Source organism: Bacillus rossius, chromosome 8 (assembly GCF_032445375.1).
Source record: "Bacillus rossius redtenbacheri isolate Brsri chromosome 8, Brsri_v3, whole genome shotgun sequence".
In the NCBI taxonomy this organism is placed as follows: Eukaryota; Metazoa; Arthropoda; class Insecta; order Phasmatodea; family Bacillidae; genus Bacillus; species Bacillus rossius.
Window position 1 is genome coordinate 39456836 of NC_086336.1, and position 72089 is coordinate 39528924.

At 42.8% G+C, this 72089-nt stretch overlaps 2 protein-coding genes across 7 annotated transcripts; one reads left to right on the forward strand and one right to left on the reverse strand.

Moving 5' to 3' along the window:
• Positions 1-11121: 11121 nt before the first annotated feature.
• On the reverse strand, positions 11122-26974 carry LOC134534774 (uncharacterized). Its single transcript, XM_063373340.1, has 2 exons — positions 26441-26974; positions 11122-12514 (listed from the first exon to the last, which is right to left on the reverse strand). The coding sequence occupies exons 1-2, from the start codon at positions 26485-26487 to the stop codon at positions 12226-12228; spliced, it is 336 nt and encodes a 111-aa protein (XP_063229410.1). The 5' UTR covers positions 26488-26974; the 3' UTR covers positions 11122-12225.
• LOC134534773 (modifier of mdg4-like) lies at positions 24230-51518 on the forward strand. 6 transcript variants are annotated; one of them, XM_063373338.1, is made up of 6 exons: positions 24230-24345; positions 24971-25354; positions 30988-31089; positions 42064-42412; positions 44685-44753; positions 49964-51518. In XM_063373338.1, exons 2-6 carry the CDS (start codon positions 24977-24979, stop codon positions 50221-50223), a joined length of 1158 nt encoding a protein of 385 aa, XP_063229408.1. In that variant the 5' UTR covers positions 24230-24345; positions 24971-24976; the 3' UTR covers positions 50224-51518. The 6 variants fall into 6 exon arrangements, with proteins under 6 accessions (XP_063229408.1, XP_063229404.1, XP_063229406.1 ...); XM_063373334.1 differs by lacking the exon at positions 24230-24345 and adding an exon at positions 24487-24687; XM_063373336.1 differs by lacking the exon at positions 24230-24345 and adding an exon at positions 24772-24795.
• Positions 51519-72089: the final 20571 nt, after the last annotated feature.

The following is a 72089-nucleotide window of genomic DNA, read 5'->3' on the forward strand; positions in this document are numbered from 1 at the left end:
ATGTCGAAAAGAATAGTGACTATTCCGCCTAAACAATGGCAAAAAACGGATTTGTGTCGAATCGGAATAGTCACTATTCCATACAAGATTTAAATCTCACAAGTTAGCACAGACTTGTGCCGACCCGGAATAGTCACTATTCCGGTTCGACACATTTCCGTGTAGTGAAGATTCCGGGTATGGTGGAAGTCGGTTTAGTTGTATGCGGAAAAGTGTCGAATTTTTTTCGATGGAATTTATGTAGTTTGGTCAAACATGGTCCGATTCGGATTTTATTCGAATATGAATTTTTCAAGTAATACCTACATAACGACGATAGAGTGCAGTGTTCACGTGGTTTAGCAACACCATCTGTCATGTTACTCATAACTAATTGTTGAAGCTCATTGCGAATTATCACTGAGCAGGGTGGGCCAGTATACTCTTTTCCATTTATAATTTTATAATTTATTGTGTATCTCGGTTTCTATTTACACACATGAATTATTTTTTGCCTGTACTTTTTAAGTGCATAAGTTATCAATTTATACACTGACTATGTTGGTTTTTTAAATTTTTGTGCAATAAAAAATAATTTATTACTTTTAAATATAAAAAATAAATGTCTCTGAAACATCGAAACTGCCAAGCTCCTGTTCCACAATACCAGACCAAAAACTTGAATTATAATCGGTTGACACAGCTCGACAGGAGTTCTAGATCACCTACGGCATGTATTATGTTATATAATAATATGTTGCACATATTTGTAATGTCCCGCACATGGTGATGTGATAATTATAAAACTGACTTAGTGGTAGACGCGCGAGCCCTGTTTCATTAAAGATATTGTATTATATTTACTAACAAGATGAGTAGAATACATACGGTAACGCTATTATTGTAACATTAAGCCGATTGCAGGTTCAGCTTTTTTTAATTCTGCAAAAAAAATTATAAAACATGTTAACACATCATTACTGAAATTTCAATGAATTCAAAAGTTAGCTAACTTATGAGAAATTTATGTTCATAGATTTATGTTTAAAATTTAAATTAATTTGCCGATTCTCTTGCATCTTATATAGCATAAATATTTTATAATTCAACTTCTTTTTAAACAATTTTAAGAAAGATATTTAAATGTATGCAATTTTGATGTTGCCACACATTTATTTAATTAATTTTTTATGTACTGATGCCGACCTCCAATGCTCCTCTATGTCGCATAGGCCGCTATGCCTCATCAACGTCTCGCAAGAGCGTGTGCACCGAACGCGCCCGTGCGCGCAGCAAAGTGTAGTGCGTGCGACGAGGCGAATGCCATGCAACGAGTGCTGCGCCGGCGGAAGGATCCGGCCGGGTGTGGCAATTCCCTCCGCCGCACTACAACAAATTATTTTAATTATATTTTTCCACAGGTTTTTATTAAAATTATGTTCATTAATTAATAATTTAGTCTTGTCAAAATTATGTCTCACTGAGCGATTTGTCCCGAACCTGGCCGGTTCAGTTTTCCGCGAAATTTACACGTTTCCGCATGAGGGCTGGCGGTGGAGGGGGGTCGCGCGCGGCGACACAGTCAGTGTCCTTCCGGGAGCTCGAGAGGCCGGCAACCTGCGCGCAACGCGGAACCATCAACCCTTGCTTTCACCGACATGTAGTTTTCAATAGTGTAATATTTTCTTAAACTTTTGCATACAGTTCCGTGGTCGGCCTCAATCTACCATGAGGTATTTAACTTAATTAAATCAGTGCTCCAAGATGATTGTTCTACGTCATACGTAAGTACTGTGGGAAGTTTACGAGAATTTACGTCGGCGCTTCACGCCCCAACTTAGCCTACAGGCTACTTAGTTTTGGCCCGCACGGGGCAGCCAGCAGGCGACACGTGCCGTCGAACTTAATAACGATTCAGTCCCTGGGACACATCTAGATATCACGTAGAGTCGCCGGAGACACGGGCCTACGTGCCACTAGCCCAGTTTATTAAGTGTTATGTACTAGTGAAATAGTTGCTCGTCAAAGTGTTATCTGTCACGTTAGGGTTTATGTATCACCGTTGTACGGCATTGTGCCGCCAAACATAATAACGATTCAGTCCCTGGGACACATCTAGATATTACGTAGAGTCGCCGGAGACACGGGCCTATGTGCCACTAGCCCAGTTTATTAAGTGTTAGGTAATAGTGAAGTGTATTGTTCGTCGAGATATCATGCGCCATGTCAGAGTGTATTTTTGTAACTATCGCATCACGTGTACAAGTCCGCCCCTCACGCGCATTAAAATCGTGAGCCGCCACTGAGGAAGTGAGCTGCGCGTGTGACTAGTCGCGTCGGGCAAACCGTTACGGCCAGAACGGGCAGCACCATGTATTGGGCTGTGCTGTATTAAATTCACCAACTATCTTCAAGAAACTTTGGGTTATTCTTCAGGCGTCCCGAGTGGCTATAACAGCTCGGGGGGCCCTACTGCGTTAACCCCTACCTCTAGCCACAAGCCCAAACCTTCCCTGAGATCACGAACCCAAGCAAAAATCACGTCTAAATAGTCAGAGGTACCGGGAACGGCGTCAGTACGATTTTAAAATAATTGTGGAATTTTTAAGTCGCCAATATATACTTTTTGGTTAAAACACGCAGATTTTAAATCTAATTTGCAAGAGTAGGCAGCAAGTTTTGTTCATCTTTTTCGTTCGTTTCTTGGTGTTTTAATGAGATGAAAATAAGGCGGAAAGTCGGTTTTTTAGGAGAAATTTTTATTGTTATTTGTTTGATGCTTACTTAATTACTATCAATTTAAAACATTATTTTTGCAATACGGTAAAATTATAGTTAGGTATATGTGTGTTTATAGTTATTTATTTTCTGTCTAATATATAAAGCGAGTTTTTTTTATTTTAAAAAAAAGAGCATCGTTGCAAGAGAAGATTTTCTCAATTTTGGGGGACTCGAAAATAGTACAAACAAATAGCCTACTATGTTAATATGATGAAAACATTTGTTTCAGTTGCATTGTCTAACATTCAGGTTTCTCCTGATGTATAGGCCTATTTGATGGTTTTGTGTGGGGTAGGCTCAATGTGTGTTAACTGCCTTTATCTAAAGTTATTTGCAAAAAAATATTTCTTAAAAAACTCTAATAATTTCGTAAATTCTTAAGCTACAACAAATATAAATACACCATCTCAGGAAAAAAAAATTGGTTGTCTGTAAAGTCGGTTTATGGACGATAGTTTAACGTCACAACGTCATAACAAAACATTGATGAAATGATTGCATACTTTTATTAATAAAATTGAATTATTTTTATTGAATTATCACTATTTTGTATGGATACAAAGGAGGAGTGAAATGAAATCTACAATTTAATTGATAAATTTACTTTTCTTTGCACTCATTAATTCAAATATGTTTATTACTTTAGCGAAGAAATTATTTTAACTATAACTTTTTTACATGTTTCCTATTTAACTTCTTCCAATCTGTGTTATTCTGTTAAGGATAGGACGGTGATAGGAAAAGTAGGAAACGAATGGGAGTGTTTCAAGTTTAATGTGCCTCGAAAAGTCAAATCGATGGTTGTTCCAATCGAGTGAAAGCATACAATGAGCGTAACGGGACACAGCGTAACGGGACAACGTGCGTTATGGGACACTTTTGACGTGACAACGTCTTATAAATCGATGAACGCCGGCAGCACGCACAGATTGGAATAAGTTAAATAGCAAACATGTATAAAAGTTAAAGTTAAAATAATCTCTTCGTTAAAGTAATAAACATATTTGAATTAATGAGTGCAAATAAAAGTAAATTTATCAATTAAATTGTAGATTTCATTTCACTACTTCTTTGTATCCATACAAAATAGCGATAATTCAATAGAAATTATTCAATTTTATTCATAAAAGTATGCAATCATTTCATCAATGTTTTGTTATGACGTCACGTTAAACTATCGTCCGTAAACCGACTTTACAGACAACCAATTTTTTGGAAAAATATTTTGTTTTAAATTTTGGATATTGATTATTCTTATGTGTTTCTGATTAAGTTCGCTTGTCTTTCATGCTTTCATAAATATAATTATATATAGTTTTAACTGTAAAGCCATTTTATGATGCCTGGATTATATAATATTATTTCAAAACTAGTTTATCTTTTATATTTAAGTTAAATATCTTCATTTCTGATTTGAGTACGAATTATAGGTTACGAGCTGCAATGTTGCACATTTAAGGGGCCCGCCTCATTAGGAGTGTATGTGTGTTAGGGCGCGGTTACACGGGACCCTGAACTACTTCAGGTGATAATGTTTAAGTAAACACATTTACAAACGCGAAAGTGTACGGTTACACGGTAGTTGCTGAAAGGTGTGTTCAGCTCTAAAACCGATTGTCTACTGTCAACGAATGACTGTTGTTGATCTTCTCTATAATGTATCCAGAAAACGCGGTATTTTCTCACTTGTTTATACAGTATTATCAGCAGAAATAGAATGTGTTTTCATATTGCTCAATATTTTTTACAAATCGGGAATTCAAACAACATGCACAGAAAATGTTTTAAACTTATTTTTTATTATTTTTTGAGCGAGAGTACCTATCTCAATTTTAAGAAAATAAAGGTCAGGATCTATTTAAAAAAAAAAAAAAGATTTTTTTTTGTTGCATTCGGTAAAATATTACTCTAACTTGTGCCAGGAACAATTTCCATCTTGAATTTCTGCAAAGGACTGTTTATGTTCTAAACAGCCAATCAGAGGCTAATGTAGAAGATATGTCGATCTGAACTACTTTGCCAACCTGTTTAAGTTAAATGGGAAATGGCCTCGAACGAAACATGTTCAGACTGTGTGTAACCGCACTCAACAGCTGAACATGTTCACCTGAAGTAGTTTAGACTCCCGTGTAACCGCGCCCATAGTGAGGCGGGATGATAAGTGCGACGCTCGCTGGTGCTTCTAACGCGGTTATAACCTCTAAGTGCAAGGCTCTGAACTGGTGCGCAGTTATCTCGTCGTCACAGGATAGCTGTGAAATTTGAGCGGTGACCGAAACAATATATGGCCGAGAAATGAAGATAAAGATGTAATGCAAGTCCCTTAAATGCTTTCAAGAATCTGCACTGGTTGTTTTACACCTAAAAATTACTCTGAAAAAATGTGTTTTAGCAATTTTAACTCTTCTAAAAATACAGTTTAAAAACTTAATCCAAAATCAAAAGTACTTTTCGGCCCTCAGCGAACTCTTAAATGCTTTTCATAAGCAGACCCCAATCGGATATCTTGGGTAGTTTTGAAATCGCGTTGTTTTTCCTGAAGCTCTGCACACCGTATGTGTGCCCGGCAGGCGGAGCCGTTAATGTTCAATTGTACCTTATCCCAAACGTCTGATATCTCAAATAGGTGCATATATATTTTACCAAGAATAAAATTTTTTATTTAAAATTGTCTGTCTACAGCAATTCCAAATGGAAATGCACTTCAAACTGCAGACGATGCCTATGAATTTAAAAAATTCACCTTAAACCTCTGCTAAAGCCAGGCTATGGCTTCCAGGATGAAGCGCAACACCCCGTGGCCCTTCCATAAATAAAAATAAATCAGTTCACATTCATAAAAAAAACTACTTAAGAGTTTATTTCTAAATACTATATTGTTCTTGTAAATATTGATTGGGTGGGGTCACACTTCCAGTGCGCTGCCTCTGTTAATGTGGCAGAGTTCTAGCTGACTTTTTCTTGTGAAGCAGTGTGCAATAACATGGTTTGAAAACAGCGATGGCCGTGGTCTGCCAAAGGTTATTTCATGTAAGCAATAAGAAAATGGTTGTAGTACTTAATTAAATTATATTTATGGCTCCACATGCGAACGGAAGTAAATTTTGGGCAAATGTCTCAGAAAAATAAGATGACAATAACTTGTTAATTTAATAAATGAGTTTTCTATTTTCTGTGAGACATTTTATTGCACTACATTTAAAATAGAACTTTTAAGATCGATTGAAAGCTGTTTGAAAATTCTGGTCTTTAGTTACATAATTATATAGTTATTTTGATTTTTAATAACTATAAAATATTATATTGCCCTTGAGGCTTTTATGAGTAAGCATATTCAGACAGCAGAAATTTTTAAATAACATAATTTTAGTCATTATGATTTTGAATATAAATATATAGGTAGCTGAAATACTGTATATTTTGACGTCGTACCAACCATGGCCGTTAAGCCCGTGCTCCGCACCGCCAGTACCGTATCCCGTTTTCGGAGCGTGCCCTTGCCCAGCCGGAATGAGTCAGGCGAGTGCCTCGGGCGTGACCCCAATAGACGTAATGTAACTTAAAGGTACGGAACCCCGGAGGCTCGAACCCATAATTCAATTAAGGGAAAAGCCATTAGTACGAAATTACTAACTACCCGACATGTAATAAGTGTGCCGTAGCCACTCCGGGCGAGTACACCACGCACGGAGCAGACAACAAACCTCATTAACAGTCACCGCGGCCACTGGCCTTAATTAAAATGCCGGTGACTATGATCAAGTTAGACTAGGATAAATCCCTCTAAAACAATTCGAAGTGGGACAATATGTTAGTAAATTTACAGTCGCCAACTTGATGTCACAATTTGAATAATTAAATACATTAAAACCATCGTTAAGCCTTAAGCAACCAATTACCAGGTGCTACATTTTAATTGGGCACCTGAAACGTGTTTTAACTGGTAATAGAGTAAATTCAATTAATATAAGTTTTTTGACGCCGACTCACAAAGAAGAGAAAGTTTTCTCTTCCTTGCGAGGCGGCCATGTTCGGCAGTCTCAAACCACTCCGCGCCGGGAACAGACGTGTGTGTGTGTGGGCAGCATTCAAGTTTGTTTCATTGATTATTTTTAATCTGTACTACTTCTTCAAATTTAAATCCTTTTATTAATTCACCGCTGCCCACATCGACTCGGAGCGTATTTTGCGGAACCGGGCCATTCACGACCGTCTTCAACGTGATACCGCGCTGCGTATCATATCATTCACGTAAGTATTTCGCCGAACTTAGGAGCCCGCTCATCGAGCCCCCCCCCCCCCCCCCTGCAACCCATTAATTTTCGGCACTGGCTGTCTCCAGCGAGCATCGACCTACGTCCCGCGAGACTGCCGCGGTAACCATTTCAGTGTCATGTAGTTTGGTGTTTTTTTCTTGTTAATTGTGTAACCGCTAGACGTCGCCAAGTGTTGGTGAGAACCGTGGAGCGGACTCGTAGAGCGTACCGTGTACCCACGTGGACCCCCGGTGAAACCCCTAAATTAAATGTATTCTCACCAACTCGTATACCATAATTTTCCGTAACCTCCCGTCCTCCACACGGCCGAGCGGCTTTCACAACCAAGGGAGAACCATTCAGGTTACATTCAAGCCGTGTACCTGGCGGGGCACGCGGAGGCAGAGTACCCACGACCCAACATCAACGGCCTAGCAGCAAGCTAGCCTGGCGCCCCTCCAGACAGCAAGAGCATCGCGACGCCCGTAGTGCCCGTCAGGTACCCCCGGACCTTTCACAGAGGTCGAGCGACGGCAAATGGCGCCCAACGTGGGGCCTAACTACAGCCGAAAATCACGAAAAACACACTAAGATCAGACAAAGGGGACAGAGATGGCAATTTTGGACGCGCGCTGTGGAATTTGGCGCACAGAGGAGCAGCAACAAAGGGACCACCCGGAAGAGCGCGTCACCGCCCGCACCGACCCTCGCCAACTTTCACTTTCAACCCACCCCTCCCCTTTGGCCCTCAGCGAACATCCTCACCTGCGCACCCCCCCCCACCACCCTTCACATCCTCGCGCTCTCCACTTTGTGCGGCTGTCCGGGCGCTCTCGGCCGCCGCTACACACGGCTATCCGCATCCCCCCTTCGCAGTGGCCAGTCTCTGCCCTCCCTTTTGTGCGGCTGTCCGGGCACCTCTCAGCCAGCGGCCCGAATCAGCGCGCGCGCCAACCCCCCTTACCCCACGTAATCCGCTGGGAGGCTGTTTGTCAACAGAGCCACATGCGCGCACGGACTAGATATCCACATCAAAGCCCCGCGCAACGCGATGGCGGACAGGATCAAGACCGAAGAGCTCCTGGATCTGTGGCACAACAGAACAGAGACGCAGGCACAGGCGAGAACACCACCAGTGAACAACATCCCTTTGCTGATCCACCACACACCGGCGACCCCCGCACCTCCGATCACCCACACCAGCAACTGGAGCTTGCATGCCGACCACGTGACGCACGCCCCGGGGACGACCGAGGCCAAATGCGCGTGGCTCGCCCTGGAGGACCTAGCACGAGCCCTGCTACCCACCAGAGTGACTCTGCCGGAGTTCGCCAGAGCCCCGCATGAGGATCCGAGGGATTTCCTGAGGCTGTGCGAGGTGCGCCTAATCGGGTGCCGGATGCACCAGTCCGAATGGACAGAGCGGGTGAGCGAGCAGCTGCGAGGAACCGCAATGAGCTGGTGGAGCATGTAGGGCAGATTCGCAATGTCGTGGAGCGAATTCGCGAACGCGTTCAGCCACCGATTCGACACCGGATCGCCCCTTGTCGAGTGTTCCGCCCACTTCTATGGGACACGGCAGAGGGACGACGAAGCAGTAGAGGCGTTCATAGCTACGAAAATTCGACTTTTCCGCCGCATCTCACCCAGCACCGACATGTCCGTGGCCCTGCACATCATCACGAGTTTGATGAGAGACGAGCTGCAACCCTTCCTGCGCCGCTACCACGCCGGTGGTGTAGCAGAGTACGTGCAGGAAGCACGCGAGACAGAGCGCATCTTTCAGCGGGCCTGCAAGCGCGGCCCCGCCGCGAAAGCCCGAGGAAATGACAGCCCACCGGAAGCCCAGCAGAACACGGCACCACGGGACACGCCCCCATACCAACCCAGAGAACCACGAGCCTTTGAGGCACCGCCAGCTTAACGGGCGGAGCGACCGCCGCAGGACGCCACGGCACGAGAACACGCCCCTCTATGTCGCTTGGGGTGCCTGCGCGAAGAGCCTCACTGGCACAGTGAGTGCCCGCGGGGATTCAGGGTGGCGCGATGCGCCACGCCGCCATTCCAGGAGGCGCACATGAGACCTAACCCTGCCGCAACGCGCCGACCCGCCGGCCCCAGGATTAGGGCGGCCTCCCCCCGCACCCGCCCACAGCCACGCACTCGGAGAGGGAAACGCCCTCCCGACCTTGGGACAGCAGTGCCGCCCGCTGGACAACTTGTTCCGCATCTTCGTGGAGGTCAACGGACGGCCAGCCACCGCGATCGTCGACACCGGAGCGAGCGACATCTTCGTGCAGACCTCGTTCGTGCCCGCAGGTTTGTTACGACCGGGCAGCGGCGAGCTACACCTGGCCACCAAGACGCACACCGGGCGGATGCTGGGAAATGCCGAGATCGCGGTGAGTACCAGAGAATTGGTCAGTTGTGTATCCACGGTGGTGGTGCAGGATTTGCGCGAGGATGTGGTGCTGGGACTCTCCTGGCTAGCCCAGCAAGACGCGGTCTTAGCGCTGGAACCTCCCCACCTCATCCTGGGGCGGGCGGAGAGATGTGTATTGTACGCCACAGGACAGACGCCCCTCCACCAGGACACGGTACTTGCCCTAGTGGACGTGCGCCACGACGTCCCCCCTGCTCACCGGGCTGAGGTAAACAAGGTCCTGCCTCTCCACACATGCCAGCACAGCTGCCGACGGGCTTGAGACTCCTCACGACGCACACCCGCCCGGAGGACAGGAAATGGACACCAAACATGACCCCCGCTCGGTCACCTGCTCCACAGCAGCCTCGACACGGAGGGAAGCCCCTGAGAGCAAGCCCTCCCCTAGGAAAGAGGAGCCCGCGAGAACATACACCACGCCACGCCGGCAGAGAAGGGGCCGAACCCGCCGTGCCCGGTACCGGGTAATGAAGGTCACGGGGGAGTGCCCCGAGGGGAGTAGCCCGCGAGAGCGCCCCCGACGGGAGCGCCGACCCCCGGCCCACGTAGCCGAGTACGTCCTGGGCAGTCTCGTCACGCCGCCCTACACATCACGTGCCGCGGCGCCGCCTCCCAGCCCAGCTGCCCACACAGCAACCAAGGCGGCGTCCGCCTGCGCCGACACTCCACGCGCCACGGCGCCGCCTCCCGGCCCAGCTGCCCACGCAGCAACCTGGGCGGCATCCGTTTGTTCCAGCACCTCATGCACCGTTGCGCCACCTCCCTGCCCAGCTGCCCACGCAGCGACCGAGGAGGCATTCGCCTGCGCCAGCACCTCATGCACCGCGGCGCCGCCTCCCCGCCAAGCTTCCCACGCAGCGAATGAGGCGGCATCCGCCTGCGCCAGCACCTCATACACCGCGGCGCCGCCTCCCAGCCCAGCTGCCCACACAGCGACCGAGGCGGCGCCCGCCTACGCCGACACTCCATGCACCGCGGGGCCGCCTCCCGGCCCAGCTGTTGGTGGGTCGCGATGCTATGTCGTGCCCAATCGGTTGTGCTGTGGTTTGGTGTGGGGGCATCCCATTAAACGTGTTTGGCTTGTTCCTGGTGACTGGCACTGTCAGTGTGGGTTATGGTGGGATTTTATACCCTGTCTCTACTTTTTCCTTCCCAATATTCTCCCAGTCTATGTTCCACTGTTTGTGGTTCGCTTGGTTGGTTGGTGATGTAGTATTGGTTTGCGCTGCGCATTGGCACATGCTTTGCCAAGGCAGTAAGCCTGTCAGCAAGTCGGCGGTTCTCGGTTGCTTGCAGTGTGCGCATGTCCCGTTGGATGTTTGGTGAAACATAGTTGTGTTGCGACTCTTGGTGCTTTGGACAGCTGTTATCGTTGACGTGCCGCACGTGCCTTAGCGGGTCTGTGGGCTAGGTGCCCATACAGCCGCACAAAGCGGAGATCTCGATTGGGTGGGCAGGTTGGTTGCACGCGCCGCTCCAATGGCCGGAGAAGGGGGTGGTGCGGACACCCATGTGAAGGTTGGGGCCAAAAGCGCCCGGACTGCCACACAAAGCGGAGGACCGAACAGGCGAAGTGGAGAAGTGGAAGTGCAAATAGCCGTGCGCAGCGGCGGTCAAGAGCGCCCGGACAGCCGCACAAAGCCTAGGTGAAGAATGGTCGCGGCGCGGAGGGGATGCGGATGGGTGTGCGAAGCGACGGCCGAGAGCGCCTGGACAGCCGCACAAAGCATAGGTGAAAAATAGTTGTTGAGGGGAAGGGATGTCCTGGCTGTGGCGTCGCGCTCCCGTGTCGCAAAGTTCAGGAAGCAGGGTGATGTAGGAGGGTGGGCAGAATCTCCTATGTCCTCTCACCTCGACATGCCATCCTGTCTGAACCTGAACTGTTCTCGCCAGCAAAATGGCAGTTTCGTGCCCGCTTTTCGTCTAAGTTGGGAATGGCTTGAAGAATTCTGTTTTGAGACTTCTCGTTGTTTGTTATCTGTCCGGTTTTGCTTAACGGGTGTTTCTCTTGCTAATTTATTTTGCACTATTTGCCACACGCAGGGTCGCCATTTGCCAACAGCCGGGGTTTAAGGTGCGATTCCCGCGGCGAGACTTAGGAGCTGTATGTGAAAATTGGGGTGTTTTCCGGGATGCCGCCAGGCTAGCTCTGTTGTCTAACCGTGAGTAAGTCGATAGGCCCCAGCGTGTCCCCTAGACTTGGTGGCTTGACTTGGAAAGTAGCGTTGGCCGGGTTAATACCTGCACTGTAGAAAAAAAACCCGACCCGGTGTCGCGTGGGGAGTTGCATTGAAAAAGGTATTTGTTGAGGACTATAGTTACCAGTTGTGAGGAATCAGAGAGACAAAACTTGAAGGATCCCCACGGTACGCGCATGTCCACTCTGGGTCGCGAGCTGATCAGAACTGCCTCAAGGATTTTTGTGCGGGGGGGGGGGGGGTGGGGGAAACTCCCTCAATGCACCAAGGTTACCCCGCTCGTCACATCTGGGTGGAGACTTGGCGTGGGGTGCGTTGACCTGTAATCGGAACGCGGAGCATTAGCATGCAAGGAAGACAGTGCACGTGAACTGGTTGCTGTCCGTCGGCATTAAAAGTGTTGGGGCAGACAGAAATTCTGAAATGTACATGTTGTTAAGGAAGGTTACAGCTTTCATTTGGTATGTAGCTCATTAGGGGCCAATACCGGTTATGAGCCCTAAAGAGGTTTTAATGTAAGGTAACACTTTTGAAAATGTACCTATTTTTGTTGGTCATGCACGCCCCGTCAGGACGGACGGGTGCCGCTCACTCGATCCGTCAGCAGCCCGCACTGGGTCGTCGGCGAGCCCCACCGGACACCATGTGGCTCGGAGACACCGGCGGCCCCTGCGGTGCCCGCTGAAACACCGGCGCGCCCAGTGAGGACGGAAGGGCGCCTCTCACCCGACCCGTCAGCGGCCCGCACCGGGTCGTCGGCGAGCCGCACCGGGTCGTCGGTGAGCCGCACCGGACACCAGGTGGCCCCGGCGACACCGGCAGCACCTGCGGACCGCCTGACGGCAGCGGCAGCGCCCCTGAAGCAGTGCAGTGAGTCGTTCCAGTTAGGGCAGTTGGGACCTGGGGCGGGTCATTTACTCAGGATTCCCGTCAGGATGAATGGGCAGCCAGTGCTTGCCCTTGTCGACACGGCCGCCAGCCATATGTATATGTCAGCTCAGTGCTCGAACTTACGGGACATTGACTCATGTGCGGAGGAGGTACATTTAGCGACGAAGGGGGCAACAGCTCGTATTGTCGGTCGAACCCAACATCTTCCTCTCCTTCAGGGATCATGTCAGCCACTTAGCAGCACTAGTCATAGAGGGGCAATGGCAGACGCTAATCCTAGGACTGCCTTGGCTAGTGCTGGTGGATGCTACTGTGGTGGTCAGGGAGGGGAGACTGCAAGTTGGCCTTCACGAGCGGCACACGGTTTACAGCCTGGGTTATCGGCCACCCGCCGAACAGGGGACACCATCACTCTAGCGGACCAGAGAAAAGGTGTGCCCACTGCCCATGTAGAGCTCATAAATAGTGTCCTATCCCAACAACCACAGGTGTTTGCGGCCACGGACATGCTCCATCTTACCACAACCACGGAACACACCAGCCCCACCCGACCTCACCAACCCCAGTTTGTAAAGCCGTACGGGTTCGGACCCACAGAGAGGCACGTCATTTGGACCCAGATCATAGAAATGCTATGCGATTGGGTCATCGAGCTCAGTGAATCGCCATACAACTGCCAGATTGTCATGGCGAACAAAAAAGATTGCTCCATGTGTTTCTGTGTTAGTTTCAAACCAGTCAATTCAGTAACCATTACTGCTCCACCACCACTTATCAACATAATGGATGCTTTGGCGGGGTTGGGCGATGCCCACATCTTCACGTCCCTGGACCTCAAGTCAAGGTACTGGCAGGTGCCCGTACGTCCAGAGGACCGTCCGAAGACCGTGTTCACGGAACCTGATGGCCGACGTTTTCAATTCTGTGCCATGCTGTTCGGGCTGATGGACGCCCCCGCGACCTTCCAGGCCATGATGGTACGTGTGTTAGACGGGTACGCGGGCAATTTCGCCGCCGCGTACTTGTATGACGTCATCATTTGGTCACGGTCGTGGGAGGACCACACCCGGCACCTCGGCCTGGTCTTTGAGCGGCTGGCCAGACACGGCCTGACGTGCGCCCCCCAGAAATGCCATGTGGGCACGGCTGAGCTGAAGTACTTTGGGCACATAGTGGATGCCGAGGGTTGCCGGCCCCTGCCAAAGCACCTGAACCTTATTTAGTCCAAACCCGCCCCACGAACCCGCAAACAGCTGCAGAAGTTGATGGGCCTTCTCAACTGGCTGCGCTAATTCATTCCTCATTTCGCCAGCACCACAGCCCCGATGACGGACTTGCTGTCACCCAAATTCCGGTTTCAGTGGACCAATTGGGCGGACGCTGTACTGGACGCGGTAAAACGGCAGTTCCGCGAGTGCCACCAGCTCACCCGTCTGCAGCCTGACCTTCCCCTGTTCCTTCAGACAGATGCCAGTCAGGAGGGGATGGGGGCCATCCTGTACCGGGTGGGGGACAAAGGCGTGTGCCGGGTGGTGAAGTACGCTAGCGCCAAGTTCGGCCAGCCCGAACGGCGGTACCATGTGAACAAGCAGGAGTGCATGGCCGTCGTTTGGGCTATGCGCCGCTACCGCCACCACCTGGAGGGCCGCCGGTTCACGCTGCGGACAGACAGCCAGTGTCTTTGATGGCTGGACTCCGCCCAGGGCCGCAAATCGAAGTTCACGCGGTGGGCATTGATGCTCCAGAACTTCGACTTCGCGGTCGACCATGTCCCTGGTAGGGACAACCAGTACGCCGACGAGCTGTCGCGCCATCCTGACCCACACGACACCTTTCAGGATGACCAGGACTGGGAGGGGCTGTTGCCGCCAGAGGGAGTCGCGCTGCCAGTCATTCCGGGGGAGCTCCCACAACCTTGATCACATCCCAGGGCCCCCCTACCATCCCGCTGTCTTGCCTGTGGGGACCCTGAGCAACTTAGTGGAGTTCGTGAAAAAGGCCCAGCGGACATACGACCCACACAGGCCGATGTGCGGTCATGTGGGGAGCAGGTTAACCCCTACCACAGATGCATAAACGGGGTGTTGGAGACCCGGGTACCATGGGACAAGGATGCCTGGCACCTTTATGTGCTGCTCGGTGCCCGTGAGCTGGTCATGGGCTTCCACCACACGCACGAGCTGGCAGGCCACCCGGGTGCACACCAGACCCAACTAGACATCCATAAGACCTTCCATTGGCGGGGACTGATGTGGGATGTGTGGGACCTGGTGTGGCGCTGCCAGCAGTGCCAGCAGAGGAAGATGAGGCGGTCCGATGGAGTGGAACAGCAGCGTCCCCGCCGGCCCCGCGACCCGTTTCACACCCTGGCCCTGGACATAATGGGGCCCTACCCGCGGACTACCCGGGGAAAGAGTTTCTTTGTCGTCATCACTGACATTTTCACCCAGTGGGTCGAGGCCATCCCGGTGTCCAACGTCCGCGCCGGAACCATAGCCGCCCTGCTGGACCACGAAATATTCCCGCGGTATGGTTTCGCGCGAGTGCTGTTGATGGACAACGGCTGTCAGTTCAGTTAGAGGCACTGGCGAGCTGATTGTCGCCGATGGGGCCTCGACCACCACACCAGCCCCATCTACCATCCCCAGGCCAACCCCACTGAAAGGAGAAACCAGGAGGTCAAGGCGCAGCTGCGGCTGAGGTTGGGGGACGACCACTCCAAGTGGGTCGTCCACCTGCCGAAGCTGCTGTATTGTCTCCAGCGCCGCACCAACGCCATCACCGGTCATTTTCCTGGCAAGCTCCTGTACGGGAAAAACTTGGCGTTGCCCGGAGAGAGCAGGGTGGCCGATATCGCCATGGGCACAGTGGTGCGCCCCGATCGTGAGGAGGGAAGGGAGCACGCCAGACAACAACAAGCCCAATTCCTGGCGACCCACAAGCCCCTGAGTAGTCACCCCCCACCTCCGATCCAGCCAGGTAAGCTGGTGTACATCAGGCAGCACCACTTGTCGTCCAGGGCGTGTAACTTTTGTGCGGGGCTAGCGCCCCGATGGTCGGAGCTGCGTGATGTCCTGTGGAGGACGGGCCTCTCATCCTATGAGCTCCGGACGCCAAATGGCAACCCGCTTAAGTACACCGGGACAACCTGCGCTTAGTTGCGCACGGGGTCAGAGTTGGCCCAACGACCCCCTCTTCACCATCTCCCACACTCCAGGAGGCCACAGAGACACCGCGGGAAGGAGCAGAACCCTAACTCGCCACCCGGGGGTACAAGCACACAGGCGACCCATATGGGGGTAGCCACGATCAGGCCCTTGAATGTACCGAACCCGACCTCCGGGACACTCCGATCGGTCCTCAGTGCCGCTGGCCACAGTTCCGCACGTCCCCGCGGAGGTGGGGAGTCTGTTGGTCTGGTTTCCTGACGAAGAGGGGGAAGAGGTCTCTGAGGAGAACGTCGAGCTACTGTGGCCACTGGACCTTAGCCTGGCGGACGCCACATTCCGGGTGTCCGTATATGAGCCAGAGGACGGGGAGGAGGTACCGGACAGTAGAGATAGGCGCCCCACACACCAAAATCGGGCCACGGTCAGGACGTTTTGCGCGGACGAGAGCGAGCCGGTAGTGTTCATTCCTGTCCCCGCAGTGGAGGTGGGTTGCCCGACCACCCAACCGGATACGAGAGAGCCTACCACACTCTGCCCAGTAGAGACCCACACCAGCACAGTCCCCACAACACGACCACAGAGGGCCCGCCGAACCCCGGTCTACCTGGCGGAGTACGAGTGGTCCAGGTCCCCGTCGAACTACTCCACCCGGGCGCGGCTCGTAGGGGGCATTCCAGTGGCGCCATCACTCATGGCCAGACCCATATCATTCCCCCCATCCACTTCGTCCATTCCACCACCATGCGACACCCCGACCACACTGACCCCCCCACCCACTTGTCACCATATTGTGCTAGGAGAGGCGCACGTCGCTGCCCAGTCCCAGGGGGGTAACAGACATGGGTCAGGGCACTCCCCCTTGACATTCATCGAGTGGGAGAAAGATTCAGGGCAGAATCATTACATCAGAACACACCACCACCCCACTGCGTAGTGTTGGGCTCGCAGTGCGGCAAAAATCTGTGAAGTGCTCAGCGTGTGAAGCGAGGCGTTGATGCACATAGCGATCTCAGCGAACGGGGAGCATTTGATGCCGACCGCCAATGCTCCTCTATGTCGCATAGACCACTATGCCTCATCAACGTCTCGCAAAGGTGTATGCACCGAACGCGCTCATGCACGCAGCAAAGTGTAGTTCTTGCGATGAGGCGAACGCCAGGCAACGAGTGCTACGTCGGCGGAAGGATCCGGCCGGGTGTGGCATATACCTCCGCCGCACTACAACAAATTAATTTATGTATATTTTTCCACAGGTTTTTATTTGACATTATTTTCATCATTTAATATTTCAGTCATTTCAAAATTATATTTCACTGTGTGTTTTGTCCCGAACCTGGCCGGTTCAGTTTTCCCGTGAAATACACACGTTTCCGCGGGAGGTCTGGTGGGGGAGGGGGGTCGCGCGCGGCGAGAGCACTAGTGTCCTCCAGGAGCTCGCATAGGCCGGCAGCCTTAACGCAACGCAGAACCATCAACTCTTGCTTTCACCGATATGTAGCTTCAATAGTATAATCTTTTTCTAATCTTTTATGTACAGTTCCGTGGTCGGCCTCAATTTACCATGAGATATTTCACTTAATTAAATCAGTGCTCCAAGATGAGTGTTCAACGTATTACATAAGTACTGTGGGACCTTTATGAGACGTTATGTCGGCGCTCCACACCCCAACTTAGCTCACCGGCTAATTAGTTTTGGCCTGCACGGGGCAGCCAAAAGGCGACACGTGCCACCGAACATACTAACGAATCAGCCCCTGGGACATGTCTAGGAATCACGTAGAGTCGCCGGAGACACAGGCCTACGTGTTACTAGCCCAGTATAATAAGTGTTATGTAACAGTGAAGTGTTTGTTCGTCAAAGTATAATTTGTCATGTTAGAGTTTACTTGTAACCGCCGCACGGTATCGTGCCACCAAACGTACTAACAAATCAGTCCCTGTAATACATCTAGGAATCACGTAGAGTCGCCGGAGTCACGGGCCTACATGCCGATAGCCCAGTATAATAAGTATCGTGTAATAGTGAATTGTTTTGTTCGTCAAGGTTTAATTTGTCATGTTAGAGTTTATTTCGTAACCGCCGCATCGGGTGTAAAAGTACGTCCTTCACGCGCATTAATATAGTGAGCCGCCACTGAGGAAGTGGGCTGCGTGTGTGACAAGTCGATCTGGGACAACCGTTACGGCCAGAACAGGCAGCACTATGTATAAAGCTGTGCCGTAATAAATTCATCAAATACCCTCCAGAAACTTTGTGTTCTTCTTCAGGCGTCCCGAGTGGCCATAACAGCTCGGGGGGCCCTACTGCGTTAACCCCTACCTCTAGCCACAAGGCCGAACCCTCCCTGAGATCTCGAACCCAAACAATAATTATGTAAAAATCAATGGTGGTAGAGGGGACGGCGTCAATGCTTTTAAAAATTATAAACTAAAAAAGGTATTTATAAAGTTTATTATACTGATTTGACCTTAATGTTTAGGAGTTAGCAGTTTAGTTTGGTAATTTTAAATGCTGGATGTCTTAATTAAATTTTTGTTAAAGGCCTGTAATCGGCAGGCGAAGCATTAGCGTGCAAGGAAGAAAAGGCGCGCTAACTTGTTGCTGTTGGTAGGCTTTAAAAGTGTCGGTCTAAACTGATATTCTGTAATTTTTTGTTTGTTTAGGAAGGTTAAATTTATTTGACAGGTAGCTTTTCGAGCCGATCCTTGGTCGCTAATAAGTGTGATATAATATTATATATTTGCTTATATTTATCCGTTTTTCTGTATGAATAAATTTATCATTTCCTTTTTTAACATATTTTTTGATAATTGATAATGATTAATTTATTCATTGTTATAATTTAATTCCTCTTCCTCTTTTTATATTATTCTTTTATTTTGAAAAATTTCCTGGTTGATATTTTTGGAATAGTAAAATTATCATGGCCACCGTGTGTTTGTTCTTTGTGTAGCTGTTGCTGTTGCTGGCGCTGTCCAAATCCATTTTTTTTACAACAGTGCAGTGTCTCACCAGGTCGTCTCAACAGAAGAAAAACGAGTTTGGTCGTTCGGGTGTTTCCGTGATATGACGTATCCGCTAGACCTTCAAAGTAAACAAAACTGTGAAATTACGTGCTTGTTTTTATTTTGTTTCCGTGCTGTGGTTTAGTAATGTAAAAATGCCTGCTGTTGAGAAGAAATTGGTTGCTTCATTTGTAAGAATAAGGACTTTTTAAAGATTGAATCATCTCAATCGACAGCTAAGTAAAAAACGTGTTGGAAGAAGCAGCAACAAAGTGTGCAAGAAAAGGAAAAAAATTGTAACATAAATAGTAGGCTTATAGATTTTTTGAAGGAAGTGTCATTTAATTTAGATTTAGCAAAAAAAAAAATTGTGGGGTGTGTTTGGAGTGATAGTAATCTTTTGTATTTCATATGAAATAATTTACTTGTAAATTGCAGTCATGGATAATTTCAGAATGCGTGTTTGCTACAGAATTGTTTAACAAAAACTTATGACTTCGCAAGATAGAACTTCTAGAACTGTTTGACAGGACTAAATGTTATTGGATGTATTATGTTTGTAGGAAAACAATAAGGCTCCTGATATTGCTCATCGTTCATTGAATAAAAGTATGTTTGATGTGAACCACACTTAATGAACTTCATTTTCTGGTTTAATGAATTTGTCATTGCTTTGTTTATCTTTAAATAGCAAACATTCCATAGCTTGTCAGATCACTCATTCTTTCATTGTATTGTTTTCTTTCTCTGGTTTTTCACTAAATTGAAACTAAATAAATAACTCTGGTCATATTGCAAAGAGTTGTCCCTTGTTACATTCACAAGTAATTGTCTATGTTCTTATTATATTTACATATTTGTGCATTTAATAATTTTTAATATGTTTTGTGGTCATAATTGGGCCACAGTGATTTAATGCAGTTTAACAAAAAAAAACCTGAACCTAACCACAGTTGTTTTCAACATGAATAGAAAATATGTAGCATATCAAACTAAGTAATTCAGATGCATGGAAAAGTTACAAATGTGTTTGTATACTTATGTAACAATCAAGTGCACCCATGTGATATTTTGAAGGGGGGGGGGGGGGGGGGGGAAAGTGAGATCTGGAGGTATATGGTGTTTTAAATATTTTGGAAGACAAATGGTGATTTGTAAGTAGGTACATATATTTAAAATCTTCTACGTGAAAATATTTCAGTGTTGGACGACTTATACGTAACTACATTTTTGTCTTTCTCTATCAAGGGGGGGGGGGGGGGGTGCTTTGCCCCAGGTATGGGTGCCCATGGTAACAAGTAATAATCTAGTGATGTAAAATATGTCTTGTTAGCTCCAAATGAAGTATTTAGGGAGTCATGCTTAGTTTTACCTCAATTTATAACCTGTATTTGTCTACCACACACCAAAATTTATACTAAGCATCATCATCCACTGTTTCCAGCCTGTGGCTGGGTCAGCCAAGTGGGTCTTGTGACTTTGTCCATTTAACAATCACATTAAAGTGTGATGATATTGAAAGCCATGCAGTTTATATTTTATTCGTACAAATATATAGTAATGTATGTGTGTGTGTATGTATATATATACACACACACATACATATGCCATATAAATTTCAGAGATAAAGAAAATATGGTATTAATTTTCATGGCTAGCTGCCACACTAATTCTTTTTATCCAGGATTTTGTGCGAAATGACTTTTATAAAAAAAAAACTAATGGCAACAGTATAATAAATAAATTTAACATTTAATAGAGGTGGTATTAACCAACATGTAAATAATGTTATATCATTTACATAAATATCTTGGTAACAAAATTTATTTATGTACATATTTCATTAAGGAGACTTAACGCTAAACCATTTGAAACTTCGCAAATATGTAAAATTACAGAAAAAATATTAAATTACTTTTTATGTAAATTAATATAATAAATGATCAGCTACAAGTTGGGAAAACAATTCCTACACATTTGCATTGAAAAAAGCAATTAAAGCAAAATAATAATGAGATAATGCCTGTAGTAAAAAATAAAGTTTTGTGTATTTTTTGTCAGCTTTTTATTTATCTTTCAAATATGTGTTCATTATAAAACATACTTGAAGTGCCTATTTATGTTGATGAAATATTTAGAGAAAAAAATCATGTCAATTGATGTAGTTTGTATGACAGAACATAGTGACTAATTGTATTTGTTTTATAGCTTCTTACTCACCACAATTTATAATAGGCATAAGTAAATGTAGATTATTATGAATTACCTATATATTTTGTTAAATACTGAATTTTGATGTAATGAAATATGTTCTGGGATCAGATTTGGAGTGTTGAAATATTTCTGATGAATTATTTGAGAAATATTACCTTGTTACTGTTTCTAGCAGTAAAGAATTATGATGAGAGTATACAGACTGCATCTAATAAAATGAAAACAATTTAAGATATGGAGAAATGTGTTATGTGCATGAAAAATAATGAAAATCTGTTAAATTAATGGTGACTTCGAAATGCAAATCATCAATATAATCACGAGTACATTTAGTAATAAATTTAATAGTCACAAAAATAAATATTGCAAGTTTTAAAAGATGTTACACTCCTAGGATACAAACACTTACCTACAATGAAATATTTTTCACAGTAAATTATTATGTTTATTTGGCTCAGTGGTTTGTACGTAGTTATGGATTACAAGTTTCCAGGTTTAAATCCTGTCACTTAAGAATTATTTTAAGTAGGTACATAAATTTTTACTACATTTTAACACACTAGAGTTATAGTGGATTATATTATTGATGGTTATTTGTTCACATAATTGTTGTAATTACTATTAGCTTGGTCATTTTTCACTAGGTCGTCTTACAACATTTATATATTTTTTACTTGTAACAAAAAATTAATCTTACAAACACAATCAAGGAGATTAATTACGAACATGTAAATAAAAATTTATATTGATACAAATTAAGTGTATATGTTTGTTTGCATGCTGTTTTTTTTATATACAAATGTACAATTTTATTCTACACAAATAAAGTTTTGCACATTTAACCTTTGAAACTAGAGGAATGTCACTGCATACACATTTAAAAAACCTGCCGCTTTTTCTACCTCTTACAGCAGAAGTTTGGCATTTTGTGGTGAAATTTTTTGTAACTAACAGTTCAAAATATGATTACTACTGTGAACATCTGATCACAAAATAAAAAAAAAACTATTCTCATGCTCCATCTTCTACCAGTAGTTTAATTTTCTGACAAATTAAAAAAAATATATTTTTTTATTCTAGTTACTCTCGTTCAAAAAAAAATTATGTTTGTCTAAACTGCAAATGATGTTTATGTGATACTGTTTCTCATTAACGGCTTAGTACAATTTTACGTTCCAATGTTAAGAGATGAAATAAAATTACCCAGCGATGTATCATGTAATAAAGACTTTGAACAATGGTCTGTGATATTTGTGTTTTAAGCCACATATTTGCGGACCACTTGTTGGAAAGTATCACAAGGTAGGAATAAAGTGTTTCAGTGTTTTAGGCATGTTTTCTTCCAGAAGAAGTGTTCAGGTAAATCAGAAACTGAGTATGCCTTACTGCCTGCACTATGGTGCGTAAGTAGTGGCCGTAGTGGGAAAGGAGCATATTTAGGAATACCAGCTTGGAAACATGTACCTGCCAAGAATGCCAAAATACCAAAATATTTTTATCATGGTAAATGATCTGGGAGTTTGTTTTGCAATTTTAATTTGAGATTTTATATCAAAATTTAATAGTATACCTATGTGGTAATTTTGGAGACTATTAGTTTTTGGTAAATAAGTTGAGTAAGGATTAAAATGAAAGAATTTAAGCAGGGAAATACATATCTTTTAAAGAATTAATTACTTTAAAAAAATAATTGTGTTATTATTGTACACTAATAAATCTTTCACTTAGAGCTACCATTTTCAGAATTACAGATCCTAGTAAACCTAGCAGAACTTTCACATAGTGATCATTTACCATGTTACTCAGGAGTTACCATTCTTAAGAATTACAGCTGATGTAAATGGACATGGTTAATAGTAGGCCAGACAGCTTTAGAGTGCAGTTTAATTTTTTTTACTTAAATTAATAATTATAAATGACAAGTCTGTAATAAAATTTTCTATGCAAAATTACTAGCTCACTTAATATTAAATTAATGGTAGGAAGAGGGAGTGGTGACATGGAGTACGTACCACAGGGGAGTGCCATGGGGCCCTTGCTTTTCATAATGAAAGATGTCTGGGAAAGCATGATGAGTAGATTAAAAAAAAAAAGTGGACGGTGAAGAAGGGAGTAGGGGTCTGGGGTTAACTGCTATGACACTAAAGGAGAGAAATAAAAGTCAATGAAAAGGCATCTTCCATGCTGGTGATAACCAGATATGGAATATGCCACAGGAATTTGGGACTCGTACCTAGCGATGGACATTTAAGAGTTATAAAGGTACAATGCAATGTAGTGAGATCAGTGACAAATATCGGAGGAGAAATGATGACGGAAGAAGGAAGATACATAGACCATCAGTGATGATGATGGAGCTTGTGTGGGACACATTGTAAAGGAGGAGAAAGAAAGAATGGTGAAATAGGTTAAGGTAATTAAAGGGAGGGGATTTTGGAAAGCTCAGAGATAGGTAAAGGGCAGAGGGATCACATGTGGAAGATCCACAGGTTAGAATGCAATGGATTAGACAAAATCATATTACTGCACACAAATATGAAATTTGGTAGTTAAAGGGCCATTAAATATTCTTAGAATATTTTTTGGAGGATAGTCATTACCATAAAACTTGTTATATTGTATGATATTTAATACACTTACAAAGTTTGTTTACTACTGCAAATGAACATAACATGTTGACACTTAAACATCTAGCAAGGAAGCTAAATGTAATATTGAATATAATTACTTATCAATGGTAACAAGCATAAACAAACTAGCATTAAATAACACAATGTTGTGAATATTGCAAGAACAGCACGCATCACAATGTTTACCAACAACACCAGTTTAGATTTTAAAATACACATTTGAGCCTAATTTACGATTAAATAACTGACAACATAACAAAGATTAAATATATTACTAGCGGAAACACGTGATACATTTAACCTGTACATAAATTACACCAGTCTATGTGAATCGGAAAATTTAAGAAAGTGCCATTTAGACACGTGATTAATTTGAATTCCCGCGGCAATATGGTCTTGCATGTACGTCAGACGCGATTGAGCAATAACAGTAAAATAGCGGGATGAGACGACCTGGTATCTTGGCAGTGTCTCCAGATTGGGTTTTTTTCCCCATATTGGGGAGAATTATTTTTTGGGGGGAAATTTTGGGGAAACTAGATCCTTGGGGAAATTTTTGGGGAAAAATATTTCGGTAACGGGGAAAAATGGGGAAGTATTTAATCTGCCTGCCTAGTATTACTTCTATGCCATCTCTAATCCTTTTTTCAAACAAAACACGTTTAGTTTTAATTTCATTCGTTAATTGTATTATGTAACACAATCTTTTTACTATAATAGGTCAATCTACTGTAATATTTATGACAGAGAAAATGTATATTTTGTGATGGTATATAGGTACTCAATATTATCAAAAATTAATAAATAAAATTATGCTGCTGTAATTTTACTTTAGTCAGTCATTAAACCACAAATTAGCTCTCTTGTATACAATAAAAAAAAACATCGTGATCGGTAAATCAATAGAACGAAAAAAACAAAATCATAAAAGAATCGAAAGTGACGCCCGTGCAGCAGGTTATATTATTTTTTTTATTTTTCTGGTTAGACGAATTTTTTTATTTATATACTTTGATTCTTGTTACGTACGATAGTTTTACAGCTCTGAACATATAATACCACACCTTTAAGCGGCCAACACTGATAATAAATAATATTTTAAAGGAATAGGTAGATAAGGTAGGTTAAAGATTTTTGGGGAAATCTGTATCATTTTGGGGAAATATTTTGTCTGTTTTGGGGAAATTTTGAAAATTCAATCTGGAGACCCTGCAACAGTGTCACAATGTAGGTTTTGAATTTTTTTTATAGTGATTGGTGAATAATATCAGTGGTCAGAGAAATTTTTTTCCTAAGCACGTGAAAGTCAGGATATATTGTTATAGGTTTTCTAGGTAACCTGGTGTAAGACGGAGTCTTATCGAACATATTAAGAAAAAATCTGTGATTATATGTTCCTCAGGCGAAGATGATGGAAGCGAGAAGCGAGCAGTTAACCCTGCAGTGGGACGACTTCCACAGCAACCTGTCGACGAGCTTCCACTCGCTGCTGCAAGGGGAGGAGCTGGTGGACGTGACGCTCGCGGCCGACGGTCGCTTCATCCAGGCCCACAAGCTGGTGCTGTCGGTGTGCAGCCCGTACTTCAAGAGCCTGTTCAAGGCGAACCCGTGCCAGCACCCCATCGTCATCCTCAAGGACGTGGGCCACAAGGAGCTGGTGGATGTGCTGCAGTTCATGTACCGCGGCGAGGTGAGCGTCGGCCAGGAAGACCTCGCCGAGTTCCTCAAGACCGCAGAGCTGCTGCAGGTCAAGGGACTGGCGGGGGACGACGCGGACGTGCCCGAGGTTGGTACCCGTGTCCTGTAATGTCTCCCTCAGGCGTTGCGATGGTAGTCATTGCTGCTAATGTTTCCATGTCGGTCAGTCGTACAGGTGTTATAGATGGAGGGGTACAGTCAAGAGGAGAGGGGTTGTCACCTTTAGCCTTGGTTACTGGGCCTACTAAAGGCGACAACTCCCGCCCCCGGTCTCAGGCCACTTTCAAAATGCACACCATAATGGAAACTTTGCATCAGAAGCCCTAACTTCATGTAATATCCAACCCATGCTAAAGGGGACAGGTAAATGCATAATGTTAACTAGACAGCACCGTAAAACCCAAGCAGGATAGTGTCCTGAAGTAGCAGCATGAATTAATCAAAAAACAAAATTAAAAATATATATTCCTTAACATCCATTTATTTACCTACACATTTAAAAAAAGCACAATAATTGCAAAACTGCAAATTATAATCATACTGACTTTCACGTGGCAATGACTTTAAACTAAAAATAAATACAAATATAAATACATTAAAAACTATATAGAAATAATTTATCCCAAAAAGCTGCATGTATGATTTTACACACGAGATAATAGCGTACATATTTCTCGTTTCTGTCCTTTACCAAATAGCTCAATAATATACTTACTTAAAACTAATTAAACTTAAAAAACAACATATATTCATGCGTGCTTTATACTAAAAGAGGCTAACACATTTATCGTTAAAAAAATAATGACAATATCTTATATATAATCTTAAATACTGCAATATAAAATTAATATTACAATAAAGTATTAACATTATATTGGCTGTTAAGAAAAGTTCATAGCCCGGGCAGTCTTTGCCGCATACTTAAGTTGAAAGTCAAATGTGTAGGTGACGTCAGCAACTGTACACTGGGTCTCTAAACGTTGTACCTCTACGTTGCTAGGTTTTGTTATATATTCTCTGCACTAACCTTCCGTGAAATAAAAGTTATACTCTGCAAATTTATTTTAAATATTAATCGAAGCAAAATCCTTCATGACTTACATAGATGTTTCACACATCTTTGCACCATGCAAGAATCTCCATTCCCCAAATATATTTGTAAATGGCCACTTACTTGTATCCTGCAGAGCATCCAAATCTGATTATGACTAGCTTAGTCATATAATCCTAAGGTGTCTCTTATAAAATCACATCTTAATACACACACATGCAACGGCATGCCAATGAACTGCATATGACAGGTAGTTATGAGGGTGGCAGCTTCCCCGTTTACCGTTTCACACACATTCGCGTGGATTATACACACTCAGTGTTACTTTCAACACTTGTGAAACCATATTTGCTTAAACATAAAATTCCAAAGCTTTGTAAATTAGAGGCGGCAGCCTGCCGACGTGCTCCGTCTCGTTGCTCGCGCGGAACTACTCCCAGCCCATCAGCTGGAGAGTCTCACGTCACACCTCCTCTCTCGCTGATGTCACGACCACACGCCCTTTCTTTAGCAATATAAAAAAATAAGTTCTGGCAATATATTAAGTCTTATGTAATTTATACATTATATTTAGGCCTAAATACATTAAAAAATAATCATCTAACATCGTACACTGAAATAATAACACCGTAAATCAGAAATATTCATTTTCCAGCAAATTACGGCCTTCGGCCTGCGATAAACGGCCAGTACCTCTCATTTCTTCTGAACCTAAACAAAAAAATAAATAATGAACATAATAAATATTTACTAAATAATTAACAGAAAAATAAGTAAAGAAAAAAAAAGGGAAATTTAAATAGAAAATGAAATATAATTCCGACTAGCACTAAAATGCCGGAGACGTAACACAAATGTTACTGGGTAGATGAGAATCTTGGTCCATAAGAAAGCATTGACTTTCATTTGGGTAAGAGAAGTTGTCAGGTCATTGGTTGGCAACGGCTCGGTGAATTTGGCTTCACTTTCGCTATCATATGCGCCATCTGGAAGCTACCTGTGGTTAGACCAAAGTACACTTAAGGGGCCCGCCTCGTCAGGGGTATATGTGTGTTAGTGATGCGAAATGATAAGCGCGACGCTTGATGGTATTTCTAGCGTGGTATCGCCTCTAAGTGCAAGGCTCTGAACTGGCGCGCAGTCTTCTCGTTGTCACAGGATGACTGTGAAATTTGAGCGGTGAATGTAACATATTGCGGAGAAATGAAGATAAAGATGTAATGCAAGTCCCTTAAGTGCTTTCAAGAATCTGCACTGGTTGTTTTACGCCTAAAAATTACTCTGAAAACATGCGTTTTAGCCATTTTAACTCTTCTAAAAATACGGTTTAAAAACTTAATCCGAAATCAAAAGTACTTTTCGGCCCTCAGTGAACTCTTAAATGCTTTTCGTAAGCAGACTCCACTCGGCTATCTTCAGTAGTTTTGAAATCACATTGTTTTTCCTGAAGCTCTGCGCACCGTATGTGTGCCCGGGTAGGCGGGGGCCTTAAGTCTTTTCATGTTGTAACCTTATTATCTCCTGTAACTCAAAGAATTAATGTGCATATTGTGGCAGGTATTTAAGGCTGTGTGACTAATATTTAGTAGTGGTATTAATATTAAAAAATTCTGAAGAGTTATTTACAATAAGAAATTATCTTCATTGAATATGAATAATTGAATTCCAAATTATTTTTTTAGTTATAACTTTTCTTTATGCACCCTTAAGAAAAAAAAAGAGTTTTTGAACCATCTGTTCACTTTCTTAAATTACAGACCATGTGCATGTAGATCATAGGACAACTTCATTATAAAAGAATTAAAAATATAAGATGATCTTGCTTATGCCAACCTCTGTAATTGATTTAATATTACTTTCAATGAATGACAACCACCAATTTAAGAAAGCTTCCAATGTAAGGCAACTTCTGTTTTAGACAACTACAAATGTAAGACACTTGAATATATGGGTACCTCAACTTTGAAATAAGTTGAATTATATCTCAAATATAAAATTACTCACTATTGTAAATTACTAAATAATATGGTAAAAATCTCTCCATGCTCTAGCTTAGGTGGTAAATAGTTTAAATTAAATTAAATATACATGTTTTATAATTTTGTAGCATTCCAGGACTACTGTACACGAATCCCAACAGACTACAAAAATTGTGGCGTGCGACGAGACAGTGTCTTTAACATAAAATTCTGTTACTTAAAATTTGCAGAGCGAATTGTGTACAAATGAACAGAGAATTTAAAAATAAAGTTAAAGATAAACAGTTGAAAGATTCATTTCATTTGGTTATGTTTATTCATTATTATGTAAGATATTAAAGAACGTTCTTAGCACCACGGGCTTGCAAGTTGCACACAAAAAATTGTTAGTAAAGGTTACAAAATGAAATAACGTAATAATTACGAAAATACACGTTGTGAATACAAAAAACTCATAAATTACTTGCATTAAATTCATTCAGCAAATATAAATATTGGTAGTACAAATAAGTCAACATCAAAATTATAAATTTACAGAATTTAAATAAATTAATGAACTTTGTGTCTACATCAGATTACTAGTTACACATACCTATAAATAACTACGTAAAATTGCAATAGACATTAATGGACATAACGCATATATGAAATATTTGACACTCCTTATAAGTTCCAATATCATGGAATATTTAGATTATGATGCTACACATGCGTTTAAAGATCTTAAACAACATTTATTGTACTGCAGCACGTAAATTACAATGTGACTACTAAAGGGCTGAAACATTAAAGGCATATATGTGCCAGCTAATCTTCAGGGTATGAAATTACTTAAAAAAAGATGTTAAGAAATTGACACGCAACAGTGTAGTAAATGAGCTTTACACCAGTTACAAGTGTGTTTAATGGGCACAACAGAAAGGCACAAGAAGCCTGCATGAAACGTGAACAATTCTAACTAATGCTTTACTAAGCAGTAATGAATTTACGTGAAAAAAAAAAGAAAATAGAATTTAAACACAGTGAGATTTACAGACGCCTGGGAAACGCCCACACCCTGCATGGCCTCATCATTGTTTGTCGACTTCAGTGCACAAAATTTCGTTACAGCAAAGGTGCTCGAAAATTAAGGTTTTAATTTAAATGATAGTTATCAAAACAAAACAGAAAAATAGAAAAAGGCACTTGAAGTATCAATTACGTTAGTTTAGTGCAGCCATCGTCCACATCACACACAAATGACGACTCAAGAAAACTTAAACAACACTTGGTCTTGCAAATTCTGAGGTTCTGGTTGCGGAGGTAGGCACCGCGCTGACCTTTTATCAAGCTAAACACACAGCTAAGAAATCTGACCATGAAAGAGGCAGATGCCTCGACAACTCCCATACTGATGATGCATAATGCAGGTGTAGAGCGCGTGCGCCAAGCAGAAGAGGAGTAACATAAAAGAAAGAGACGTTATAGCACTAGAGATAGTGAAGGGGTGGACAAGGAGGGGAGGCAGCCAGCATTGGAGAAGACATCTTCCTAGCGATGTCCTCTTCAATTTTTGTATAATTTTTCATAGATAAGTGATACTTAATGAAGAATTTTTTTTCCATTACATTTTCACAGAAGTACCTCTCTCGTTTGTCATTATGTTTTGTTAAGGAATAGCAGTATTTTACTCTTCATATTGTTTTTAATTTTGTTTTAATTATTTTAATGGTTTTTTAGGTAGCACCATCTTGCACAATCTGTCCAAGTCCCTCCATGATATATTTGTTGGTTTCAGAAGCCCCACTGTTACCACACCTACTACAAGCTTCTTTATTTGCTTTTCCACAATTTTGGCTATAAATGCCACTCTTTCCTGGTTCTCAACTACTTTGTCTATCACTTCTTTGCTGGCATCATACTTCAGTCTCCAGAAATTATATTAAAATAAATTAGTATCCCTTACTAAATGCACTGTCTTCTGTGATGTAATAGTAGCTGCCAACGTGTACTTTTTTTCCTTCAGTATTTTGTTCTAATTTGTACTAAGTGTACTGTTTAAATAATTTTATATACTAATTTTGTACCAATTGTAACGGAACAAAATGTAAGGGGGCCATTCTTTGTTATCTGACACCACCAATATTTCCTTGGAAGGAAAGTGATAGGTTTGGAAGTGAAAGGGATTTTGGTTTGGATTGGGCTGTGAGTTTGTGATGATCACTCTTGAAGTTTGAGAAAAACAGTTTATTTGCTTAACACTGTACTGCCCTGTACATGGATGGGTCGCTGGCTACTTCTATTCTGAGAATCAACATAGGACTTCGGTCATGAGTATCCGCCACCCAGCACGTGACTAGGTGAGTCTTGTGGCCTGAACTCTACTCTCACTAGTCTCTTAGCGACAAAACATTATCTCTGGGTAAATTCCAATTTCTGGTCTAACATTGGCCCGAAAACAACCATCCCTGGGGCTCGCCAAACATAAATGGTTATTTATAATAAACATGTGGCACTAAAAGTACTTGTCAGCTCGACGCTCGCTTGGGGCGCGAGCGAGAGACAATGCATTGCAAGGTGGTAAGTTCTCTGCGGCGGAAGAAAGAAGGAGGGTAGGAAGACAGTGACTTGGGTGCTGCATCTGCATTTTATTTATAGGTATGTGCTCTTAAATTTTTTTTGTATTTTGCTGGATTGTGTAATCCTTTGCAGGAGTCCAAGGAACAAGAAACTGCAATAAAATATGCTCCATCTGAACCTCCGCCAATCTCACAGAGAAGCAAGATCAAAACACCACTTGGATCTCCTGCAAATGTGAGTTTTTGCTATCATGAATGTGCAAAGTTGATATATTTATAGAATATCTTTTTATGTGTGTTTTTTGGCAAAAAATAATAGACCAAGAACAAATTCAAACTACTTTTCCCTGTATTAGTTTACTTGGCATATGACTTCAGTAATAACATGAGGAAACTTACTGAGCTAGATGCATTGGTAAGGGTGCTATCGTCCACTGAAAATCAATGCCATTATTTCTTGTATTGAACATTTTCTGTGGCATTTCTAGCTCCATGGGCTGTTTACCACATCCTGCATCCTGACGTGTGCAGAGTGTGTCTCGTAGGAAGACTTCCTTGGCTTTGTAAGGCAGCACACAGAATGGAAGCTGAATTGACCACATGTCTGTTAACATCTAGGTATTCTTCTTCATATTGCTGTACCCAATTTTTATTTAGGTGAGCTAAGAAAATACGTTACAACACATTAAAACTCGACTTTCAGTACAGTGATAAATATTGTAATACATTATTAACTAATCTAATCTAATCTAAATATATATAAATTAGGGGTGGACGGGATCCCGAAATTCGGGATAAAAGTCGGGAAAAAGAACCATTCCTGAACTTCGGGAAAATAATTTTTCTCTTCGGGATAATACCTCGGGAAAACAAGTTTTTTTTTAAATAGTAAAAACCTTCGTTGTACTAATTTTTATATTATAAAAATAAGTTATGTATACATACGTCCCGTAACAACTTCGTATACGTATTAAACGAACAAAGTACAAAGACTTCACAAAAAATAAATTGCATATTATAAACATTAACGTAAATTCAACACTCGTTCATAAACATAGTTTAAAATAAATCTCTGACTAATTAAAGAACTTAATGTTGAATATTATTTTTAAGTTTGGTGAATGTTAACTAGACTTGTGTAGTTCGCGAACGAACTAGTTCGGAAGAGCGCTCCCACAGACTAACTACGCGAACTAGTTCCCAGATACCTCGCTCCTCAGTTCATTAGTTCGTTCTTTTTCCGATCTCCTTTTTTTAGTTCTGTGCATTTGATCTGCCTCTTATCAAAAGTCATCACTCGTTCTCCCTTTCGGGTATTAATTACGGCTTTGTCGCTGGTCTTTTTGGCTGGCTATCGTTATCTGCTCGGGTCGGATAGCTGAAATTTCAGTCGTCTAACGGATACTGACTGTACAAAAATATTGACTCTTGATCGCTGCAAATGTTTACTGCAATGATACATTTTCATATATGATCGTTTTGTTGATGATGATAGCTTTATACTTGTGTCCGAGCACGGTTACCCCAGGGTAACTTCGCGGTGGGGAAACCGTGGTGTATACTGAGAACACGTCAGACATAATAAATTACATCAGGTACTTATATCAGTGTTTACAAAATGATTTCAATATTCATAAAATAATTTTGACAGCTGATGACAACTTTATGTAAAAATTTTGACTAATATAATACCATTGTTAAATAAACTTATTTTTATATTTCATACATTATTTATTTGTCATTTAATAAAAAAAATAAACTAAACAAGCTGTTTTTATGACTGTCTTAGAATGCCAGTACATGCAGTGTTAAGTAATTATCTCAAAAATAATAAGTGTGGAGCACTTTTTTTGTTAACTTCACTCATATTTATTGTTTGCATTTTTTTTTATTATTATTTCCAAAATTTGTGTGTGTATGTGAAAAAAATTCTTAACTACTATGTACTTAACATTTGACATTGTCGACTGTAGATACTGTTCATGTTACCCTATATGCTATATTCTCTGATCAGATGTCTTTAGCTCTTGTGAATGCGCACGTCTAAAACTTAAAAAAATAATTAAAGTTTGTATATTTATAAAACTGTATTTTATTCACTAAAATAAACACATTACATAAATAATATTTCTTAAACTAGCTATAAAATAAATCCTTTTATAAATTAAAAAATTTCGATTATAGTGTATGTTAAGTGAAGAATAAAAACAGAACTGTTATATACGCCATTTTACCCAATTATGTAAATTATTGTTTTATTTACTCATTTGATAAATAATAATAACCCAAAAAAGGATAATAATCTAGGCGTTCACAACACTGATCATTATAAAAAATAACTACTATAACATACAAAGAAGATCGCCTGCAGTAGCGGTAGCAAAGCGAACAAACTATCTGTGACTTGTCTTCTTTGAATTCGAGATGGGAGCGGACGAACTAAAAGAGCGACCTAGTTCGCCAAGAAGCTGCGAACTAAAAGGAGCGCTCCCGGTCGCGAACTATTATGAGCAAGTCTAATGTTAACGTCTTTGCCGTATTTGTAGGTTATAATTTGTCTTGAAAATTAACAAGAGCAACAATAAGCAGTGTTGCCAAACGCGTAATATTCAAAACGCTAATAAACTGAAAGACGCCATCTTGGTTTCACATGTTTATGCCATTATAAACGTCTTTCATAAACATCAGAGGGTTTTACATTTTAGTAGTTGGTCATTATGTAAGAATGAAAGTGAACAATTAAAACAAGTGGTATTTTTAAAGTAAACGAGATAATTATTTCCAGTAAATTTCATTTAATAAAAAAGGGTAGTTTATACACGTGTGTGAATGATGGAGCCTGGCATTCCAGGCAGTAGCCAAAGTGAACCAGGTGTGTCTTTTGCGCCTATTTGGAAGTTCTTTAAGAAATTACCAAATAACAAGGTGCAATGTACTTTGTGCCCTTCTGTCCTGAAAACGGAATATTGTTCCACAACAGGTATGCACAGACACTTAACACAACATCCGAAGGCAAAAAATGAGTTGGCCATTCTTCAGGAAAAATACACATCTTTCAAATTATCAAGCAGAAGTGAGAAAAAGTCAGTTAAATCAGATGTACAAACAAATCAGCCCAAGCTAGCTAATTTTGTCACCTGGGGTATTGACCACCCCAAGTAAAAGGTTTTGACAAAAGAAGTAGGTAAATGGTTAGCAAATGGTTGCCATCCATACAGCATTGTTGATGAAAGAGGCCTAAAAAATGTTTTAAAATTGGTTAAGCCTCTGTACAGTCTACCATCGAGCAAAACATTCAGCAGGAAAATAATTCCAGAGTTGTACGAAGAAACTGTCAACAGTTTGAATGCTAAAATAGGCAGTGCCATTTCCACTGATTTGGACTATAAATGTGGATGGTTTATTAAAAAAAAAGACTTTAAAGTATGCACATTTTAAAAGTAAATAAAGTAAATATAATTTTCTGTACAAGAGACAATTTACTGTTCTTGCTCCCGATCCCGATAATCTAACGTATTTCCCGACTGAATCCCGTCCCGAAGTAAAAATGCTATTCCCGTCCATCTCTAATATATATAATATAATATATATATAATATAATATATATAATATATATAATATAATATATAATATAATATATATAATATAATATATATATAATATATATATAATATAATATATATATAATATAATATATATATAATATATATATAATATATATATAATATAAATGCTTTGTTAGTATGTAAATACACAGTTTTCTCAATCACCACCAACCCCAATCAACTTCCCGTTGGGGTGGTAAATACCCCTTGGTCTCCAGATGGTAGTAAGGGAGTTTGGTCGCGGTGGGTGGTGAAAATGTTAAAACATATATTTCTGTCCTTTTCTAATGCATGAGGACTTCTGAAAAGATCTCAAAATTTATTGAATGGTCTAGAAAGTTCCAAAATGTGTAAAAGGTTATAATTGATCTGGAATGTTCTAGAAAGTTCTAGAAATATCTGGAGTGATCTAGAAAATTCTAGAATGCAAACTATTATAATCAATATAGAATGTTTGTGAAAGTTCTACAAATTTCTGGCTTCATCTAGAAAGTTCCAAAATGTCAAAAACTGTTATTAACGAGTTAGAATGTTCGAGAACGTTCTAGAAATTTCCCGAATGATCTGGAAAGTTCCAAAATGAGTTAAATTTATTATGATCTATTTAGAATGATCGAGAAAGTTCTAGAAATTTTCCAAATGATCTGGAAATTTCCAAAATGAGTGCAATTGATTATGATTGATTTAGAATGTTCGAGAAAGTTGTAAAAAATTCTAAAATGAGTGGAATTTATGATAAGCTATTTAAAATGTTTGAGAAAGTTCTAGAAATATCTAGAATGATCTAGACAATTCTAAAATGAGTGCAATTTATTATAAGCAATTTAAAATGTTCAAGAAAGTTCTAAAATATTTTGGATTGATCTGGATAGTTTCAAAATGTGTACGAGTGTTATTATTGATCTAAAAGAACCAAATCGAAGTGATGTACATCTAAATATTCTAGAGTGATCTGGTACTGGAAATTTCGGTGTCTGATGGTATATAAACGGAAATTCAGTGATTTTTTGTCAGTTCAATCGTGATTGCAGTCGAGTAAAATTAAATAGGAATTACGAGTAAACAGTTACAAAAAAAATTAAAGTGATTTTCACAAGTGAAAAAGAACAAACTATTTGAATGTTCTAGACTGTTCTAATACTAGAAATATCGGTATCTGATGATATATAAATTGAAATTCAGTGAATGTTCGTCAGTTCAATCGTGTTTGCAGTCGAGTGAAGATCAGTTGGAATCAAGAGTAAACAGTTACAGAAAAAATTCAAGTGATTTTCACAAGTGAAAAGGAACAAACTAACAAGTGAAAAGGAACAAACTATTTGAAGGTTCTGGACTGTTCTAATACTAGAAATTTCGGTCTCTAATGGTATATAAACCGAAATACAGTGACTTTTCGTCAGTGTTATCATTGTAACAATCAAGAGATTTATTTTGTGTAACTTTATTACATCGTTGTTTTTTATATATATACACACACACACACACACACACACACAAAATGCCAAAGCGGAAAAAAGTATTTACCAAATCAAAAGTGGATTCACAAAGAAGAAAAGTAAGATGTCAAAATGAAACAGAAGAACAAAGGGAAAAACTGTTTTCAAATATTCGTCAAGGAGTGTAAAGACTTGAAGAAAATCAAACCGAAAAAAAAGAGCACGTACTAACGAATAAACCAGATCCCGAGTCAAATTGATTCAAAATCGTCAGTCTGCTGACCAACGTGAATTGGAAAAGAGAAAAACTAAAGCAACAATGGTCACTCTATGCCAACAACGAGCTACTACACATGAGAGCTTAGAACTTCAGGCATTCCATTATGATTGCCAAAAAAAATATAGTGACCATCCAAATATTGTCATCGAAAAAATGGATACGAAATGCGAGTATTGTCATGCTCGGAAATTCAAGGGAGAAACTGCTGGTATGTGCTGCTCAAGTGGTAAAGTCAATTTACCAGCACTAAATGTACCACCACCAGAATTACTTGCATATATGAATGGAGAATCACCAGATTCCAATCATTTTCTACAAAATATACGTCGGTACAACTGTTGTTTTCAAATGACTTCATTTGGAGCTACTTTAATATGCCAGGAAGAAAATTTCAGTCCAGTTTTCAAGTTTCAAGGTCAAATTTATCACAGAGTAGAGTCACTCATGCCGATGTCTAATGAGACTCCAAAGTTTCTTCAAGTATACTTTATTGGTGACTAAGACCTTGAAATAGATCAACGTTGCTCTCACATTCATGGACTACAACGAGACTATTCAAAAATTATGTCTACTTCATAATCATAATCAACTAATCAATGTGTTTAAAACTTCTTTAGACCAAATGGTTGCAGACAATTATAAGATAGTCATTCGCGCAGATAAACGACAAGCCGGTCAACACGAACGAAGGTTCAATGCACCTCAAACGAACGAAGTTGCTGTAGTAATTGTTGATAACGAATATAGTCGTCGTGATATTATTATCCAACGCCGAAATAATCAATTGCAACGTATTGCTGAAACACATCGTAGTTATGATGCACTACAGTATCCGCTAATTTTTTGGCAAGGTGAGGATGGTTATCACTTTAATATTCAAAAAATCGATCCAGCTACAGATGTCGAAACTAACAAAAAAGTATCAGCTATGCAATTTTATGCTTATCGAATTATGAAGAGAAATGGTGAATAAAACCATATTTTACATTGTCGGCAATTATTTCAGCAGTTTATTGTAGATATTTATGCTAAAATTGAGATGGAAAGATTAGAATTTATTCGCCATAATCAACTAAAGTTGTGTTCGGATGAATACATTCATTTGAAAGATGCTATGATCAATGATGGAAACGTCGATAACAAGGGAAAATTTGTCATCTTGCCATCTACGTTTACTGGAAGTCCACGTCACATGCATGAATATGCTCAAGATGCGATAACTTATGTCAGAAAACACGGCGACCAGATTTATTTATAACATTTACATGTAATTCTTCATGGGTGGAAATAAAAGACGAATTACAATATGGGATCGTCCATTAATCACGTGAGGCTCGAAAAGGGGGGGGGGGGGGGGGGGGGGTCGGGAAAAGTCACGAAATATCACAAAGGGGGGAGGGGGAGTGTAGAGATATCACGTGTATTTTTTTTTGCGCGATTTCTATTAAACCGGCTTGCCAGTCGCCAGTAAGACTGTGATTTTGGCGCCGAATACATGCGTAAATCACATATAAGCATTTCCTTTATTATTTTTATGCCAGTGAAAATAAACTAGCAACCTTAATGTGTGCGGACATTTTTATCACTGTGCTTAATTTTCCAGAATTAAATTAGATTATACCTATATTTAAAGATAATATTCTGAAATTTTTAAAAATATTTTGTACCAAAAAAATACACGTGATTTATTGGGGGGGGGGGGGGGGGGGAGAGAGTCTGAAACCTCACCACAAATCACTAGGGGGGAGGGGGGGTTAAAAATTTGCTAAAAAACATCATGTGATTAATGGACGACCCCTATGGACAGGCGGCCAGTGATCGACATGATATTTTTGCCCAATTTTTTTAGTCAAAAACCAATTAAATTTTTTGACGCCATCGTAAAAAATAAAATATTTGGTGCTGTTACCTCCTGGATGTTTTCAATTGAATGGCAGAAACAAGGATTGCCACATTCTCACAACTTAATTTGGTTTCAAAATAGAATTCAACCAAATCAAATAGATTATATCATCAAGGCTGAGTTTCCAAACCCGGAAGAAGATTCTGATCTTTATAATATAATATTGAAAAACATGGTTCATGGCCCATGTGTTATTATAGAAAACAGCAAGGTGACATAATATTTTTAGACGCACCTGGCGGCACCGGGAAAACATTTTTGATCAATTTAATCCTAGCTGAAATCCGTGTAAATAAAGAAATTGTTCTCGCCCTAGCATCATCGGGGATAGCGGCTATACTCATGGATGGTGGACGAACAGCGCCTTCTGGTTTGAAATTACCATTAAATGTAGCTGACTATGAATTTTCGGTATGTGACATCACAAAATCATCAGCACGTGGACAAATATTGAAGCAGTGCAAAGCCATTATATGGAGACGAAAGCACAATGGCCCACTAGAATCACTCAATAGAACACTTCAAGATTTACACGACAACACAAATATAATGGGAGGTGTGTTGTTAATACTATGAGGTGATTTTCGTCAAACGCTTCCTGTCATTCACAAATCGATGCCGGCAGATTAAATTAATGCTTGCTTAAAGAAGTCGTCCATATGGGAACGCGTAAAAATTATCAAATTAACAACGAAAATGAGAGCGCAGATTTCAGGAGATGAAAAGGCACAAGAATTTTCTGAAAAACCTTTACAAATAGGAGAAGGCACCTATCCAATAGACGAAAATACTGGCCAAATAACATAACTAATGAGTTATGTAATGTTGTTGAAAAACCTGAACAACTTATTAATGAAGTATATCCAAATATTGTTGAAAATTATACCGATTCAGAATGGTTACACGACCGAATTATTCTAGCTACGAAGAACGACTTCAACAACATTATCCAGGAAATAATTCCGGCGGAAGAGAAAATTTACATGTCAATAATTGATACAATGATTGATGAGCTAGAAAGCATAAATTTTCGTACAGAATTTTTAAATTCATTAAATGTTCCAAAAATGCCATTACACTGTCTTAAATTAAAAATTGGTTCACCAGTTATTTTATTATGAAATCTGAACTCGCCGAAACTGTGTAATAGTACAAGACTCTGCATCAAACAGCTACAAAATAACGTCATCGAAGCCAGTATAATGACTGATAAAGAAAAAGGAAAGGTAGTATTTATACCACGGATACCTTTAATATCAAATGGATTGCCCTTTACTATTAAACGCTTATAGTTCCCGGTGAAGTTGGCTTACAGCATGACTATTAACAAAGCACAGGGCCGAACATTCCAGTACTGTGGAGTTTACTTAAGGGAACCATGCTTTGCTCACGGCCAATTATACGTCACATGCTCACGAGTAGGATCACCTCGAAATTTGTTTATTTACAGTCCGAACAACAAAACTATAAATGTAGTGTATAAGCAAGTGTTGTAAAAATAAATTCAAAACAAAAAATAATACTAAAATAAAAAATGTAGATGTATAATATATGTCAATATATAATGTAACATGTAATATGTATATGAATAATATAATATATAAATAAAACATGAATTTTTCATTTACTAAACTTTTTCTTAAAAATATTTTAATTCGTTAATTAGTTTACTCTATTAGATATACTCTATATACACCGCATGTTTAATGGCAGAATAAGTCTCTCAATATCGAAAATAGAAATCTATAATATCTATGTTAAAAAATGTTTCCTTATATATTTTTTATACCATTAAACATGCAATGTATCTTAACCAGAGCAACGCCGGGTTTCGCTGCTAGTTTAACTGTAAATATATCATTTATTAAAAAATTCTGCACCAGACTTCTAATATGACATTCCTGTACTGATAGGCGACCCACATGAAGTGAAATGTAATACGTAAATATAAACTTTAAAAACATTAACATTATGAACTGTCCCCTCCTGTGCGTGTTTCTGCCATGAACTATGCTCCATTGTTTCATTGTTTACATTTTGAGAGCATCCTACAGACACAGTACCTCATGGACCAAATTTCAAATAACTGGAAGTGGGGTTACACACCTGTAATCAGGAAGCCGCAGGAAGTATTTTCATTTTAATTAAGTGCATTTTTATAAAACCTTTTATAATACATCAGTAATAACTACGTGTGTTGTGGTGTATGCACCACTACGTAACATTTATTTTGGATTGTTGTTTAATGTGATTGTTACGTTAGGTGCCAAATCTGAACCAATCCCAGTAAGGTGTCGGTACACCGGCATATAAAAGCCAGATCCCGTTTATCTGGGGAATTCCTTGTACCTCCGTGTACTGAACCTGCGACACTCAGCTGTATATTTAGGTGCCAATTTGGACTTTTTGAACTTAGAAATTTTGAAATAGCAACTGTCTTTGTTGTAGGCCTAGGGACATGCAGCATCTTATAGCCAAACATTCAATTCAAGATTTGCTGGGCGGTGTTATAGGACAGTGCGTGTGTGTGAGTGCGACACAACAATATCCATAAGTAAGTCGCTCCGCCAGCCATCCTATTTGTGTTCCCAATGCTGACAGTTGTTTCTACCACTGCACACCGCATGTAACAGTTCTTCGTTATGCCATTGGAGGTCATAAACAATAGAAACACAACCATATAATTTTTCCCATTGACAATCTGTGTCCAATTGACATTTTGTAAACAAGTTATTGTTCGCAGTTGCGAATATCAGTCTAGTTTGGCCCAGTGGTCCTTTGAATAGATTTTGTGCCAACCACTGGGTTACTGCTAGCTGGCAAAATTTATAATACAAAAAACTAGAAACCTGAGAAATTATTGTAGCATGAAGACTATAGTTTTGTGATGGTACTAACTGTTTTTGTAGGAGTGTCTGACTTACCTTCCTGTTTTAATTTGCATTTGTCTCACACAGACTACTTATCTTTGTTTTATTGAAGGACTGACCTATAGTGTTTTGTTTACATCCTGAGCGATCCTTGTTCACACTGTTAGCTATTAACAGAGATTGTTATTGTTTCGTCAGTCATAGGTTTTGCAAGCTACCTTGTTAGCTTTGGTACATATGTTGGAAAACGTATAATTCTGGAGCCATATAAAAATCTATTTTAAAAACCTAAGTATTTTGTTCCATTGTAGATAAGCATCCCTGTCTCACTCTTAAGGTTTTGTCACAAGTTATAGACAAATGTGTGTGGTTTTTGTTGATTATTATTGCTATTGCAATTGCAGTACTTTAGTAGTAATTGGCTGAAGTGGGTTGACTGCTGGATCAGTATCCAATACCACACTGCTGGATCAGTATCCAACACTGCCAATACCACAACACAAACGACAGTGTACTCAATACTACCACGACTGTATTGTGCTACACAGCACCCACACTACAGCGGAATATACCACAGAGGGGCAGGCTGCATACGCAACCATATATATCATAACAACACTCTACTACTAACTTAACACGAGCACTACACACATTCCTAATATTGATTTTAAATATGTGGATGAAATTGGTTAAATTATCATCTTGAAAGTGCCACCTAATCCTCTATTTATAATGATGTGATGTAAACAATAAAAAAAAGGGTAGTTACCTTTAGCCAGGTTACTTGAATTTATACTAGATGTTTATACTGTAGCATAGTGTAATACAGTATATGTGCTATTTCATTTAATAATATGTACACTTGGCTTCTTTCGTACATTTTACTGTAAAATAAATAAAGGTATATCCAGGTGTTCAAAGACAAAAACTGCTAGAATCCACCAAAAAAAGATTCTGAATGCAAGCTGTTTGATTAGTGCCATTGCAGAATGTGGCAAACTGATTAATGCTGGATTAAAGAGGGCCAACTGTAATCTAATAATACTTCTTTGATTAGATCTTGCTGGTATCTTTAATAATGTATAGGAATTCCATACTTGGTATTATTCTTTAAGGTTGTGGCTGAAACACCGATCAAGACTGTAATCGCTCCCAACCAAGAATTTGCACAGCAGCCACCCAAGAAGCGAAGGTGTCATGAACAACCCCAGTACAGTCCCCAGGGACAGTCACCTCCCCTCCCCCAAGCGACCGTGCTGCAGACGGCCATGATCACCCCCAGCTCTGGTTGTGAAGTCAGTGACTCGAGTAGAAAAGTGGAGGCTGTCGAACTGCTGATCTCCAAGGAAGAGTCCGTGGAAGTAGACTCTGACATTGAGAAAAAGAATGCCTCTTTTGAAAATGGCTCTGACTTATCAGAATTCAGTGAAGGACAGAGAACTCAGTCACTTCAAGTCTGTCAAGGTATACATATGGTTTTGTAGTGATAAAATTTTTAATGTGTTTTAGAAGTATCTCTAAGTAGTAAAACATTTAATTCAAAATGATAATGAATTAACTTTTTAGCTATAGACTGTCTCACTCTTAGATTGCAGTGAACGGCTTGTGGGGCGCACTGTTGCCAAATCACTTAACACATTGTGAAATTCAGGATTTGTGTTTCTTTGGAATTATAATTGCACAAAAAAAACTTTTTAAGGATACATATAATAATTTATAATATTGTATACAAGTACGCTAATACATTTATGATAAATTGGCACTTTTTTTTTACTCTTAACAAGAAATCATTCACACACATTCATTAGTATGAATTCATACAACAATTGTAAAGTGAACTTGATAAAGAAATTAATAATAACACATACCTTTTAATCACTATCGCTACTGCTGACCAAAGTTGACCAAAGCTTTAACTGCATTGTTCACACTAGTGTTTTCTGAAAAATACTCAAATACTTTCAATATAATCTTGAGCTACCTTCTTCGTAGCTTACCCAGAGGTGCTCCCCCCCCCCCCCCCCCCCCAAACACTATGACACTCACCCCCCCTTCCTAACCTAATGATGGGCCCCCACCGGCCGGAAATTTTTTATGCCATTTTCTCAATGATTTTATAATATTATACTTTCTTTAGTATTATATTTTATCATATTTTGCATTAATTAAAACTGATTTTCTAATACTAATTTTGGTCATATCAGGTAATATTTCCATCCTGAACCGACAGATACCAAACTGTTTTTGTTGAGGATAGTGCGGGGTTGCCAATTTGATTTACAAGATCCCTTTCAATTATCAAAGCACCAGAAACGTATTTTCACATTAGAAGCTATAATTATGTAAATAATATATACATTTTTCTCATCTTTTAACCACCCCCCCCCCCCCCCTGAAATTTTAATGACGCAGTCTGCGTTGTTACCCCCCCCTTGTGGGCACCCCTGGCTTACCAGTGTAGTTTCTTTTTGGTATACCAATTGCACAGTTCACATTTTAATAATCCACAATTAAGGCAGAAAATAAAATCATATATTAGAATAAATAATCCATCAACATTGGAAATGCAATGAGTCATTGGGTACAATGTGTCACTTGATTGCGAGACTCAGACTAACTGGCAGGCAGGTATCCAGATATGTTTGTCAAATGAAATAGCTAAACTAATGCAGCCTTTATGTTTTAACTTGCTTGTAGGACAGAACCTCACTTCTCCTGAAACACAGTGAGTAAGTATCTATTACAGCATGCTCTTGTGCTGATAAGACACATCTTCACAGTTATGGACTCGAAAACTGTAGGAGCAAATGAGATGGTGTTGCTTTTAAAAACAAATTCCATTCATTGTGAACATCTTTGATGCTTTGGACCCCATCTGTAATAGCAAAAAAGTTTGCAGTTGATAAACTTTTTGATGTGTCAGTTTCTGAGGAAATGCATTTTACAATTTAAAAAAAAAATTATATAACTGAAACATGGAGCATTTTGTCTTGAGATTTATTTGGTGATGTCCTAAAACATTAATTTACTCACAAAAAAAAAGTGAATTGAATACACTTGTAGGTTATTTTTCTATATGATACATTTGGAATACTTAAAAACAGTTCCCACTGAAGAAGTTAAGTTTTTAAATTTTTTCGAACCCTTAAAATGTCATTAGGTATGTAAATTATATCTCGCCTGATGGGTATTTCAGTGCTATACAATATGCAAAACCCTTGTCCAAAAACTACAAATTTTAATTTGTGTGATATTCTGCACCAGTGCATAAAGAAACACGGACAGTGGTAATGGCAGTCAGCGTTTGTTAGAAAAAGAAAGCGCCCATTTACTTCCACACTGCATTCTAAGAGTGGGATGTTCTATATTGCACAAAGTATGGAAAATCTCTATAAAGAATGGAAAATAAAACTTGTCAAGGAATTGCTGGAAAAGTAAATGAAATAATGTAAGGTCATGAAATTTTTCATTGGAACAAAAGAACACGTAGAAGGATTACCAACCCACTTTTTAAACCATTTGAGTAAAGAGAATTGTTAAATTGTGAATTGTGTTTTTAAATAAAGTTTTGGAGTGGACAAGCAGAACATAAGTTTTGAGGATTTTGATTAAAAAATATAGTTACTTGTATGCTACAGTATATAAAAAAAAGTATTATTTATTTATTGTAAAGAATTTAAAAGTGATCTACATTTAGTTAGTGTGATGTAGCTTATGTTGAATTTTATTGTTATAGAAATGGGGCTTCCAGTCGGGCCGTGCGTTTCCTCACGGGATATCAGCATTCCGCAAGAAGGCGAGCAATGTAGGAAACTGATTTTCTGTCCTAAGACATAATGACTTGATACAGCACGTGGATAGTAATCACTTGGATGTACTCGATTGAAGGTTTAAAATTGATCCACGTAAATCATGATAATATACTTATCTCTATTTTACGTAAAGAAAATGAAAACAACATGAGCATATTTGCCATTAGCCCATTATTAATTACATTATACACAGAGGCTTGCATGTTTTCATTTGTAATAAAATTAATTTTTACACTATACAAACAAATATAGTTTTTTGAAGCATTCCTTTCTCAGAAAAAGACAATGTCGTGCCACCACTCCAAAATTTTCAAGCTAATTACAATTGATGAGGCATCAGGAAAAAGGGCACGTAAGAGATACAGTAGAACCTCATTATTACGATTACAGGATATTACGAGAACTTCGAAGATACAAGAGTTTTGTAATGCACCATCAGTTTGAATACGTTAAAAATACTTAATTTGCCTGGTAATTATGAGTGTTTCCTTGTTGGCTCTTCCGTAAGTACGAGTGATTTAAAAGGCATTTTGAAAAAAACATTCACACAGTTAACACGAAGACCGCTAAAAGAGTGATGAGGAAGGAAGTGGTGTTACTGGTGACAAGCAACGTGCCTTGTCTCTCGTTTCACTTCTTTCTTTGTGGGCGGGATTGTGGTGACTAACAACATGCTCTCTCTCTCTCTCTCTCTCTCTCTCTCTCTCTCTCTCTCTCTCTCTCTCTCTTTCTCGTAAGGCGACGGCTACTTCCCCTCCTTTCTTCCGCTTCCCCTCCTTTTTTTTTCCTCATCCCGTTATTCCCTAGCACATTGTCCTCTCTCTTTCACAGTCTCTTTCTCTCGCTAACCTAGGTTGAATGTTGACATTGAACAAAGGTGCTTTAAAGGCACCTCCTGCTGGGAGTGAAGGAATTTTTCAGCACCGTAGAGTGAATCTGTGTGTTGTTACGTCAGCCAAGGTTCTCCCCTAGTAGCTAGCTGCTGAGCTGGCTTTCGACTATAGGGGGAAAACTAAAAATAAACCAGCTTACAAAGGATGTGAAACCTACGCCCTTCCCTTCGTGCAGCCATCTTCTCTCTCTTCTTTTATTTTCCTTTCTGCGCTTCACTTATCCTCCCCTCCACGTTGCGACCATGGTCCCAGCCGCTATCTTAGCTGTGTTCCATTGTTCCCTCATGCGTTAGACCAATTCATTCCCGATTAAAACAAAAACCATTGCAGATACAAAAAAATCAGAGACCTTTTCAATTTTTTATTTAATTTGCTACAACTTTTATTCAATGAATTTTTCACTAAAGTTAACCGTTTTCGATTTAACAGTGTGAATTGAAGACTTTTTAGAAAGTTCAGGAATCTTAACTTTGACTTCAAATTTTCTATGTTCGGTTATTACGAGTATTCGTAGTTACGAGAATTTTTCCTGCCATTGTCAGCTCTCGTAGTAACGAGGTTCCACTGTATTGAGCCTTATGATCTTAAAAACATTCTAGTTTTAATTAGACATTTAAATAAAAAAAGATTTATGTGCCATTTTGCTAACCATGGGTTAGGTTTATTAAAAAATGTGTACTCTAAGATCTAACAAATTTTAATATTTATTTATTGTACATTCAAAAAGTATAAAATATCTTGGTTGCATAAATTAGTATGTGGAAGAAAAATAACTATAGGTTCTGATTACATAAAAGTTATGTGGCCTATGTTACTGATTAGTCTCATTCAATATTTGTTCAATCCAATCACAGTCATTTTAGGGCAAGTGTGTACACAAATTTCTTACATCATCTATTTTACAAGCACTAACAGTGGGAAAGGGGACAGTTGTTAGGTTAACATTCTTTAGAGTTTCTAAATTGAACGTTGCCAAGCAGGTGAATGGTGTGTACATTGGGAGGTTTCTGAACACACAGCCACTTTTAATGTACTTTATCACCACAAATTTCATTATAGTGAACTTCCTTAAATTAGATTTTGGTGCTGGAAGAAAAAAGTTGGATATTGCCATTACTCAATCTTTGACCAAGGCTCGATCCATTATCATTTTAAAAATTGAAGGATTTGCTCTACAAGTAACAATAGCCTCTAACCAAGGACTTGCACTTTCAATCACGTCTCTCTTCTTTATTTTTGTGCGAAAAAGACCAAAGTTATGGTCACACTGGCTGAATGAGTGACCGCATATGGGATATAAATGAACCATGAGTTTCTGCAAACCAGGTACAGAATTTAGTTACAGTAGCATTCAGGTTCTGTCCTCCCGTTGCATCAGACAAAACTAAAATGATTGTTTTGGTGTTTGGGAACTTATGCAAATTTTTCTTCAATGTGTCATATCATATACAAAGGACACTATCAAGAATATGTTTTTACTCGCTTGTGTTTCCATCTGGCAATAAAAGTATGATGAATTGTCATTAAACACATGAGCATTACAGACATATAGCCAAAGACATCTTTTGTAAAACTGGCTGTTCACACTAAGCTTGGGAATAGGGTAGTTTTGGGCATAATTAAACTCTACAACGAAGTAAGATGTATTGTCATCTTTAGCCTTGGAAATAAAATCTGCCCTTAGAGAGTGATTTATTTTTGTATTTCCTTTTGTGGATTTCCATATTCACTTTCCAAGGAGCGTTCACATCTCTTAACAACTTTTGGGAACACTCACAACAAGAATCACCAATGTCGGTCTTAGGACGTCTAAATCCGTATTTAAAATGGTTTTCAAATGGCTTACGATAGTGTTCATATGAAAGTTTGAGAGACCTGTTGATCGTTTCTTGATAATAGATCTTAAACATATTAAAAAGGCTTTTAAAAGTGAGTTCTGGATTTTCAGAATACTCTAGATTTGTTTTATGAGCACGATAGTGGCTAAAATCACTAGGTATTAGGTATTAGTTGTAAATGAGGCTTCGTTATGTCTACAACATTACCACATGACCTATGTGGATGGTTATTATGACTTCCACGCATTTCTTGAAAATCAGCTCCTTAATAACTTAGACTGAATAACAAAGCCTTTTAACAGATATCTGAAAAATAGTAAGTAAAAACTTTTGACACACCATAACTTGAGTGCCATTTAGCTTCATGGAGTAAGACCAAGTTTTGAGATGAGGTTTATTTTGGTTGTTACCAATGCTGATATTAGCAGATAGCGTCATACAAACTCATAGGTAGGCATCTTTAAGTGCCTTGTTTTGCCCATTGAAGAATGAGTCAGATAAGTTACATTGGTCTTGAAGTGTAAAATGTTCATAACACATATTTTTACAACATTCACTAACCAAAGTAAAATCTTTTGATGGAACTACTTCACCTTTGTGTGTAACATAATCTTCACCTTGAACTTTACTAATTTTTGAACTTTCTTGTTTCTTATTTACATACCTTTGCATCAATCGTGTCTTCTTTTCAACTGGCTCAGTTGTATTCATCACTGTAGTTAATTATAATTAATAATGAAAATATAAAGCACAAACTACAAGAACACTGTATTACTAGGTTATGTTATGTTTCAACATGCTCAAAACTATGAAACATGTGTTTACAAAAACTGTGCTACTGAACTCTTAGTGTTGAGATATGTATTGAACTGAAATTTTCACAGAGCATTCTTACCAACATGGCGTGTTAGAAAAATGATGGTCTGAAAAAGGGCACAAAGGCGTATGTGCCCTTTTTCCGGATGCCGTCTCATTTTAAGATAAATTTGGAATTCATTCCAGAAACAATTTGCAGACTTAACTGAAAATTTGCACATTTTAAAATCTTAATCTTTTTGAAATGTTGTACATTTTCAATAGTGTTTTTGAGACCATACTTGCGATTTAATATGCAAAGACAGTTCGAACAAAGTGCAGCCTTTAACTTTAAGTTTGTTTATTTTGAACTTTTAACATTTTAATGATTGTTCCAAATAATTTGCATGTGCATTTAAGTTGTAGAAGTTTTAGGTTAGTATTTTTTTGGCATCGGTAAATAAACCTCAGTCATTAAATAATAAACTCAAATCCTTATAAAAAAAAACATATATTTTATTAGCATTCTGTTTGCTTTTAGTATTTTAAAATAAAGAACACTACATGGGGATAATCACCGACGTTAAATAAATGTGCAGCCCCCATGCAAGAACAAAGAAGAAACGCAAAGGGTCTTAAATTTCGTCGGCCACGCCCCGTCGGTAGCTCCCATTGCTCTTTAGAACAGAAATTAGTTCATAACCCAAGGAAGGGCAAGCTGCAACTAGAACACGCCCCAGTCAAGTAGCCGGATATAAAAACATGAAGCCTCTCCTCCGCACCTGCGCGGAGACATCAAAAGGGGGTGATACAGGGGGGAGGGGGGCGCAAAAGAACAAGACGTCAGAGGAAGGGGAAAGAAAAGGAAAGGGTGGAGAGAGGGAGGAAGGGTAAATGCACATGTCGGAAAAAGTTCAAATGCAAGTGAAGCATTTCTTCGATATATTTTTGAGCCATTGATCAATCGCGACCTTTCAATACCATGATCACACAATGAATAATGACCGAAATGACTACCTTGCATCTCAGAGGAGGGAGGTGGTCACGGTCTCCCACAACCAATCACATACAAGCTTAGGACACACTTTAAAAATCAGCCAATCAAAGCACAAGTTACAAGAAATGAAAAAAAAAACTGCATACATATAACTAGGGAATTTTTCCTTCTCTGTCTCTTTTCAATTCTGATACATTTGTCCTCGAGTTACCACGCTCAGTGAGGAACTACCATTTCAGTCTCTTTCTTGCACTTCAGGGCACACCTGCCTTTCTCTTTCCAACACTGGTGTGGGTGTTTTATCATCACTTTGCATCATCATGCTTTGAAAGGATATTAGTAAAACAAGTAAAGAAAAATGTACATATAACTATATCTGAAAACTTAAACACCCAACCAAACAGGTAAAAATAGTGGCTTTGAAAGTTTAAATTAAGTAAATTAAAAGACATACTTAAAAACATGAACTAATGATAAATAAGAGCAGAAATACATATTGCTAACATACAACTACCCCTGAAACACATAATAAGCTGTTTATTGCATTGAAACCGTAAATGAAACCAAAAACTAAAAATTGTAAAAAATAAAATATTTATGGCAATGTTTTATATGTTGAGAGGGTAAGGGCATGCAATGCTATTACGTACTAAAGAAAGTATTGTTGAATATTTTTTCAGGTGTCATAGAATTTGTGGAGAAAGGCAAAGTTCTGGCGCTGGGTGACTTCCTGTACCGCGTGGTGAACCGCAAGAGCAAAGATAAGCGCTGGGTCTGTTATGAGCGTGAAAAGTTTAAGTGCCGGGCTCGTATCAAGACCAGTGGTAGTAGCTTGATTGTCACTAGTTTGAAGCATAATCATCCTAACAATGCTCAAAAGATTCAAGAAAGAAGGTGGAAAACATGGCTTTCCTCATTTTATGTATTTACAAACAACTGATAAAAATAAAATATCTACAATTCTACATAACTTGCCATTGCACAATTCAATTATCTTTCTCCATATGGAGTGCCATATTTTAACTCACCTTGTAAATTTGTTGTATTTTTTGTTTGGAAGCAACAAAAATGTTGAGTTGTAATTGCAATTTAATACATTGCCATAATACTCTGCTTTTCCCCAAATATAATGAATACTATACATAACTGAACTTCAAAGACCATATTTGTCTCTTCAGGACTAAAAATATTGTTTTCAAATTTTTGTGTTTTTTCCATTACAAAATAATACAATAAATTTGTTGTAGCAATTGGTTTCTCTAAGAAAGTATCTTTAAAATGGTGGCATTCATATTAGGGATGTACTAAGGATAGGATGTCTTAGACTTAAAAAACTTTAAAGTCTAACGTGCATCATTTAAAAGTAAAGGTGTACAATAAACTTTTTTTTTATATAGTCTTAGACAAAATTCAAATGAGATCATGAATATCCTAGAGAATAAAAATGAGATTGGGAATCTAATCTAATTAAAGTGACTATAATTATTTATTGTTATCACAAAATTAGTGTAAATTTGACTGAGTAGTTTATTATTTACTTATTACTGCATTGAAACATCAGATTTATTAATACACTGTAGAAACAATATATTTTTTTAAATTTTTAATGTGATTTCAAAAATTCTATTTAATAAGAGAAACACAAAAGCTTGCTCCAAATATTTACATTTTTGTGTGCGTGTGTGCAAGTTAGTGTGTGTAGACACACACACACACTGAATTTCTTTTATTTATATTTGAATATAGTTAATTATTGGGATTCATTAATATTAAACACAGTTGTTTAATTATAAACGTAATTTATTTTATTTCAAATTAAATGGCTATTTTGAAGAAAACTCTGAAAAGTTATTTCATTAAATTGTTAAAAAGGAGTTTTCAATTGATTGAAAATGTATAAAGGTGAAAATAATCTTTTGTCAGATAAAATTTCCACTGTGCCTTATCAAACATTTTTTTATATGATGGTTAATATTTACAGAGGAAATTACTTATTTAAATTTAAAAATAAATGCTAGGCAACTTCAGTCTTTTTTCTTATGTATATTGGGGTACAACTTAAATAATGTTCCATAGTGCCAAATGAAAGAATGTTACTATATAATTTGAATTAAAATTGGTGATTGTAAATTTCCATAAAAATAAATTTTGTTAAGCTATGCACATTTTTGAGAGCTTTATTGTAGCTGTTCTCAATTAGAATTTTTGTTAAATATACACCTGTGGTAAACTTTGTTTGTGTGTTTTAATTTAAATGAGTGTGCTTCTTACCTTATCCAAATTATGAAATGAAGTTTTTTTTTTATTGTTTAGTTTTCTGCAGTGGCGACTGTTAATTAATGAAACTTGTGTAATATGTATATGATGCAGGGGGTGTTTCTCACCTAAGACAATTTTAGATATTATTGTGAAAATGCAATCTATATGTGGCAAATTTTGTTTTAGAAATGTATAATTAATGGTGGCTTAGAAAAAAATTTATTCTAGAAAACAAATAAGGAATTGATGACCAAAAATTGAATTTTACCAAATGTATCAAATGTAATTCATGTCTAAAAAATCTGTCTAGGAAACATCAATACATTCAATTTTTAAGCTTAAATTGACAACATATATATTACTCCAGCCACTTGAGCTTTAAACATTACTGCATATAGCAAGCATGCACATAGCAAATGAAATTAATCTCAGCACAAGATTGCCATACTTATTCTAGTCCAGTTTTATAAGTGAATACATTGTGAAATATGTTTGTTTGTAAGAATAAATACAGAAACAAAACAAATTCTTGAACATAAACTGCTAGTATTGTAAATGCTAATTTTCAAACATTCGCTGGTTTTAATTTCTTGTCTTCACTTTATCCCTACGAAATGTGTGTGCATTGTAGTGGTGCTGGCGAGTGCTCGGTGCTACAATAAAGAACCAGTAGCATCTCCACTAAACTGTGAGTAATATTTCCCGATGTGTTCAATCAATCTTGTTTTCCTTGTCCTGTCCTGTATTTATGTGAAGTGGCTTGTCCATTTTAGTTGCCAATACGACGGGCACATGAATATTAAGAGTCTTTAATTTATCTTCAGAAATAAATTCAAACAACACAAAAAATGTGGTTAATTCAGCAAGATTGTTTCTCAGGGTAAAATTAATTTATTGCCATCAAACTCAGTTCTATAGAACATTTAAAACTGAGTCTTAGGAATTCTTGCCTTAAGAGTGCTTATCTACTCATTTGCAATGTTTGTTGATAAATAATGGATATGTATATTTCACTCAAAATATTGTTCAAATTGTACGTAGATATCACCTGTGACATTAACAGATCCGGAAACACTAGATACTTCCAAAATTCTTTGACGCAATATGTCCCTATATTCATCTGCATTGAAATCATTTTCCAAGGGTAACTTACACAACAATCTTTCTATGAAATACACAACAAAAACTCCGCAGATATAAGCATCCCTTTGACCTGGATACGCTGGTGGTTCAACAATACACTCATTCAATGAAATAAAGTAGTTAGAAAATTGATTCCGCAGCTCTATGATGGACAGGAATTTTCAAAATAATGCTTTTATTTGTTTCAGTGAATGACCAACTGGGTCAAGACAAAAAAATTTCTGGTAAATATGTAGTTTAGTGGTATTTGCGGAAAAAAATGTTAAAAATCCGAAAATACTTTTATTAAATGCTCTTTCACTTCCTCTTTTCATTAAACCCGGCGGAGATAAGAAATTCATAATACTTTTGGAGATATCGCCGTTCTTATTTCGCAATACAGGACCTGTGCTATCATTCGATCGTGATAATTTTTTTTATTTTGCCATGTGTTCGTGAATGCCTAATTAATTAAAATGGTCGATTAGGTCAGGTCAGTTACATTATAAATACTTTCAAACTAAGTGGACATTAAAAATAATGTGAATTAATTTTAATGGTTGTTTAGTTTTAAAGTATTTATAATGTAAGTGACCTGACCAAACAAACCGGGACAAAGGACGAACAGTAGGAACTCACGTTTTTTTTTTACTTATCACTTGCGCAACAATATCCAAATAACAAATAAATCATTAAAATTTAAAAAGTTAAAAACTCACCTAAGTTAGAGGCGGCAATTCCTTTGCCATTAGTAGAAAATTATGTAGTTTTTCACCTACGTTGCGGAAAAAAAAATTGCATACTCGCAAACAAGAAACAATGGTAAAACCGTATGAATGCACAGCTATTGTGATGAAAATTAAAACATTCTATATCTCCTAAAGGTGTATCCCACAGGCTTCTCTACTCCAGCCTTGTGGTATAGGTGACGAGAGGTGCAGCACCACAATATTGATGGCAGAAAGCATTATTGATATTTATAATAGGGAATATGTATTTTATAATTAATGTAAAATATAAAATGTGTGTAATAATTAAATAGTGTCCTTGTGTGCAGGTTACTAGAGAGGGCAAAATGATGACTTGTGTATAATATGTGTTGCTTCTATCAGTAACTAATGTCTGAAAGAGTTGTATTTAAGCTAGGTAGATATATTCATAGCGAGGATGAGGAGGGTGCTGCGATGGAGGACAGATGCATCCAGGAGCCACTCGCCCATAATGACGGCTGGCTGGGGGCTCCAATCGCGGCTCTACGGCTTGAAGTAAGCGATTTTTTTTTTTTTTTTTTTTAAATGGGGGACCCCCCCAGGGGGTCCACCCTGCCAAAAAATTCGCGTCCTTTATTAGGATCACTTGGAAAATACATATACATGGAGGGTGACACTTGATTGGTACAAAAGAAAAACAAAAGAATTATACATATATACATATTTACGATATCCCTTCCGACAAAAAGTCCTTGGAGATGAATTGTTTGTGTTGTGCGATGTTCTGATGCCGTGAGCACGAACGTCCAAGAGGTAGTTAGGGCACAACAGTGAGTATAGCAGATAGGGGCACGCATAGGTGCCAAAATTCCTCCCTGTCTTGGTTTTCCACACACTCGCCGATTACCATTAAACCTTGATCAAGTTCCGTCTCTCTCCACCGCGCGGCAGCACTGTCTCCGTACCGTGCTGCCGCCTGGCGACGCTCTTCCGCACTGCTTCCACCTTCGCTGATCGTCATGCGCTGAGTTCGGCGCTTCCTGTTCACCATTTTCACTGTTTTTTCGCCTCTTTGCCTTTCTTTTGCTGTCCTAATTTTTTGGTCGTGTTGCATGTCTGCGCACGCCCCCCTCTTCATGCCTCCTGCTATATTCTGACGTTCTGCTCTTTCGCTTGCTGCTCGGTCGTTTTGGCCGCGTTGGTGGCCCGCGCGCGCCAATGTCTTGTTGCTTCCTGCCACCTATTGGCGACATTTGGTACTGCGCGCGATTTTCCGAACTGCTTGCGGTTTTGCTCTTGCTGCTCTCGTGTGTAATGCTGCATTTTTCTGTTTTTGTCTTGTGAATTTTCGCCGACTATTTGCTTCAATTGTTTTAATTTTGCTGTTCTGCTGTTATTTGTTTTGTTTGCCGATTTCCGTTTTTGCATTTATTTCTCGCTGCTGCCTGCCTCTTTGTGGTCGGTATTCTGCTGTTTGCTGTTTCGCCTTGTTGTATTTTTCGTGTTTTGTCGCCTGTTTTGCTGCGCTTTGTTTTTTGATTTCTTTGTGTGCTGTCCTTTGCATCTTTTCATTGTTTCATCATGGCTGATCACCGTCGCCGCCGACATCCTGCTGATCAGTCGCCTGCTTCGATTCCTGATTCGGAGGCGTCCTTTTTGCTGCCCACCAGCAATCGTTTCGCGGTGCTCTCGGATGAAGATTTGCCGACTTCGCAGCCCAGCTCGCAGCGCTCGCAGACCGCGCGTCGCGGTCGGGGGCTCTCGCGCTCACGAGAGTCGCCTGCTGTCCAGACTTCTACCTCTGATGCGGGACATGGTCGCTGTCCTACTCGACCTCGCCTCGTGCCGCCTCCGCGTCACTCACTGAGCCAGGGTTCTGGTGGCTCTCCTGACCGCGGTCTTGCTGGCTCCTCGTCCTCTTTGGAGGAGTTTGAGGGCGCCCCTTCTTCGGCTGTGTCTGTTGGCGACTTGGAGTTTTTCCTGACGGCTTCTTCGCCCACAGTCACCTTGACCACTAATACGACCACCACGACTGTTTGTTCCTCGCGGATGTCAGCCACCGCTGTGTCTTCCCGCGTGGCCGCGCCTTCTGGGAGTCACGCGTCCTCGACAGACTCATTCTTGCCAATCTCGCAGCCCTTGCCTGCTTCGCCTCCACTTACTGATGCTTCACCCTTCCTGGCCGAGTCACATGGTCTGCCAGGACCTGATCTCTCGCTTCCCCTGGTGTTGGTGCCCTCTGGTGCCCCGTCTTTTCCGTCGCCTCCGCCGCCGCTGTTGCCCTCTGTGGTATCGTCGGCGCCGTCTACTACTGCCCCGGCTTCGGTGGCGCTGTCTGTTTCGGCCCAGCCGCCATCTTCTCTGCGGTCTACGTCGGCTGCTGTCATGGCGCCGCCACCTGCGCCGGCCTACCCCTACACGAACGCGATGCTTGCGCCGCCTGCTGGCCCTATGGACGTCGTCGAGGGACGACTGGGGAAGCGTGCTGGTGCTGATGCCTGGTGTGATGACTCAGACGAGTGGACCCGCGGCACCCTGCCGAAACAACAGCGAGTCAAGTCTTCGGGTATTTCCCGTTCCTCTTCTGCACGTTCTGGCGCCTCTTCCAGGGATCCTAGCGCTGATGCCCATCTTGCACGGCCGTCCTCGGCGCAGTCTCGCGGTGCGCCGCGCCAGCCCCGATCACGTGTTTCTCGTGGTGGGGGCCGACCTTCTGCTTCTGCTGCTGGGCCCTCGCGCTCGCCTCCGCGTGCGACACCGTCACAGGCCCCACCTCCGTTGTCGACGGCGCCATCTTCGGCCCGTTCCCGCAAACCGCCACTGATTGTCTGCAAGGGTGGTCTTTCCCCCTCTGCCATCAAAGACATGGCTGCGCTGCGGTCAATGTTCACGGCGGATTTCAAGGCCACGCACTACAGCAACACGTCCACCTACCAGATGGCCAACCGTGAGGACCACTTCCGCATGGCGCAACATCTCCGTGCGACTGGCGTCCGTTTCCACACGTGGACTTGTGCCGAGGACCGTAATGCCCGTGTCATCATCTGCCACCTTCACATCGACACGCCCACCGAAGACATCTCCGAGGCCCTCTCTGAGAAAGGGATCTCGCACATCTCGGTGGTGCGTCTGCAAACCCGTCAGGCCTTTCCGGAACCGCTGCCTTTGTTTCTGGTCGTGCTGCAGGGCACCTCGCCCCTTTCCGCTGCACTCCAACTGACCAACCTCTGCGGCGTTGGGATTGTGGTGGAGCCTTTCCGTGGCGGCGGTCGCCTTGTTCAATGCTTCCGTTGTCAGGGCTTCGGTCACACCACCCATAATTGCGACGAGGCTGCCTGCTGCGTCCGATGTGGTGGGGAGCACAATGCCCCTGATTGTCCTCGGCCTACCACCGAATCGGCCACTTGCTGCAACTGTGGGGGGGGCTCATCCTGCCAACTACTCACAGTGCCCCATCCGCATCAAGAAGCTGTCCACCTTGGAGAAGCGTCGCGCGGAGTCCACGCGCCGAGCCCCGGTGGCGCCGACGCCAGCCTCCTTCACGAGCAGTCTGCGCACTCCTGTCATTTGGGTCACCTCAAGCGGCTGCTCCGCGCGCCTTCCTGGTCGGCGCGGTTAGATGCTCTTCTTGCTGCGGTAGCTGATCTTTGCGCCTCGTCTGACGGGGGTGACGCTCCTGCTGTACAACGTTCTTCTGGCCATGTCTGACTCCATTCTCACGTGGAATGCCCGCTCGCTGCTCCCACGTTTGCCAGAGTTCGCCGGCTATCTGGCTGTCCACCGCCCTGCTGTCGTCAGCATCACGGAGACCTGGCTCTCCCCGCCCGACCGCCTCCAGCTGCCCGGCTACGTCGTTCACCGTGCGGATCGTGAGGCGGGGCCGCGCGGAGGTGTTGCCGTGCTGGTCCGCTCCGACCTCCGCCACCATCGTCGCGAGCTGCCCCCGGCGCAGGCTGTTGAGGCGGTCGCCGTCAAGATCTCTGGTGTTCAGCAGCCGTTTACTTTCTTCGCGGTGTACATCCCTCCACACGTGGCTTTTCCTGTGGTGCCTCTCACGGCTTTTCTCCAGCTGGACCGGCACTGTGTTTTCGCTGGTGACTACAACTGCCGCCACACGCATTGGGGCTGTGCCACCACGGACTTTCGGGGTCGTGGTCTTTATCGTTGGACTTTGGCTGCCGGGGTGGACATTTGTGCGCCTCTCTCTCCGACTTATTTTCCCGTCCGTGCTGCTCAGCATCCATCAGTGTTGGACTTCTTCTTGACCACGGGACTGCCCATTCTGGATGTTTCGGCGAAGCCTGCCTTGAGTTCGGACCACCTGTCTGTGTTTGGTGTCCTCGGCCTCCAGCGGGACTTTGGTGGCGATCGGGAGCTTCTTGACTTTCGGCGAGCTGACTGGCGCGCGTATCGGCGGTGCCTCGACTCTCATCTCGACCTGTCGGTGATCCCACGCACTCCGCCTGCTCTGGATGCGGCGGTGGAAGCTTTCACCTCTCAGCTCACGATGGCGACGTCGCTCACCATTCCGACCTGCCGTGCGTCCCGGCGCGGTCCTCGACTGCCTGCGGCCATCGGTGCACTTCTCACCAGACGGAATAGGGCGCGTGGTCGCTGGCAACGTTCCCGCTTGGCTGTTCACCTGGAGGACTACCGTCGTCTCAGGTCGGAGGCCCGCCGTGAGGTTGCCGCTTGGAACTCGCAGGTGCAGCTGGCCCGCATTCAATCTCTGTCACTGACGAGGGGCACGGTCTGGACTTTCCTTCGGCGGCTGCGCAACATTCGCGCCCCCATGCCCCCACTTGTTGACGGGGGTGTGGTACTGGAGGATCCCGTGGCCAAGGCCGAGGCTTTGGCGGACGTCTTTCACGGCACTTTTTGGCACCACGATCTGCCTCCGGGCCATCTTCCGCCGCGCCTTCCCGATCCGCCGCTTGTGGACGGGATGGATCGCCCTGGCCGCTTCTTGACCACTCCTCGTGAGGTGTACCGTTCCCTGGGCCGCCTTCGCTGCGGCACGGCTCCCGGTATCGATGGCGTGCAGGCGCAGCTCCTCCGCGCCCTCTCCAGGAAGGCGGTGGTGTACGTGACGCAGCTGCTCAACTCCATGATTCTGTTGCGGCACTTTCCGGCGCCTTGGAAGTCGGCCATCGTCGTGCCAATCCCCAAGCCTGGCCAATCGACACGCTCGCTCACTGCCTACTGGCCCATCTCGCTGCTGCCTATGTTGTCGAAGGTGGCGGAGAGGATCCTTCTTGGCCGTTTGCGCCTTCTGGCCGACCAGCTTCAGCTCTTGCCGCCGACTCAGTTTGGTTTTCGCCAGCGCCACTCGGCCCTTCACCCGGTCGCTGTGGCGGTGGATGACATCACTGCTGCTTTCAACCATCGCGAGCTTTCGGTCCTTGTTCTGCTGGACTTGTCCAGGGCCTTTGATTGCATCCGCCATCAGTTCCTGATTTCGAAACTCTGCTCATTTGGCATCCCGGAGTCTTACCTGGCCGTCCTGGACAGTTTTCTCGCCGATCGCACTTTCTGTGTCAGGGTGGACTCGTCTCTGTCCACTGTGCGCGGGGCGGGGGCTGGGACTCCTCAAGGTGCTCTGCTCAGTCCCCTGCTTTTCAGCTTGTTCATTGCCGATCTTCCTACCCCTCCATCTGCTCGGGTGCTGCAATATGCGGATGACACCGCCCTCTTGTTGTCTGGCCGCGATGCTCAGTCCTTGGGCGCCCGGGCCCAGAACAGTCTCCGTGTGCTGTGCGGCTACCTTCAGTCTTGGGGCATGCTGCCTAACCCCAGGAAAACGGTCGCCATGTTTTTCAGGCCGCTCCAGGCCGCCCGCCCCCCTGTCTCTGCTGGGCACTGTTCTTCCCTGGGCTGCCACGGCCAAGTATCTGGGAGTTCATCTCGATCCAGCCCTGCTGTGGACCGGTCACGTGGCGCAGATGTCCCAACGGGCTCGCACTGCGATGCGCGCCCTGCAGCCTGTCCTCTCTCACCGTTGCCCGCTGCCGCTGGAGCTGCAGGTCCGCCTCTGGCAGACCCTCGTGCTGCCGATCCTGTTGTACGCGGTGGCCGTCTGGGCTTACGTGCCGGCCTTCACCTCTCGCCCGGTCCGGTCGACGTACAACTGGTGCCTGCGCCGCCTGGTCCGCTGCCCACACCGCACGGCCGTTGCCCGCCTGTACGAGATGGCCGGTGTGGACACCCCTGCCTCCATCATGCTGCGGATTGCCGCCTCCTTCTTTCGTCGGGCTGGCCGCCACTTGAACCCGGTCATCAACGCCCTGGCGGACTACGACCCGTTTGCTGCCCACCCTCACCGGCGGATCAAGGACTACGTCCTCCACGAGCCCCCGTAATGATGGGGCGCCCCACCTGGCTGATCGTCGGTTCCTGTCGGCCTACACCGAGGACCCTTCTTGTATATGTATATATGAATTTGTTTTGTTTTTCTATGTGTAACATGTAATCTGTTTTTATTTTGTATTTTTATGTATTGCTGATTATTTGTTATTCAACTCCATAGTTGCTTAATATTTATATATTGTACTTGTTCCTGCCCACAAGCCTTCTGCTGTGCGCTAGGTTTTTTAGTAATTAATACTTTTCCTAGCATTAAGTCTTGATGTGTTGTATGTTTAAGTGTTGCTGTGTTATGTTTAAGTTATTAGTCTGTAAGCGTGTTAAAGCGCAGTGCCGCTGGGACACGCTGTCCCTTTGGCTGATCGGGCAAACTATGTCTGTAAATTGTTAGCTGATAGTTAAAAAAAAAAAAAAAAAAAGACGATGGGAAATGACGTCCTTCCCTCAGGAGGGAATGAATGACAATGATAGGCAGACAGTCGCCACTAAGAATGCAAAGAGGTCGCACCATGAGATGGCGGCCTCTACCTCCCCCCCCCCTCCCCGCTCAACAGCCACCTGCGGCAGCGACCAAGGCTCCTCGCGTCAAGCCACCCTTCGTGTTTCTTGACCAGGGGCACCAATACCCGCGTGTATACCATGCGCTGAAAAACGCTCTCACCAAGCGTTTTACATGTACCAACCGCGGCAAAGACCAACTCATGGTGCACACCGCCTCCATCGCGGACTACGTTTGCGCGATTAAGGCCCTTCAGGCCATTGGAACACAGCATTCGGTGCTCTTGCAACAGCATGAAGTGCCGAAGAAATTCGTGCTGCGCAGCGTCCACCGACACACGCCGACGGACTTCCTGCAGGAGGATTTCGCCGCACTAAACCTGCCTGTCCAGAACCACTGGTTCCTGGAAAACAGGCAGCGGCGGGAAAAGTGCGACGCCCTCGTCATCGAGGTCCCGCAATCGTGCGACACGGCTCGTATACAGGCTCTGCGCGAGTTCGCAGGAATGCGAATTCGCGTAGACGACTACCGACGTCCGAAGGGCCCAGCGCAGTGCAGCAACTGCCAGCGTTTTAATCACGTTGGCAAGGGCTGCAGTGCGGCACCAGTCTGCCGATGGTGCAGCGGCCCACACAGCGCCACCGACTGCCCGAACGGGGGCAAACAAGAGCACAAGAAGTGTGCCCACTGTACCGAGCAGCACTGCGCCAACTTCAAAGGGTGCAGTGCCTACAAGAAGGAGACGCGGAGGCACCTTCCCCCCAAGAGCGTAAGAAGCAGGTGCAGCAGTCCCGCCGCGACATGCGCGACAACATGCGCGCCACGGACCAGCCCCAGCCACCTCAACAGCGGGCACCACAGGGGCACCACACCCCCCCACGACACAACCCCTGGGGCCCACCGCCGCCGTGCTTCGGCGACTATCTGGCGCAGGCCAGTGGGAGCCGGTTTGCGCCCCTGCAGCAGCACTGGGAGCCCAGCCACAATGAGCTGGACTACCCAGTGATTGCCAACAACCCATGGCAGAGGAATAAGGGGTTCAAGAAGAACCCCACGGGCCACAAAAATGGCCAAGGAAAGCCCCCGCGCCCCGCCCAGGACAGGCCCCGACAGCCTGCCCAGGACAAGCTGGCAGCCACCAAGCCAGCTCCAACACCGGCGAAGAGGACGCCAGCTCCCGCACAGCCGCAGGCCGCACCTGAGGCTGCCATGGCTGTTGACGCAGTGCCAGAGCTGCCAACTGCCCAGCCAGCACCCCCCACCAGCACACCGGCGCCGCAGCTCGGGGACATCCAGGCGGTCATCTACTCCCACAAAGCCATTCGTGGAGACGCCCGACTGCAGAGCGCCATCGGCCCTCTGTGCCAGCTTCTGGTCATCTGGCTGGACACATCCAAATCCATGGCCGACAAAATACAAGCCACCATGGATTGCGTATGTGCGCTTGCTGGTGTCATAAATGACCAGCCTTAACTCGGCACCGAGTTGCAACACTACCCCGGCCACTATACATAAGTTACATTCCCTCCTATTCTGGAATGCACGCGGCCTTAAAAATAAATTACTGGAACTTATTAACCACCTGGATAAACATAAAATAAAAATAGCTGCGATCAATGAAACCCATTTAAAACCGACAGACAAGCTGACAATATTAAATTATGTCATACATAGGCGCGACCGAGACGCACGAGGCGGTGGAGTAGCACTTGCTGTACACACTAGTGTACAACACACTGCCCGCCAGCTCCCTGATTTCCAACAACTGGAGGCTATAGAAATTAATTTAAACATAAATCAGCAACAAATTAAATTAATTGCAATGTACGCCCCACCAGGCAGGTCCCTCAGCGAGGCAGATCTGGATACTTTATATGGAGCGGCCCCGAGCTTCCTTGCTGTAGGCGATATAAATGCCAAACACATAGAGTGGAACTGCAGGCGCGCTACAGCGAACGGCAGACTACTCTACACTCACCAACTCAACAAAAACTACACTGTACATGCTCCCTCAGAGCCCACACATGACTGGTCGACTGAACGACATGCCTGATATTTTAGATATCGCACTGAACAAACGTGTCAACACGGGAATCGAACTCGAGGTTGTACATGATATGTCATCGGATCATTTCCCTGTTCATTTAATATTCGATGACGCAAATATAGACTCCAACCAGCCACGAAAAATCAGGGACTATAAAAACGCGTACTGGCAACAATTTAAAAACTACTTAACAATAAATCTACCCGACGCGGCCGAAATAACCATTGAAAACAGCGATAATTTAAATTCCGCGATATTAGAACTAACAGAAAAAATCCAGGATGGTATTAGCCAGTGCATCCCAGAAAAGGAGGTTAGGTTAGCACACGACGAGCTGCCAGAATACATCCGCAGCTTGATTTCACAAAAAAATCGACTGCGGCGTGAATACACACGGCGTCGTACACAAGAGACGAAACGCCGAATAAACGAACTACAAACAATCATTTCAGACGAAATCTCACTCTGGCGAGGCAGCCAGTGGGAAACTAAAATCGCGCGACTCGACACCCAGGACGTAAGTGCCTGGACAATGACGAAGCGGATTTTAAATAAATCGGACAAAATCCCGCCCCTTGAAACAAACAATGGCGTAGTTTTTCAGCCCCGTGATAAGGCACAAGCTTTCGCCGACACACTGGAAGCAGCATTCCAGCCCAACATGCAGCCCTGCGATAGGATATTCACGGCGCAAATTTACCACGAACTCCGTGTTAAATTGCGACTGCCCACAACCTCTGAGCCATTACTTACACAGGCGCAAGAAATAAAGCGCGCGATCAAAAAAATTAAGCCGCGAAAAGCTCCCGGGAATGATGGCATACAGGCTGTTGTTCTCAAACAACTCCCGAACGAAACACTCGAATATCTAGCCGAGTGCATAAATGCAATGTTTCGGTTAAATATTTTTCCCTCACAGTGGAAAGAGGCTAGAGTTATAGTCTTCCACAAGCCAGGTAAAAATAAAACACTGCCACAGAATTACAGACCTATCAGTCTGCTAAGTACTGTGTCTAAAGTCGTGGAGAGTATTATACTACACAGACTTAATGTACACATTCACGAGAATAACATACTGCCGAATGAACAGTTCGGCTTTCGCAGTACACACTCGACAGTACATCAGCTCGTGCGCCTGACTGAAGAAATCACAAGCGCATTTAACGTACAGGATTACGTAGTCGCTACATTTATAGACGTAGAGAAAGCCTTCGACAGAGTATTCCATGCGGGGCTAATCTACAAACTCTACCAAGCAGAATTTCCAGACTGTTATATTAAAGTAGCCGCGTCCTATTTAGCAGACAGAACCTTTAGAGTATCTACTGAAGGAGCTCTATCAGACATAAAACAAATAAGAGCAGGTGTACCGCAGGGAAGCATCTTAGGCTCTGTACTCTTTAATATATATGTCAGTGACATGCCACGCCCCGCACACCGACTAGTAAAGCTGGGCTGTTATGCAGATGACACAGTGCTGTATAGCAGGTCCCACAACCTCCGGCTAGCTACCAACAGACTGCAAGTCGCGCTCACTGAGTTCGAACAATGGTGCACGACTTGGCGTATAAAAGTAAATACAACGAAATCAGAGGTTATTGTATTTACTCGTAAAAATCTCCCGCCTGTAGAACACAGGCCACAAATACGTTTGTTTGACGAACAAATACCGCATAAGGATGTAGTGAAATATCTAGGTGTTCACATGGATAGGAAACTACTCTGGCGCAATCACATTGACACTAGGCGAGCGCAAGCGCAGGCTAGGATCAGTGCACTCTACCCAGTAATGAGTAGACGATGCGGCAGCAAGGTTAAAACCGGCCTACTGCTGTACAATGCTCTAATACGCCTAATAATTACATATGCAGCCCCAGTCTGGGCAACAACTGCCCCCACACACCTAACAAAACGGCAGCGGATTCAGAATAGGTGCATTCGAATCGCCACAGACGCCCCACGATACTGCCCTGTAGAAGCATTGCATCGTGAAACCGAGTCGGAGACTTTGCAAGACTTTTACACTCGTACAACACAAACTTTTTACGATAAATGTGTAAATAGTTTAAATCCGCATATTTCCTCACTCGGAAATTATGATCCCGACGAAACACAAAAATACAAATGCCCGAAATCCATCCTGGCGCACCGACCACCATAGTGGCCCGTGATTGGCTGGAAGCTCAAGCCAATCACAGCGCACCTGCGCTCAGCCGAGGCCCGACCCCAACAGCGCGGTTGCGGACTGGCAAGAAAATTCTGCTTAAGAATCGCGCAGTTTTTACACTCGTATTTCTGGAAGCTTCAGACTTAGTATTAAGTATTTTATTTTTAAGACATAACTTTAAGTCCTAATATTAGCATTAAGTAATAGAATTCTGAACATGTGCCTGACCACGTCCTGCAGTGCAAATACGCAACATTGGACTAGCCAATGATTGACATGCTCAGGCTGGCAGCACATTGTGACAGAATTAAATCCTCCCGCACCACTCAGACACACCAGCGATTTGGCCCAGCGAGGCTCTAATGAATCTAGTTGCGCTTTTGGCCCAGCGGGGCTCTAATAAATACACCAACACACAAATTCCCCATTCTTATAGGAATGTTTATTTCTCAATTATTAAGTGAGCAGACTCACTATCGATGAATAGGTGTCCGACCATGTGCCTGACCACGTCCTGCGGTGCAAATAATCAACATTGGACTAGCCAATGATTGACATGCCCAGGCTGGCAGCACAATGTGTCGGGCATACATGGCCGTGGTAACTGGGGCAACCTGGGTGCTGCGGCCATATAACTTATAGTTGTAAGATGTACCTTTTCTTTTCTTTCAGCTCACCTGGCTGGCTGGCAGCCTGGCGGGAAACGACGAAAGTCGCCCCCTAAAAACCAGTCATGCCCAAACCCCCAAATGCGGACAAAAATGTCCAAGTGCCCGCCCTTGCTTAGTAGATATTTTCTAATCTTCCAACTCTTCTTCCTGAGCCATCCTTCTATTCCCGTAGCCAACCCGCATGTAATTAATGCATGAAATTTTGCATCCCGCATGTAAGTGACCAGGGTTTTCCCTGTGTCTATGTAGGTTTTACCTGGGCCCAACTTATCTAGTTTTAGTCTAGAATAGTCAGTGAGGGGAGTTAGTCATGGCACCAATCGCTGCCATGGCTGGCCAATCCCCCTCCTAGCACACGATGCATGCACCCTCTCCCACATGGCTAACCCCTGCATAATTAGATCGTATAGGCTTCGGCCTGAGACACATTTAGAGTCTGTCCCTAATCCAGACCTCTCCCAAACACACTTAGTTTTAATTTAGGTTAGGAAAAAAAACTTAGCTAGACTAACTGCTACAGACTGCATCCCGCGGTTGGCGTATATGTGAGCCCAGCTCGAGAGTTGAAATCTCACTGGGGTGGCTGTGAATAACCAATAACAGTCTGCAGACCCATGGCCGACTTGTGGAGCCACTATTATGGCTATCGGGTAGAAAGGTAACCTGAATGTAGCTCGGCGCGTGGCAGGAAGCAGCTTCGTCGGCGAAGGTACCACAAGGGAGCTCGATGTGCTGAAAAAATGCGAAGTGTAGACGAACTGCGGGCTGGAACTTGCGGAGCTGTGAACTGCCGCGCGCGCAACGGAATTGAAATGCATCGGAACTCTGAAGGAAGACATCAGGAACCTTCAGCTGGGGCTGCTGTAGCTGTGGCAGCAGTAGCCTCGAGCGGCGCGACCTTAAACCGTCTCGGGGATTTTGGGTGGCGAGGTTGGTTCCCTCCCCCCACCGTGGCTTGAAAAGTACTGCTGTTGACCTGAAGAAGGAAGATGAAGATGGCGCAACGTCAGGCTGCTTTTCGCTCCGTGCGCCCGCAGTTCGATCCGGTTTACTGGCTCGTCTACCCACTTCTGTTTTAACTGTGGCTGCCTGGGCAGCTGTGGCTGGGCTGACGAGTGAAGTCGCCCGCCCCTGGGGGCGCATGCGCCCCTGGTTAATAATAACCCAGGAGTTCCCAACCTTTAAATGCGGGCCGCAAGACCTAAGCACCCAACTCCAGCATGGTTGATTTTTCAGCCCCTCCAACTCTTCTTAACTGGACCCTTCTTCCTCTTGTCCAGTAGTTACCTGCTTGCGTAATGCATGTTATTTGATCCCCGCATGAACCGGCCCAGGGTTTTCCCTGTGTCTATGCAGGTTTTACCTGGGTCACATTAGCTAGCTTTTAAGCTAGGCGACCAATGGGGCGTCTGTCATGGCACCAATCGCAGCCATGGCGGGCCAGTAAACCCCAATAAGCACACAATGCACGCGCCCTTGTCCTGCATGGTTAAAAACCCGCATGGTAGAGTGTATAGGCTTCGGCCTGAGACACACTTAGGTCCTCCCCTAACCTGGACCCTCCCCTACACACTTAGAATTAATTTAGGCTAGGAAAAAAAAAATAAAAAAACTTAGCTAGAGCATCCCTTCCCCAGAGAAATCTGAGTAAAATATAACAGGAATTGGAAATTTGGATTATTGCTTTCTGCTCTCATCTCCCTCTCTCTCCCCTTCCTTCCTCTGGAGCGGCCTTCGGGAGTCAGCTCTAGGGCTCCAACTAACACCACTTCCTCGCACCGTACCTGACTCCACCCCTCCTCTACCCCTGGCCCAGCCAAAGGGCAGGAAAGTGCCAACATCCGAGAGTCAAGGAGCAGCTGCCATGCTACCAGCAGGCCTTTCGCCCCACCTCACGCCACTCCAGCACCAGATGCTGTTGCTGGGACACGTCAAATGGTGCCCAATGTGGGGCCTGTGTCAGTCTAGATGTGCTTGGGACCACAACCTAGCACTGCTAGAGCTTCTCATCACAGCCAGAGCAACATCCACTTCCAGGAGTGCAGAAAACACCTGGTGGCGCCCAACCCATCTAAACTATGTCTGGATCCTGTACAGCACCTCGCTGCAGTGCACCAGATGGACCCAGCATTCCCTGTGTATGCTGCAATGACCAGTTTCACCTCCAATGCCTTGGTTTCATGGAACAAGTCATTGAACAAGCATATATCCACATATGCCAGCCCTGCAGACAACTTCTGGTGGAGAAGAAGCCAACAGTTTCAGCTCCGGCGCTGCTTTGCGCCGAACTGCCCTGGGACAGCCCTAGTCCTCGTCACCTGCCAGCGCGACTACCATCTCGCCTGTCTAGGCTGGGAAGATACACCACTGGACCTTGCTGGGATGTCATTTACCTGCACCCAGTGTAGAGTTAATCCCCCTGCACCTTCAAGTACAAGATCTGCAAGTGCACCTCGGCCCTTTAGAGGTCAGGATCATGAGGATCCAGTGCAATCTGTACACCAATGGGAGCAAGCCCTATGGGCATATGCAATCCACCCCACCGAATGGGTGGACCGGATAGGTCCATTACTGCTTGGGGAAGCCTCTAGATTGTGGAACAACCATGAAGGGCTGTATTATACCTAGGAAGAGTTCACAGGAGGCTTCCTGAACCATTTTGGAAACCAGCCAAGATTGGCAAAGCTTAGCGCCCAATTATATGGTACCAAACAAAAGGAAGGAGAAGATGTCGAAAGTTTCTTACTACAGAAAAGGAAACTTTATGAGAGGCGACACCCAGGGAGAGACCCAAATGAATTTCTCCCTACCTTGTTGGAGCTGGTGCAGCCCAACCTACGGGCATTTCTGTGGCATCCACCTCCCGAGAATTTATCCGGACTTATGGTTCGAGCCACTGCCATGCAGCGAGACTGTCTCGAAACTAGGTACACTGTAACGAGCAAACCGTGGTCACCACCAACCCCGGTACAAGAGTATGCTACCCCTAACAAAAGATTGCCGAAGTGTTGGCACTGTCCTGAACAACACTTTCACCAAGACTGCCCAGTGCTCCGCTGCAAACAGTCTGAAAGGAACAGCCTCAATACAGTAGGCCCCTGGAGGGAAAAAGTGGTGCCAATGAGCCCTACCCCTACACCGAAGGTAGAAGACCTCAACTCCCAAGCTTGGCTCGAAAGTAGACCGACCCCGAGCCTTATGTGCGTACAGCACCACCCACAACAAGAACTGCCAAGAGTCAAGGTGCAACTGGACTCACAGCCCATTCAGGCTCTTATCGACTCAGCCACCACCACTAATTATGTGCGCGAGAGTATTGTGCAGATAACAGGGACCCCTATTAATTCCCAACCCCAAATGGCACAACTTGCCACCCAGGGATTCACCATGACCTTACTGGGCAATGCTGTGGTACAATGCTGCATAGCCGATGTGGAGATGGAGATCCCATGTCTAGTCGCAAAGGACCTTCGAGAAGAACTCGTGCTGGGCCTAGATTGGCTCACGCAGCAGCAGGCGATATTGGACTTCGAAGATAAAACTATACACTTTGGACGAATGTCCCGCCGAACTCTTAACTGGGGCACCAAAGGAATGGGTGACCTGAACGTCCCTAATCAAAGTGGTGTTAACCCTAATCCTGGAATCTGCACTGAACAACACAGAGACCAACCTATGGTTGTGTTGATACAAGGGGACCAGCGACCCCAAGAAACTCCTTCCCCATGCTCTGCCACAATCAAGCTGAGCCAAAATAACTCAGGCAGTGGTTCTCAGTGGTGCCAGAAAGGAGGAACATCCAAAGGGGAAATCGACCATGCAGTCATGGAGAAAGCCGCTGAGCGGCGCCCTCTCAAAGGCAAGATGCAACTGGAAGAAAGAGTCTTTTCCAGACCGAGGAATATGGATTCCCCAGAACAGGATTCACCTGCAGCCATGGAGACGGAAAACAGATCTGTCGAAAACCCCCGAACACCAGGAACCAACTAGCCCCTCGCCACCAGGACAACTACCTCCAGGACCCTACGACCATGGGAACGGCTGGGCAGAAAAGCAGTTTCTGGCCAACATCAGCATAGTGCAGTGGCCAGTGTAGGGGGGTCAGCCCTGGGACTGAAGCCCAGGTTACTGACCTCTGGCAAGTGCGACGATCCAGGCCGAGGCCACAGATGGTGGGGGCGAATTGTCGTGTCCTGCATTTGGCCTCGACCCCCTGATATGAGTGCTTCATGCTCCTCCCTCTGAAACCAACATGGCCACCTCTCAAAGAAAAGCCATATCCCACAGGCTTCTCTACACCAGCCTTGGGATATAGGCGACGAGTGGTGCCACAAACAAACATAGATGGCATCAAGCATTATTGACATTTATAACAGTGAATATGTATTTGCTAATTAATGAACTGATGACAGTCGTCGTACCCTCCTAGATGCAGAGGCCGTACCTGTCCGCCGACGTGGGCCTAAGGGGGATATGTTTCCCGCCCTGTGCACCGACTGTGAAGTGCTACGAACAGGGACGCACCCGCCTGTGCCCTGGCACGTCAGTGAACGTCAGGATGTTGTATATATAGTAGAGTATCGTTAATCCGGACCCCGCTAGTCCGGATGTCCGGTTAATCCGGACGGATCTAAAAAAAAAAATGATGAAAAAGAATGTTGTGACAAAAGAAAATAAGAAAATACATTTCTAAGAGAAAGTCCTCTTGCCCTCAGTTGCCGGGAGTCTTACCGCTAGTTTTCTGCTCATCGTCTGTTTTCCAAGAAGTGACTCACTCTATATCTGCGAGTTGTTTTATTTTGTTCCCTTCAGTCGATGGTTACTCGTGCTGGTGATAGGTGCCTGTGACAGTTATTTTTATTCAGTGTGAGTGTTGTATTGAGTGCACTTATTAAAACCTGACCCCTCCTCTACCCCTGGCCCAGCAAAAGGGCAGGAAAGTGCCAACATCCGAGAGTCAAGGAGCAGCTGCCATTCTACCAGCAGGCCTTTCGCCTCACCTCACGCCACTCCAGCACCAGACGCTGTTGCCGGGACACATCATAGTCATAAAACCACTGTCTGACAATTTATTTTTTACAAGTGCTTTCGGTGGCATTAAAGCTTACCAGATTGGATTGTACAGTATAGTGTACATTCCCAATGAGCATGTTTAATCACACCAGATTTGCAGCATGACATGGACTTGAAATTAATTTACAAAAACACAACTTCACGGTAATTTACGGGCTGCAGCCTTCGCGAAGAAAAGTAAAAAAATATTTTACAAAGTATACCTAAACAACTAATTTGTTACCTAACAAAAAATTTACAACAGAAGGGAATAAAATGTAAGAAAGCTATATTTAAATAAAAATATAAACAGGGTCCTAATTTTGTTATTCCGGACAAACTAAACCGTCCAGTCTATCTTTTTGGGTTTCCTCCTTGATATTACGAAAGGTGCCGCGCACTAGGTCTGTTTTTCCAGTTTCAACCAGCGTAAGTAGTCAAATTGGGCTAAGCTCAGCGAGGCAGGTCTCAGCACCCACAGCCGTCGCACCATACTCTATAATGATGACGTAGTTTAAGGTTTGAAGTCAACAAGCACGCAGAACTATTACTGCCACAACTTCCATGCTTTTAGGAAAACCATCCTTCGAGTTAGTGGTTTTAACTGATTATATTTTATTCTAATGAGTTTGCTTTACATGAAACTTCGTAAAAATCCAACAGTATTTCACCGCGCCGCTAGTCCAATAACACTCAACCCGGTGCTTGGTTGAGAACCAGGGTAGGCCAACACTTACTTGTCAGAACGCTGCGTTGTATAAGCAGACCCAGCATGACTTCTATTCCTGATGTTAACAAAAAACCAGGGTCGACGTAGTTGAAGTCCAAACACCAGTCTTCCCACAACACACAGGTGTGGCTTGCTCAAGCGCTTCTCTACGAGTGGCGCCGCCGGCCGCCGCCGCCGGCTTGAACACGTCAGCCCCGTGACATCAGTTGACCAGCGCGCCGTGCTGTGATCGCGAATTGAAACAAAAACAGCGAAGCGCTAGCGTTCGTTATGCTGCGGCACATTCAGAGCTGGGCAGTATCGAAAATACAAGTATTTGAAATACGTATTTTCGATACTTTTGGGTATTTTGTATTTTGTATCAGTAGAAAGTTATGTCTCAGTATTTTATATTTTGTATCGAAAATACTTTTGAAGTGTATTTACTGTATTTTGCATTTTATAAAATACAAAATACATTGCGTACTTGCATTTATAAAATATCTCAATTATTTGCTGGATATATTAATTTTGGAAATTAGGATTGGCTATTTATTTGCAATCTGGCACTAGTGAGTGATATCATTGTAAAGGTACATATTAGTTGAACAGAAATGGTATCACATATTTTACAAATTGCTGTCTTATCATGTATGTTCATGAAGCTGAGTTAAGCTGGGTTTACGATTGATTTCCTTAAGAATTATAACTTAACATCGAGCACACGATTAAGTCAAAACTACATTTTCCAGTTTATGATTGACATAGAAGTCGTTAATTCTAACCAATCACAGCACAAAACACATGGTTGGCCATTGTTCGAAATGGAGAAGCAGGTTTGAAATATGTTATTGACAAATGAGATATCTATATTTCGAAATGGATGATGATTACAAATGACAAATATACGAATTCTAACCCAAAATACTGCCTCACTCTGTCCAATAATAAGACATAAACTTCCGGTTGAAAGGTTCCGGTTTGTTGTGATTGGTCGCTTCCCTTAAGTCTTAACGAAAAATATAAAATATAACCATTTCTGTTAAGTCTTAAGTCATCATATGGTTCGCACACGACCCGTCAAAATTCACACACGACAATCATAAACCATTCCACTAGTTTGCATAGAGTCATATCGTAAGTACACGACTAAGTCTTAATTCTTAATTCTTAATTTTCAATCGTAAACCCACCTTTAATGTTCATT

Bases quoted from the DNA above. Each gene is read 5' to 3' on its own strand.
- LOC134534774 (XM_063373340.1), bottom strand. From the start codon at position 26,487: ATGACTAAGCTAGTCATAATCAGATTTGGATGCTCTGCAGGATACAA. The intron at 12,515-26,440 runs GTAAGTGGCCAT...GCACTGCTTCAG, and splicing joins GGATGCTCTGCAGGATACAA to GGGCGCTGCCGCTGCCGTCA.
- LOC134534773 (XM_063373338.1), top strand. From the start codon at position 24,977: ATGATGGAAGCGAGAAGCGAGCAGTTAACCCTGCAGTGGGACGACTTC. The intron at 31,090-42,063 runs GTGAGTTTTTGC...TTATTCTTTAAG, and splicing joins CACTTGGATCTCCTGCAAAT to GTTGTGGCTGAAACACCGAT. The intron at 42,413-44,684 runs GTATACATATGG...TTATTGTTATAG, and splicing joins GTCACTTCAAGTCTGTCAAG to AAATGGGGCTTCCAGTCGGG.